The sequence below is a fragment of the Thunnus maccoyii genome, chromosome 10 (genome assembly GCF_910596095.1).
Source record: "Thunnus maccoyii chromosome 10, fThuMac1.1, whole genome shotgun sequence".
NCBI lineage: Eukaryota > Metazoa > Chordata > Actinopteri > Scombriformes > Scombridae > Thunnus > Thunnus maccoyii.
In genome coordinates this window covers 19619262-19690417 of record NC_056542.1, presented here as the reverse complement: position 1 = coordinate 19690417, position 71156 = coordinate 19619262, and the positions used below count along the sequence as shown (strand labels likewise).

The window sequence follows — 71156 nt, the reverse complement described above, 5'->3', positions numbered from 1 at the left end:
GCAGTGATAACAGCAGCAATGATCTTAAAAGGGCGACTTGAGTGGCTGGCCCTGGTACGGTTCCTCCTGAGACGATGGATTATCATAGCATAACAGGAGACAATGACAGTGAAGGGGACAACAAAACCCAGGAGGAAGCGAGTGATGGTCATGGCCTTAAAACGAAGCATTAGTAACTGTTTCACAGATGGGTTATCGAGGTCATCAGAAAAGGCATAGTTGTCGTAGCATCTGATTGTTTCATTGTCAGATGATAGCCAAAGGTCCCTGAAGATGAAGCATGGAGAGCTGAGTATCAGACCCAGTACCCAAACACCCAGACTCACACAGGACGCCTTGCGTACATTTCGGTTGTTCTGGGCCCAGACTGGCCACACCACAGACACATATCTGTCCACACTGATCACTACCAGAATGTAGACACTGGCAAACATGTTCAGAAACCTTACTGTGTTGTCCAGTTTGCACATGAAATTGCCGAAAGGCCAGTGGAAACCCAGAGCTGTGTACGTCGCACTAAAAGGAAGGAAAGCTGTGAAGAGGAGGTCAGCCACAGCAAGGTTGAGGATCCAAACCGTGTTCACTGTTTTCTTCATCTTGAACCCAGTCACCCAGATAACCACTCCATTTCCGAACACTCCCAGAACGAAATCCATTGAGTAGATAACGACAGACATGATGTTGAGAGACCTTGTCAGATCAGCATAGTTGTCATTAGAAGAGCCATTTTCTTCACTAACACCTGTTGTATTGGTGTGATTGGAAAGTGTAGCAGTCATCTCTGTTATTGTCTTGAGATCTGCAATGGTAAAAGGAAGAACAAATGTAATCTCCCCCTGTATGTATCTATTTATATATATTTCAACACACAATTGAAAATGCATTTAGCTCTCAAAAATAGCCTATGAAGATGCTTTTCACAAAGATTTGACTTGAACTATGCAAAGTTGTATCAAGTTCCTCTGTCGACAGTCCAAATGGTTACTTTATTGTTTTTATTATTATTATTTTATTATTATTATTATGATTTATTATTATTGATCATGTTATTATTTATTTATACCCATTTTCTTGTTAACCAACAAAGTGTCAGAGAAAGTGCAGAGAAAATCCACATCGTATTGTATTTATTTATCGGGACAGTGTACAGTTTTTAACATAAATGATGCACTGTACCAGATTTAGCTTCAAGCAAATTTTCATCTGCAGTCCCTTATAATTAAAACATATAACAGCACAATAACAAACAGTACAAAGCAAAAAACACACAGGACACATTATACAAAATACAAAATACAAAGCTACACACAATAGCACATCGCATACACCCACAATGTCAACCAGAAATCAACAATGTAAGCATGTCAAACCAAAGGCAAGATTATTTGAGAAGACCATGAGATCAAATCCAGACTCAGTGGCCACAGAGCTGAGCACTGAACTGCAGCTCTTCAAATCATCAGGTAGGACATTCCACTGAATTGTGGCTTTCACAGAGAAAGCTGACTGTCCAAATGCAGTGCAACAAAATGGTATAGTACAATCATGTATAGAGGATATTCTGGAGGATCTAATAGAACTTACTGACAGCATACCATTTTTTATTTAATTTCATTATTCTTTTTATTAAGGCAGGAATGCCCAAATCTCAGTTCCTGACTGTTACCAAGGGTGTGCCGCAGGCATCACTTTACAGGCCTGTTCTGCTCACTATTTATGTAAATGAGATTGCCCTTGTTGGTAAACTGCCATTTTCTCATTCCTGCCATTTGTGGTGCTCTGGCCCATACTTAATAAGCTCCAGTGATTGTCTGATGCTCCATGAGCCCCAAACCAGACCTGATAAAAAACTGCCTTTGCTGTTAGTGCATTGGTCTCATGTAATAATCTGCAATGTCAGCTAAAAGCTAAAACACTTATCCTCTGTATAACTTTAAGACCACTCTTATTAAGGGTTCTCTGCCTGCTGGTGATTGCTTCCACTGAACCTGAAGCTTTTCTATTTCCTGTCCATTTTATTGACTCTGATCGTCCTTGTTTTATTCTTCTACTAAACTCTTAACAGGGTGTTGCTGCAAAAGAACATGTATACTCAGCTATCATTTATCAGTGCATTTGTAGATATAGATCTTTCACAGGTCAATGATAGCAAGTGTCCTTTTTGTCAGCATCCTGTTTTTCAGTCTTTATCAGACTTATTTAGAAATTACAAAACACTTTTTAGCATGTTACTGATGAGTTACGAAACAAATTTAAGCATGTAGAAAACATTCCCACAAACACTACTAGCAAAAACAAAATGAATCCTTTTCTCCAGATTCAAAGACATACAGTAATTACCTTAATATACAGTACATACTCCACTCTGGGTTTAATATTGAGAGTGTCACAGAATACAAATATCTTGGTAACTGACTTGATGATATATTTACAATTCAATATCATGTACCTTGTTGATAAACTGTGACTGAAGCTTGACTTGTACAGAAACAGCAGCTTCCCTTTGGATAGTAAAGGAGGACTGGGGTTTTTTCTCTCATTTATGGATTTTGGGGATGTCATATATCCACATGCTGCTGCCTCTGCGGACCGCAGGTTCATCCCTAGTGATAATTACAACACTCATCACTGCATGCTACATGATAAAGTTGGTTGGGCTTCCCTATCATAGAGACATAATAACCACTAGTACTTATTTCTACAAAGCCCTTGTAGGCAAAACTCCATTTTATATCTCATTTCTGCTGTTGTGGTGCTGTGGACCATACTTAATCAGCTCCAGTGATTGTTTGATACTCCATGAGCCCCGAACCAGACCAAATCTTGTAAAAACTGCCTTTGCTGTTTGTGCAGGGATCTCATGGAAAAATGTGCAATGTCATATAAAAATCTAAATATTTTACCTCTCTGTAACTTTAAGACCAGTCTTATTAACGGTTCTCTGCCTGCCTGTGATTGCTTCCACTAAATCTGAACCTTGTCAGTTTTCCGTCCATTTATTGACCCAGTCTGTCCTTCTTATTATACCTCTATAATTCTATCAACCTCTTAACAGTGTGTTACTGCAAAACAGTATCAGCCAACCTTATTTAACAAAATAGATGAAATGATTAATAACATTACCATTCTCATACCTTGTCCATCAAAAATCTGATGTTTTTACCGCCTTATTTCTACCTTGTGGATTCATATCACACTACAAATATGAAACTCTGAGAATAACAAAGGTACAGTACCTCTCTCAAAGCCCTTTGGTTAGGTCAGGATGTGTCTGCAGCAGAAATAACACTGATCAAACCCTGACAGGTTAATATAACCCAATGTGTGGACAAATGTGTTATGTAAACACATTAATTGACGCAGGGACACAAGCAGTATGCATTTCTGTTTTTTGAAGCCCATTAGCCCTTTTGCATAAACTTTGGATGTTCATGCATTGTGATTAAAAAATGTTGTCACATTTTCTAAAATCATACATTGTCTTCATTGATAGATGAGATACATAATTTATATGTATTGTAAATACAGTATATTACTACATTATAACCTTATTATACCGATGTTGATTTGAACAGTCAACACAAGAGCACTAATGAAAACAACATCTGAATGTAAGTTACATATTGCCAGAGAATTTATAAAATAATAGACAACTCCCCTCTTGCCACTATCCACTTGAAGCTGGACACAAACTGTGGTGTCTCTGTATCCCTGCAAGCAAAACTGATCTGAAGCTAGGTTATTTCTTTTCTAACATGATTTTAGAATTAAAATCATGACTAGGTTTAGACTGGCAAATATTCCTATTGCTCTTTAAATAAGATTTCTTCAGAATAGTCACAACATCTGTGGTGACATCTATGGAAGTTTTGGGCATGCACAAAATGGAATCACTTTATTATCACTTAAATCCATCAAATAAATCCACCACATACATACAATAAAACATACACTATACAGTAAAATGTCCCCACATGCCTAATGTTTAACTTTTTGTTCTGTTACATGACCCCATGGAAGACGAGCATGCATCAGATTTTAACTAAGAAATGAACCACATAATTATTCAATTACAAAGCTACCATAAAAGGTGGGTTTATTCTTTATTATTGGAGTGAATAACTGCTCGACTGAATCCACTTATATAGTTTGGCCTAGGCAAAAATGTTTCCACAATCCACTCAGAGTTCTAGTTGACTTCTCTTTTTAATTCAAACAAAACATTAGAAGAGCCGCATGATTGAATTGTTTTATCCCCTTTCAAGTTAGCCAGAGGGCTAAACCAGAAGTAGCAGGCTCAGCCGGCGAAAGTCACTAGTGCACTTGCTCTGTGGGCCCCACAGATACGGAAGCAATGAGGAAGAAGTTGAACTCTTTTGGCTTCATGCCATGGATGTATAAGAGCTAGATAGGGCTTCTACAGTTTGGCCTAGGCAAAAATGTTTCCACAATCCTCTCAGAGTTGTAGTTGACTTTTTAATTCAAACACAACATAGGCTGATATGCAGTGACAGAGGTTTACAAATATACTTTGCGTAAACCATTAAAATATATTGTGAAAGGATCTTGTTTTTTTCTCCATGAGAAGAGTGCAAAAAATAAAATTCATTTTAAAATAAGTTATCATAAATTTACTTTGATGTCCAAACTATTTTACAAATAAAATGTAAACAAATTCATCATGAACGTTATCCAACTGAGCTTATCAGAGTAATAGAGTAATAGAGCTACTCAACATATTTATACATAATCACAAATGACTGATGATGACTGGAATACACTTCAGAAGTCTGATGTTTGCTGTCCTTTATCTACGTCTATGTCCTTGATCTAAGGAGCACCTGAAATGTAAAACAGTTTCCTCTGCTGGTCAATTAATATTATGAAGAAAGTCTAACATAAAATGAAAAAGAACAATCAACAACAAAAAGTATATCTTATGATTGACAGCTTAGTAGTTACAGTAAATTATTATGAGGTGAAAAAGGGAAGAAAGCTTGAGCACAGCGCCCCAGATCTAAAGGTGAAAGATTAACCACAATCATGATTTCCTCTTTAACCATGGCCCTGTCACTACCACCAACACTTGGGGTTTATTTTTTTGAAACTATCATGAGGTGTTGCAAATGAGTTGTGTAGGTTATAATATCTGTATTCACCATATGTATCAGTGTACAATACTAGAGAAAGAGATTCCAAGCACAAGCCAAGTCAAAAATAATATTTTGATAATGAAAATAATGATGAGTAAATATTGCAATCAAACAATCATTCATGGTTCATGGTACATGTCACAATATTCATATCCACAGTCATACATAAAATAAATGGGCCATTCCATTTTTCTGTGATTTTATATTGTCTTGAAGTTAAGAAATAATGGACACCTAACCCAAGTTAACTATGAAGCTGCTACCTTATTGTACAATATTACCATCAGTCCCTTCAATCAGATTGTTAATACTGTAAGTGTAGTTAAGATCTAGTACTCTTTGCCTGACCTAATCAGTTCGCTAATCATACAACTCAAATTAATCAAACTTCAACAGGTTCCAACATTTCAATTTGGGAATCTAAGTCCTTTTATAAAGACAACAAAAGAAATAAAAAAGGAATTTGATACAGTACCAGTCAAAAGTTTGGACATACTTTCCCAATGGGAAAGTGTGTCCAAACTTTTGACTGGTGATGTATATACATTTACATTTGTGTCAAAATTATTTTCTAATGTGCAGTTTCAGTATTTGTTTATTCATGCCACAACCTTATACTTGAGTATTTAGAATTGACATGTCAAGGCACTGACTGGTGTCCACTGACTTTGTGTCAGTGTGCAAACGGGAAAACTCCTCCCGGAAAGCAGTCTCAAATACATTCAGGATGGATTTGCGAACTTTATCCTTGAAATCTCGGCCCATGAAGACATACAGCAGTGGATTCAGGCAACTGTTAAGATAAGCCAGGCTGGTGGCTAAAGGGACCCCAATAGTGATGACAAGTTCTAATACTCTACTTGACTTATCAATCTGATACCATAACTCAATTAGAGTCATGATGTAAAAGGGAGCCCAGCACAGGAAAAAAGCAGTGATAACAGCAGCGATGATCTTAAAAGGGCGACTTGAGTGGCTGGCCCTGGTACGGTTCCTCCTGAGACGATGGATTATCACAGCATAACAGGAGACAATAACAGTGAAGGGAACAACAAAACCCAGGAGGAAGCGAGTGATGGTCATGGCCTTTAAACGAAGCAGTCGTAACTGTTTCACAGATGGGTTATTGAGGTCATTAGAAAAAGCATAGTTGTCGTAGCATATGATTGGTTTATCATGAGATGATAGCCAAAGGTCCCTGAAGATGAAGCATGGAGCGCTGAGTATCAGACCCAATACCCAAACACCCAGACTCACACAGGACGCCTTGCGTACATTTCGGTTGTTCTGGGCCCAGACTGGCCACACCACAGACACATATCTGTCCACACTGATCACCACCAGAATGTAGACACTGGCAAACATGTTCAGAAACCTTACTGTGTTGTCCAGTTTGCACATGAAATTGCCGAAAGGCCAGTGGAAACCCAGAGCTGTGTACGTCGCACTAAAAGGAAGGAAAGCTGTGAAGAGGAAGTCAGCCACAGCAAGGTTGAGGATCCAAACCGTGTTCACTGTTTTCTTCATCTTGAACCCAGTCACCCAGATAACCACTCCATTTCCGAGCACACCCAGAACGAAATCCAGGGAGTAGATAACGACAGACATGATGTTGAGAGACCTTGTCAGATTATCATAGTTGTCATTAGAAGAGCCAATTTCTTCACTAACACCTGTTGTATTGGTGTGATAGGAAGGTGTAGCAGTCATCTCTGTTATTGTCTTGAGATCTGCAATGGTAAAAGGAAGAACAAATGTAATCTCCCCCTGTATGTATCTATCTATATATATTTCAACACACAATTGAAAATGCATTTAGCTCTCAAAAATAGCCTATGAAGATGCTTTTCACAAAGATTTGACTTGAACTATGCAAAGTTGTATCAAGTTCTGTCAACAGTCCAAATGGTTACTTTATTGTTTTTATTATTATTATTTTATTATTGTTATTATATTTTTATTATTTTTGATCATGTTATTATTTATTTATACCCATTTTCTTGTTAACCAACAAAGTGTCAGAGAAAGTGCAGAGAAAATCCACATCGTATTGTATTTATTTATCGGGACAGTGTACAGTTTTTAACATAAGTGATGCACTATACCAGATTTAGCTTCAAGCTAATTTTCATCTGCAGTCCCTTATAATTAAAACATATAACAGCACAAGAACAAACAGTACAAAGCAAAAAACACACAGGACACATTATACAAAATACAAAATACAAAGCTACACACAATAGCACATTGCATACACCCACAATGTCAACCAGAAATCAACAATGTAAGCATGTCAAACCAAAGGCAAGATTATTTGAGAAGACCATGAGATCAAATCCAGACTCAGTGGCCACAGAGCTGAGCACTGAACTGCAGCTCTTCAAATCATCAGGTAGGACATTCCACTGAATTGTGGCTTTCACAGAGAAAGCTGACTGTCCAAATGCAGTGCAACAAAATGGTATAGTACAATCATGTATAGAGGATATTCTGGAGGATCTAATAGAACTTACTGAATACAAACATACATACAAACAGCATACCAGTTTTTATTTTATTTTGTTAGTATTTTCATTAAGGCAGGAACGACCAAACCTCTATTCCTGCCTGCTTCCAAGGGTGTGCTGCAGGCATCTCTTTTGGGGCCTGTCCTGCTCACTATTTATGTAAATTAGATTGCCCTTGTTGGTAAAGTGCCATTTTCTCATTCCTGCCATTTGTAGTGCTCTGTAGTGCTAATAAGCTCCAGTGATTGTCTGATGCTCCATGAGCCCCAAACCAGACCTGATAAAAAAAACTGCCTTTGCTGTTAGTGCATTGGTCTCATGTAATAATCTGCAATGTCAACTAAAAGCCAAAACACTCTGTGTAACTTTAAGACCATTCTTATTAAAGGTTCTCTGTCTGCTGGTGATTGCTTCCACTGAACCTGAACCTTTTCTATTTCCTGTCCACTTTATTGACTCTGTCCGTCCTTGTTTTATTCTTCTACTAAACTCTTAACAGGGTGTTGCTGCAAAAGAACATGTATACTCAGCTATCATCTATCAGTGCATTTGTAGATATAGATCTTTCACAGGTCAATGATAGCAAGTGTCTTTTTTGTCAGCATCCTGTTTTTCAGTCTTTATCAGACTTATTTAGAAATTACAAAACACTTTTTAGCATGTTACTGATGAGTTACGAAACAAATTTAAGCATGTAGAAAACATTCCCACAAACACTACTAGCAAAAACAAAATGAATCCTTTTCTCCATGATAAAGTTGGTTGGGCTTCCCTGTCATAGAGACATAGTAATCACTAGTACTTATTTCTACAAAGTCCTCGTAGGCAAAACTCCATTTTATATCTCATTTCCGCTGTTGTGGTGCTGTGGACCATACTTAACCAGCTTCAGTGACTGTGTGATGCTCCATGAGCCCCGAACCAGACCTGATCTGGTGAAAACTGCCTTTACTGTTAGTGCAGCGATCTTGTGGAAAAATGTGCAATGCCATCTAAAAACATTTTACCTCTCTGTAACTTTAAGACCATTCTTATTAATGGTTCTCTGCCTGCCTGTGATTGTTTCCACTGAATGTGAACCTTGTCAGTCTTCTGTCCATTTATTGACTCAGTCCGTCCTTGTTATTATACCTCTATTATTCTACCAAACTCTTAACAGTGCATTACTGCAAAAGAGCATCAGCCAACCTTGTTGAACAAAACACGTGAAATAAATAATAACATTATCATTCTTATACTTTGTCCATCTAAAATCTGATGTTTTTATTGTCTTATTTCTACCTTGTGGGTTCATATCACGCTACAAATATGAAGCTCTGAGAATAACAAAGGTACAGTACCTTTCTCAAAGCTCTCCAATCAGTTGAGGATGTGTCTGCAGCAGAAATAACTCTGATCAAACCCTGACTAGTTAATATAGCCTAATGTGTGGACAGACGTGTTATGTAAACGCACTCATTGAGGCGGGGACACAAGCAGCATGCACTTCTCTTTTTTGAAGCCCATAAACCCTTTTGCATGAACTTTGGCTGTTCATGCATTGTGGTTAAAAAATGTTGTCACATTTTCTAAAATCATATATTGTCTTCATTGATAGATGAGCAACATAATGCATCTGTACCCTAGATACACAATAGTACTACATTATACTCTTATTGTACCCTTTATACCCCTTATTACATTATACCCTTTGCAGCACCTCTCATGTTTTCAGTGGTGCTCTGGTGTTGACTGTTTGAATCAACATTTGGATGTAAGTTACATATTACCAGAAAGTTTTATAAAATAGTAGACAACTCCCTTCTTGCCACTGTCCACTTGAAGCTGGACACAAACTGTGGTGTCTCTGTATCCATGCAAATAAAACTGATCTGATGCTAGGATATATCTTTTCTAACATGTTTTTAGAATTAATATAGTATTGGAAGTTTTGAGCATGCACAAAATGGCATCACTTTATTATCAGTCAAATACATCAAATGAATCCACAACATACATACAGTAAAACATACACATAAGTAAAATGTCCCTGCATGCCTAATGTTTAACTTTTTGTTTTGTGACATGACTCCATGGAAGATGAGCATGCATCAGATTTTAACTAACAAATGAGCCACATAAGTACTTAATTACAAAACTACCTTAAAGGTTGGGTTTATCCTTTACTTTTTTTAAAATACTTTTTTATTTTATTATCATGGCATTTCATCCATCTAACCCATTGACCAGGTTGTCTGGTACACCAGGGCTAGACCTAAACGCACGACTCAAACAGTAGTTCCAAAAAAGTCTTAAGTCTTTAATAGCAGGTTCGGTACACGGGCAGGCAGTCAGAGAGGGCAACAGGACCAAAAGGGCTAGGTAGAGGCAGAGTCAAAAAAAAAGGCAGATCCGGGGTCAAAAACACTAGAGACTATAACAAAGAGGATAATGCTGGAACGCTTGCGACTAAGGGCTAAGATGAACTGGCACAGGAAGCAGGGGTCACATAGACTAAAAACACAAGGGGAGTGAGGGTAATGAGACACAGGTGGAGGACATTAGGGGATGAAGACGAGGACAGGAGCGGGAAACACACAAGGGCAGGAAGTGGATCTGAAACCAGAGGAGAGTTAGAAACCAAAATAAAACAGGAAATGCAGGACTAAATGAGAGAAAAAACAAAACATAACCTGAAGGCAGGATGATTCATGACAGTATCCCCCCCCTCAAGGGACGGCTCCAGACGGATCAGGAAGATTGCGGTGGCACCAGTGAAAGTCCTGAATGAGGCCCGGCTCAGGAGGGAAATAGAGGACTCTCCTAGATGGGCTTGACACGGGAAACGTGAAAGGTGGGGTGAATTCTCCAGGTCCTGGGGAGCTTGATACAGACAGCAGCAGGGTTAATGACTTTGGATACAGGGAAAGGTCCAACAAAACGGGGTGCCAGCTTACGTGACTCCACCCTGAGGAGAGGATCCTGAGCAGACAGCCACACTCTTTGCCTTAGCTGGTAAGAGGGGGCCGGGGTCCGCCATCTGTCCGCAGCCCTCTTGTTTCCGGCTGCGGCCCTGATCAATTGAAGCCTGGCCCGGCTCCAAACCCGGCGACACCGGAGGATGAGGGCTTGAGCAGATGGAACTGCTTCTTCAGTCTCTAACTCAGGAAACAGGGGAGGCTGATAACCGAAGGCACACTGAAACGGAGTAAGACCAGAGGCAGAGCAAGGCAAGGTGTTTTGTGCATATTCGACCCAGATAAGATTCTTACTCCAGGAGGAGGGACAACTGGAGATGAGACAGCGAAGGCCCTTCTCCAGTTCCTGGTTCAGTCTCTCTGTCTGCCCGTTGGACTGGGGGTGATAGCCAGATGTGAGGCTGACTGCGGCTCCAATGAGTGAGCAGAAGGCCTTCCAGAACTTGGAGATGAACTGTGGCCCCCGGTCAGACACCACGTCGCTGGGGAAACCATGCAAGCGGAACACATGATGCAGAACCACCTCAGCCGTTTCCTTGGCTGAGGGTAACTTAGGTAAAGGTATAAAGTAAGCCATCTTAGAAAATCTGTCAACCACTGTGAGGACAACTGTGTTACCTTCAGAGGGTGGCAAACCTGTGACGAAGTCCAGTGACATGTCTGACCAGGGGCGCTGTGGGATGAGACAGAATGAAATTGAATCGGTTGAAAAAGAGAGCCCACCTTGCCTGCCGGGGGTTGAGCCTCTTAGCAGAGTGGATGTATTCCAGGTTCTTATGGTCTGTCCAGATGAGAAACAGCTGCTCAGTGCCCTCCAGCCAGTGCCGCCACTCCTCCAGAGCCACCTTAATAGCCAGCAGCTCCCTGTTGCCCACATCATAGTTCCTCTCAGAGGGGGACAATTTCCAGGAGAGGAAGGCACAGGGGTGGAGCTTGTTATTCACTGGGGACCGCTGTGACAAGACCCCTCCTACTCCTACATCAGAGGTGTACACCTCCACCACAAATTGAAGGTGAGGGTCCGGAGGAGTGAGGATGGGAGCTGTGGTGAAGCTGGTCTTAAGTCTCTGAAACAAGAGTTCAGCCTGGGGAGTCCACTGAAACTTGACATTAGGGGAGGTTAGTGCATGTAAGGGGGCTACAATGGAACTAAAACCCCTAGTGAAACGTCTATAGAAATTGGCAAACCCCAGGAAACGTTGCAAGTGTTTCCTGGAGGTGGGAGTGGGCCAGTCAGACACAGCACTAACCTTGGAGGGATCCATCTGGAGGTGGTCCGGTTTGATGATGAACCCCAGGAAGGAAATGGAGGTGATGTGGAACTCACACTTCTCAGCCTTGACGAAAAGCTGGTTATCCAGAAGCCTCTGCAGGACTCGGCGAACATGTTGTAAATGAGTCTCAGGGTCAGGGGAAAAAATCAAGATGTCATCCAAATAAACAAAAACAAAGTCGTTTAACATATCCCTCAGGACATCATTAACCAGGCTCTGGAAGACAGCAGGGGCATTAGTCAATCCAAATGGCATCACCAAATACTCATAATGCCTACCAGGAGTGTTGAAAGCAGTCTTCCACTCGTCCCCCTCCCTTATCCTCACCAAATGGTAGGCATTTCTGAGATCGAGCTTGGTAAATATCTTAGCTCCCTGTTAAGAGTTCAAAAGCTGAAGAGATGAGAGGGAGGGGGTACTTGTTCTTGATGGTGACCTCATTCAGACCATGATAGTCGATGCATGGCCGGAGGGACTTATCTTTCTTGTCCAAAAAGAAGAATCCTGCCCCCGCTGGAGAGGAAGAATAATAATAATCCCAGCAACCAGGGAGGCTGAGATATACTTGTCCATGTCCTCACATTCTGGGGGCTGACAGGGAGTATAAACGGCCCTTAGGGAGAGAAGCCCCTGGGAGCAGGTCAATAGCACAGTCATATACTCTGTGTGGAGGAAGGGAGGTAGCCCGGGACTTGTTAAACACCTCCTTGAGGTCATGATAACACTGGGGAACCTTGGCTAAATCGGGATAATCAGACTTATCTTGGTCTAACAGGGGCTCTGGGCCGACTGGTGTGAGAAGGACTGCGGGAGGTTGAGACTCTCGGGGGCTCTGAGGGAAAACAGTTCTTTTGGCACCTCTCCTCCCAACCAATAATTTCCTCGGTGGCCTAGTTAACTTGGGGGCAGTGCTGGGATAACCAAGGGAACCCCAAAATGAGTGGGTGTAATGGGGAGCTATAGAGGTGGAAACTTAACTTTTCAGTGTGTCCCTCAGCTATGAGGACTTGAAGGGGCTCGGTGCGGTGAGTAACTCTATATAGTAACCTCCCATCCAACGTGCTGGCTTCTAGGGGTCTGAGAAGAGGAAACACAGTTAATTTCAGTCTTTTAGCAAGTTTCCAGTCCATAAAACTCTCATCAGCACGTGAGTCTATCAACACCTTGAGTCTTTCAGAAAAAACAGGGGAATTTATCACAACATCAGTCAATGATCGAAGCTTGTAGTTAGGAGAGATTGTTTGGCTCACCAGCGCCCTCCTCCTCACTAAAGTTTTTAGTCTATAAGATCAACAGTCAGTAGGATCCTTGCCTTCTTTGTGTATGACTGTAATTATGGAGCTGCACCAAGTGTTTGCCCACCTACTATGATCTAACACCCATTTAAACGTTCTTTCTAAAGTCGGCAGTAGTTCTTTATCCAATTCCTTATAAAAATCACCTGTAAATTTGTTTCTTTATTGCTACATTGATCTCATCTGACGTAACTGGCAAAATCAGGTTTACATTTTGTTTATCTCTTATCTGCGGTAGTTTTATTCTGGATAGATATTCCTTCATTCTATTTTGAGGGAGCAGATTATTGTCAGGGCTTTATAAATGTTTGTAGTATTTTGCAAATTCTTGTGCTATTTCTCATTTAGCTTTTACACTTCTATTCCTGGTTTGGTCTTTGATAGAAACAGTGTTTGATTTTATCTGTTGTTTTTTCAATTTATAGGCCAGGTTTTTCATTGCTTTTGCTCCGTTATCAAAGTATTGTTTTTTAGTAAATATCAATGATTTCTTTACCTTTTCAGTTAGTAATCGGTTGAGTTCTTTCCTTAGTTCATTCAAAGAATGCAAATCAACAGTGTCCTTTTGCCTTGTGCTCTCATTCCCATATCCTTAATGATTGTTCTATTTCCTTGACTCTTTTGTTCCTCTCTCTCTTCTCATATGAAGCAAATGATAAAAAAAAAAAAAAAAAATTAATACTGCTTTTACTCCCTCCCACAGTGTGACCGGTTCAACTTCCTCTGTATCATTTATTTCTAGGTATTTTTTAATAGTTGATCTTATTTTAATCTTGAGGTCTTCCATTTGTACCAGGGAATTATTTAGTCTCCAAAGAGTATGACCCACCTCCAGATCAATGTTTAATTTCATTGTTATCAAAGCATAATCAGACAATGTGATCTAATTTATATTACATTCTATAATCCTTGATACACGATTCTTAAACAAAAGAAATAGTCTAGTCTCAAAAATCTATGGTAAGATTTTGAAAAGAAGGTAAAATCTCTTTCTTTCGGGTGGAGAGTTGTCCACTCATCTATCAGCCCCATTTCCTTGGCTGCTCCTCTCATTATTTTAGCAGCTTGATCTGAGCTATGTTGTCTATCACTTTGTGTATCAATACTTGGGTCCATGATTAGGTTTAGGTCACTTGCAGTGATTGTTACCCCTCGACTTACTGAAACTATTATTTCAACAATCTTTTAAATTAGGTCTGGGCCTTCTTTAGCGGAGTTGTAGACATTCATAAATGAAACCATTTCCTCATCAATCCTTCCAACTACCATTACATATCTACCTTCCTTGTATGATATCAGCTTTTCCAGCGTAAAAACTATTTGTGGCATTATTAAAATAGCAACTCCTTTTTTGAGGACTTGTAAGATGAGTGATATACGTGAGCATTTGTAAGTTTCACTTGGAGTGTTTCCTGCAAGATTATACCTCCTGTTTCTTTTCTGAGTTGTTGCAGTAACTTCTCATGCTTAATCGGATTACCATTCACATTATACGAGATTATTTTTAGTGTTTTCATTTCTTAGAGTCAGTTAACATATGAGACAATTTACCCTTCAAATCATATTCCATGTTATAAAAGGGATCTTTGATCATGCTATTTTTCTGACACCTAACTTTATGGCTGACAGCTGTGAAAATCAGTGAACATAAAAACAACATACTAACAAAACAATAACTTTCAATGGTGGCAGTCACTAATAGACTGCCGAGTGGATAAAGATTCCCTAAATATGAGTAGGAATCTGGGGCTGCTGACCCAGACTGCCCCATTTGGAAAAAGACAAACAAAACAAACAAACAAACAAAAAAAACCCCAACAGTTTACCAGTAACACTCTGCGTTGTACATCGCTGTGTGTGTGTACATTTGTATTTGTGCTTGCTGCTGCCATAAACTCTGTCACGGTACCTAAGCTGTAGGCTTACCCCCTCGCTCTCTCAGTAAGTCCGCAGCTGTCTTGTAGTCTTCCCACTGCGTCCTCTGCTGTTCAAATAGTGCTGATGGATGCCCGACCTGGGTCCTGGATGCCGGGTCTTCCTGCTCAAGCAGGTGTTGAGCCCTACTGAGTTGTACATCTGCGTTCCGCAATCACCAAATACTCTTAGCTTTTCTGGATAGATGCGATTTCATCCCTTTCTCCCTTAGCTCTTTTCTTATTGGAGCATATTGGCTTCTCTCTTTTTGCAGTTTAGATGAGTAGTCCTGGTCGAAGTAAATCCGACTGCCCTCGTGCATTATTACTTTTCCTGCTAAATGTTTGCGTAGTGTTGCCAACTTCCACTAATAGAGAGGTGGATAGCGGCGAGGTCCTTTTGTTGAAGCGTGTTCTGTTAAGTAATAGTGACTCGTGTTTGATTGTGGGAGGAAAAGATTTGACTAAACCCAAATATTTACCAGTGCTTGTGAGTGTTTGCATCTTCCAACATGTCTGAAACTGCTGGTTCTGCAGACAAACGTCCAAATTTCAGATCAGTCATACAAGTGCTACACATAAAAGCACCCAGTGTAGAAAAAGCAGTAAAATCAATCACTTTAAGCTCCAAGCAAAAAGTCACATTAGTCAGCAATGCAGTGCCAGTTCATTCAAAGCATTCCCCTAGAGTTTGCACTTTCACCACATTTTCAAATTGAAGCTCAGAGAAAACAACTTTTGTTTAATCAGCATTACTGGATGAACACTGGATATCTTGGATCATTGGCAACATTAAATGTGTGGCTTCACAGAGTTTAGGTGACAAAATTGTTGAATGTGGTCTTTATAGGTAGGTATCTACCTAGGAGCCAATTCAAACCCTTAACAGCCGGAACATCCTCTCTTGTGCTGTTTAATGCTGCTTGCATCTCTGCTTGCGTTTGCACAGCAATATCTTCTTTTATACTCAGCACCAAACTATGGAGACTGTTTCTGGCCTCCTCCTCCATGCTTGCTGTATTTGTTTTTTGCTCGTTGCGTCTGTGTTTTTTCTTTTTGAGTAACTGCTCCTGAGCAAAATTCAAATCAAAATTTGATTGCAACCAAGTATGGGAATGATGTACATACAGCCAACCACATTGAACAAATAACATTTCATACAATTCTATCCACATTGCATAGACGGAAAAACCAGATATTGCACCACAGTGTAGCAGCACCTTGTACTAGGAAATAAATGAGGGTTTTGAATGAATAAAATAAGCGCGCGCGTGTGTGTGTGTGAGTGTGTTGGGGGTGGGGGATATTTTGCGATAGTATGAATGTCTTTTGCAACTAATCTACTTGCTACTAGGAAGAAGCTGTTGTTGGATCTGGTTCAGGTTCAAGGTAGAAGTTGCTATCCACTTGCAAGCCCACTTTCTGTCAGACACTCTGCCACAGGAGGTGAACCTCAGCAGGACTTCAGGTGGTGTACAGAACAGTAGCAACATGCATGTTGAAGTCTGTTGTTGTTGAGCAGTGACTCAACAGGGATACATGACCTGAAGCAATAGACAAACAAGTATAAGTATAATACTAAAAAGTGTTCACGATAAAAAAGAACAAATGAAAACACACAGATGATGGAACACTAACTCCGAGTTGATTATATAACTCCATTGACTACAACAGTGGTAACTCAAATACACACAGTAACAACAACAAAAATTAAACATAACCTGCTTTAGTTGACTGAACTGTTGACAGACTGTTGGCAAATGTCTCATAATAGCCAGATATTAAAGTTAGCTGAGTAACGTTAAGTTACACAGGGGCAATGCTAACAGCTGGGCTAACTCACCTTTACTGAGGTAACGATGTGTTGTCTCAGCAACAGCTTGTAGATTTGCTCTTGTTGTTCCCAGCACTTGGCAAAATCTCTGTAGCCTTCCGGAGAGTTATGATGTCAGTATTTGACATCACGTTAATTTTTGTTCTGTAAATTACTCAGATGCACCAGCAGATTCAGTAAAGCTAGCGTTAGCTAGCTAACGTCTCCATTCCTCCATTTCACATTACGAATTTGTTTGAATATTACTACATACAATCAAACCACCAACAACGTGACAGCCTGTGCTGATGAGACTCAACAGAACTTTTATTATGGGAGTCGTTTACAGGAGGGGGGGCTTCTGGGGGGGACTGATTTGCTTTGCTTTAACACATGGATGTATAAAGAGAAGTGGATACAGGAAGGGCGCCAGGCTTTGAAACAAATTTGACATAGCAGCCAGACCATGTAATTACAATGTCATGCGATGCACCAAATGCCAAAAAAGACTTTTTCCCATAGATTTACATTGTGAAAGAGACGTCTGTAAATCAGCGGATACATTTTCTTAGCGTCACAACACCTGCGAAATAACTCGTTTCAATATCATAATTTGATCTGTTCGGTCTGATCACATTTCGAAAGTTTAGAAGAGCCGCATGATTGAATTGTTTTATCCCCTTTCAAGTTAGCCAGAGGGCTGAACCAGAAGTAGCAGGCTCAGCCGGCGAAAGTCACTAGTGCACTTGCTCTGTGGGCCCCACAGATGCGGAAGCAATGGGAAAGAAGTTGAACTCTTTTGGCTTCATGCCATGGATGTATAAGTGCTAGATAGGGCTTCTACAGTTTGGCCTAGGCAAAAATGTTTCCACAATCCTCTCAGAGTTGTAGTTGACTTCTCTTTTTAATTCAAACACAACATAGACTGATATGCAGTGACAGAGGGTTACAAATATACTTTGCATAAACCATTAAAATTATATTGTTAAAGGATCTTGTTTTTTTCTCCATGAGAAGAGTGCAAAAAATAAAATTCATTTTAAAATAAGTTATCATAAATTTACTTTGATGTCCAAACTATTTTACAAATAAAATGTAAACAAATTCATCATGAACGTTATCCAACTGAGCTTATCAGAGTAATAGCACATGATATAAAAGCTACTGATAATAACTAACTTTGAGACAAAAGAGCTACTCAACATATTAATACATAATCACAAATGACTGATGATGACTGGAATACACTTCAGAAGTTTGCTGTCCTTTATCTACATCTATGTCCTTGATCTAAGAAGCACCTGAAATGTAAAAAAAGTTCCCTCTACCCTTCAATTTGTATTATGAAGAAAGTCTAACATAAAATGGAAGAGATGATCACCAACAAAAAGTATATCTTATGATTGACAGCTTAGTAGTTACAGTAAATTATTATGAGGTGAAAAAGGGAAGAAAGCTTGAGCACAGTGCCACAGATCTAAAGGTGAACGATAAACCACAACCATGATTTCCTCTTTAACCTTGGCCCTATCACTACCACCAACACTTGGGGTTTATTTTTTTGAAATCGTCATGAAGTGTTGCATCAGATGAGTGGCATTGGTTATAATATCTGTATCCACCATATATATCAGTGTACAATACCAGAGAAAGAGATTTCAGGCACAAGCCATGTCAAAAATAATATTTTGACAATGTAAAAATAATGATGAGCAAGTATTGCAATAACATTCATTCATGGTTCATGGTACATGTCACAATATTCATATCCACAGTCATACATAAAATAAATGGGCCATTCCATTTTTCTGTGATTTTATATTGTCTTGAGGTTAAGAAATAATAGACACCTAACCCAAGTTAACTATGAAGCTGCTACCTTATTTCAATCAGATTGTTAATACTGTAAGTGCAGTTAAGATCTAGTATACTGTGTTTGACCTAATCAGTTATCTAATCATACAACTCAAATTAATCAAACTTCAACAGGTTCCAACATTTCAATTTGGGAATCTAAGTCCTTTTATAAAGACAACAAAAGAAATAAAAAAGGAATTTGATACAGTACCAGTCAAAAGTTTGGACACACTTTCCCAATGGGAAAGTGTGTCCAAACTTTTGACTGGTACTGTATATACATTTACATTTGTGTCAAAATTATTTTCTAATGTGCAGTTTCAGTATTTGTTTATTCATGCCACAACCTTATACTTGAGTATTTAGAATTGACATGTCAAGGCTCTGACTGGTGTCCACTGACTTTGTGTCAGTGTGCAAACGGGAAAACTCCTCCCGGAAAGCAGTCTCAAATACATTCAGGATGGATTTGCGAACTTTATCCTTGAAATCTCGGCCCATGAAGACATACAGCAGTGGATTCAGGCAACTGTTAAGATAGGCCAGGCTGGTGGCTAAAGGGACCCCAATAGTGATGACAAGTTTTAATACTTCACTTGACCTATTATCAATGTGATGCCATAACTCAATTAGAGTCATGATGTAAAAGGGAGCCCAGCACAGAAAAAAAGCAGTGATAACAGCAGCGATGATCTTAAAAGGGCGACTTGAGTGGCTGGCCCTGGTACGGTTCCTCCTGAGACGATGGATTATCACAGCATAACAGGAGACAATGACAGTGAAGGGAACAACAAAACCCAGGAGGAAGCGAGTGATGGTCATGGCCTTAAAACGAAGCAGTCGTAACTGATTCACAGATGGTGTTTCGTAGTCATCAGAAAAGGCATAGTTGTCGTAGCAGCTGATTGTTTCATCATCAGAAAGGTCCCTGAAGATGAAGCATGGAGAGCTGAGTATCAGACCCAATACCCAAACACCCAGACTCACACAGGACGCCTTGCGTATATTTCGGTTGTTCTGGGCCCAGACTGGCCACACCACAGACACATATCTGTCCACACTGATCACCACCAGAATGTAGACACTGGCAAACATGTTCAGAAATCTTACTGTGTTGTCCAGTTTGCACATGAAATTGCCGAAAGGCCAGTGGAAACCCAGAGCTGTGTACGTCGCACTAAAAGGAAGGAAAGCTGTGAAGAGGAAGTCGGCCACAGCAAGGTTGAGGATCCAAATTGTGTTCACTGTTTTCTTCATCTTGAACCCGGTCACCCAGATAACCACTCCATTTCCGAGCACACCCAGAACGAAATCCAGGGAGTAGATAACGACAGACATGATGTTGAGAGACCTTCTCAGATCAGCATAGTTGTCATTAGAATGAACACCTGTTGTACTGGTGTGATAGGAAGGTGTAGCAGTCATCTCCGTTATTGTCTTGAGATCTGCAATGGTAAAAGGAAGAACAAATGTAATCTCCCCCTGTATGTATCTATCTATATATATTTCAACACACAATTGAAAATGCATTTAGCTCTCAAAAATAGCCTATGAAGATGCTTTTCACAAAGACTTGACTTGAACTATGCAAAGTTGTATCAAGTTCCTCTGTCGACAGTCCAAATGGTTACTTTATTGTTTTTATTATTATTATTTTATTTTATTTTTTTTAATTATTTTATTATTTTTGATCATGTTATTATTTATTTATACCCATTTTCTTGTTAACCAACAAAGTGTCAGAGAAAGTGCAGAGAAAATCCACATCGTATTGTATTTATTTATCGGGACAGTGTGCAGTTGTTAACATAAGTGATGCACTATACCAGATTTAGCTTCAAGCAAATTTTCATCTGCAGTCCCTTATAATTAAAACATATAACAGCACAATAACAAACAGTACAAAGCAAAAAACTCACAGGACACATTATACAAAATACAAAATACAAAGCTACACACAATAGCACATCGCATACACCCACAATGTCAACCAGAAATCAACAATGTAAGCATGTCAAACCAAAGGCAAGATTATTTGAGAAGACCATGAGATCAAATCCAGACTCAGTGGTCACAGAGCTGAGCACTGAACTGCAGCTCTTCAAATCATCAGGTAGGACATTCCACTGAATTGTGGCTTTCACAGAGAAAGCTGACTGTCCAAATGCAGTGCAACAAAATGGTATAGTACAATCATGTATAGAGGATATTCTGGAGGATCTAATAGAACTTACTGAATACAAACATACATACAAACAGCATACCAATTTTTATTTTATTTTGTTAGTATTTTCATTAAGGCAGGAACGACCAAACCTCTATTCCTGCCTGCTTCCAAGGGTGTGCCGCAGGCATCTCTTTTGGGGCCTGTCCTGCTCACTATTTATGTAAATTAGATTGCCCTTGTTGGTAAAGTGCCATTTTCTCATTCCTGCCATTTGTAGTGCTCTGTAGTGCTAATAAGCTCCAGTGATTGTCTGATGCTCCATGAGCCCCAAACCAGACCTGATAAAAAAACTGCCTTTGCTGTTAGTGCATTGGTCTCATGTAATAATCTGCAATGTCAACTAAAAGCCAAAACACTCTGTGTAACTTTAAGACCATTCTTATTAAAGGTTCTCTGTCTGCTGGTGATTGCTTCCACTGAACCTGAAGCTTTTCTATTTCCTGTCCACTTTATTGACTCTGTCCATCCTTGTTTTATTCTTCTACTAAACTCTTAACAGGGCGTTGCTGCAAAAGATCTTTCAGTGCATTTGTATCTGCAGTATAGTACTACTAGTATTTCACTATGTTGGGAAATGTTCCTTTTGTCATCTTCCTGTTTTTTACTCTTTATCAGATTTCTTCTGAAATTACGAAACATATTTTGGCATGTTAGTCATGAGTTATGAAACAAATTTAATCATGTGGAAAACACTCCCACAAACACTACTGGCAAAAACAAAATAAGACATACAGCAATGACCATAATATACAATACATACTCCACACTGAGTTTAATATGGAGAGTGTCACAGAATACAAATATCTTGGCATCTGACTTGATGATATATTTTCAATTCAATATCATGTACCTTGTTGATAAACTGTGACTGAAGCTTGACTTGTACAGAGACAACAGCTTCCCTTTGGGTAGTAAAGGAGGACTGGGTTTTTTTTCTCATTTATGGATTTTGGGGATGTCATATATCCACATACCGCTGCCTCTGGGGACCACAGGTTCATCTCTAGTGATAATTGCAACACTCATCACTGCATACTACATGATAAAGTTGGTTGGGCTTCCCTATCATAGAGACATAATAACCACTAGTACTTATTTCTACTCAGTCCTCGTAGGCAAAACTCCATTTTATATCTCATTTCTGCTGTTGTGGTGCTGTGGACCATACTTAACCAGCTTCAGTGACTGTTTGATGCTCCATGAGCCCCGAACCAGACCTGATCTGGTGAAAACTGCCTTTGCTGTTAGTGCAACGATCTTGTGGAAAAATGTGCAATGCCATCTAAAAACATTTTACCTCTCTGTAACTTTAAGACCATTCTTATTAACGGTTCTCTGCCTGCCTGTGATTGTTTCCACTAAATCTGAACCTTGTCAGTTTTCTGTCCATTTATTGACTCAGTCTGTCCTTGTTATTATACCTCTATTATTCTACCAAACTCTTAACAGTGCATTACTGCAAAAGAGCATCAGCCAACCTTGTTGAACAAAATAGATGAAATGATTAATAACATTATCATTCTTATACCTTGTCCATCCAAAATCTGATGTTTTTACCGTCTTATTTCTACCATGTGGATTCATATCACGCTACAAATATGAAATTCTGAGAATAACAAAGGTACAGTACCTCTCTCAAAGCTCTCCAGTTAGGTGAGGATGTGTCTGCAGCAGAAATAACCCGGATCAAACCTTGACAGGTTAATATAACCTAATGTGTGGACAAATGTGTTATGTCATCGCACTTATCAAGGCGGGGACACAAGCAGCATGCACTTCTCTCTTTAGAAGCCCATAAACCCTTTTGCCTAAACTTTTGCTGTTCATGCATTGTGATTAAAATAATTTTTGTCACATGTTCTAAAACCATACATTGTCTTCATTCATAGATGAGCTACATAATGTATATGTGCTGTAGATACAGTATAGTACTACATTATAACCTTACTATACCCTTTTATACTATTTATATTACATTAAACCCTTTTTAGCACCTCACACTTTTACTGTGTTGGTGCTCTTGTGTTTTATCATTTACCATTTTAATCAACATCTGGATGTAGGTTACATATTACATTATGGCGCAAGAAAGTCCGAGCAGCATCTGACAATAATTTAGGTTTGCCAAAGAGTTTTATAAAATGGAAGGCAACTCCCCTCTTTCCGCTATCCACTTGAAGCTGGACACAAACTGTGTGCCTCTGTAAATCTGTCCCTGCAAACAAAAACAGATCTGAAGCAGGATTACATTTTTTCTAACATGTTTTTAGATTTAATATTAGTACTGAAAGTATTGCACAGGCATCGTTTGGCAAATGTACCGATTGCTCTTTCAATCAGATTTCCTCAGAAATTTCAAAACACATGGGGCCACCCCCCCCACCCTCTTTTGTCTTGCGTGTTTGTTTTTCATTTCCTTTTGAGGAGTATTTGCATTTTATATCTGCCGCCTCAGGTTTTACATACATTTTATTGTACTTAAAACTAGGTAGATGTCAAGGCAGCTGAAAACTTTGTAAAGAAGTTGATGAAAAGTGAAATTGCATCAAAGTTGTACTATACGCATGGAATACTGAGGTAAAAATGAAAAAAAAAACAAAACCCAACAACTATGAGTTGTAAAACAACTGCTATGTCAATTACAATACAGTCAAAATCCTGATTAATCAGTATGGTCAGGAAAGGTCTACTGGTCCAATTTTTACACAGCCATAATCCAGAGCATCCTGTCACTATCGATTACTGTCTAGTACGGAAACACATCTAAGCACATAAAGAAAATTGATAGAATCATCACCAGAGCATCAAAGATAAGTGATAGGTTGTAACTCTACACACTGCACTCCATATACGCACAGCATACCATCTCACGAGCTATCAAGATCACGGATTACCCTCTCCACCCAGCTCACCATCTGTTTCAGTATCTCCCCTCTGGCAGAAGGTACAGATCACAAGGAGACAGGACAGAACGCCTTAATCGGAGCTTCTTCCTCAAAGCCATACAGTTGATGAATACACAAAAGTTGGTCTAATTGTATTGTATGGTATGTGGAGCTATGTAGGCTACTGTATGTTTCTTCTTTTGCACTTATGTCCTTTATGTTTGCAGTAGTGTTGTATGTGATGTATTGTTACAGCTATTTCATCTGTACTGAGATTAATTCCACCAGTCTAATCATGAGGTAATAAAAGAAACTTGATTCATTGTGATTGATAAAAAATTTTTTGAAAACCAAAAAGTGTCTTTATTGATAGATGAACTACGTGGATACACTATAGTACTACATTATACCCTAACTGTACCCTTTATACTATTCATATTACATTACACCCTTTGCAGCACCTCTCATGTTTTCAGTGGTGTTCTGGTGTTGACTGTTTGAATCAACATCTGGATGTAAATTACATCTTGCCAGAGAGTTTTATAAAATAGAAGACAAATCCATTCTTGCCAATGTCCACTTGAAGCTGGACACAAACTGTGGTGTCTCTGTATCCCTGCAAGCAAAACTGATCTGAAGCAAGGATATATCTTTTCTAACATAGTTTTAGAACTAATATTGTATTGAAGGTATTGCATAGGTCTAGATTGGCAAATATTTCTATTCCTCTTTCAATAAGACTACGTCAGAAATTTCACAACTCCCTTGGTGACAGTCATGGAAGTTTTGAGCATGCACGAAATGGCAGCACTTTATTATCAGTCAAATACGTTGAATGAATCCACCACATACATACAGTAAAACACTATACAGTAAAGGCAAAAATGTTTCCACAATCCACTCACAGTTCTAGTTGACTTCTCTTTTTAATTCAAACACAACATAAAGCTGATATGCAGTTACAGAGGGTTACAAATATACTTTGTGTAAACTATTTCAATTATATTGTTAAAGGATCTTGTTTTTTTTACTCCATGAGAAGAGTGTAAAAAATTGAAATTCATTCTAAAATAAGTTATTATAAATTTACTTTGATGTCCAAACTATTTTGTAAAGAAAATGAACAAATTCATCATGAACGATATCCAACTGAGCTTATTAGAGTAATAGAGTAATAGAGCTACTCAACATATTTATACATAATCACAAATGACTGATGATGACTGGAAAACACTTCACAAGTCTGATGTTTGCTGTCCTTTATCTACATCTATGTCCTTGATCTAAGAAGCACCTGAGATGTAAAACAGTTCCCTCTGCTGGTCAATTTATATTATGAAGAAAGTCCAACATAAAATGAAAGGGACGATCACCAACAAAAAGTATATCTTATGATTGACAGCTTAGTAGTTACAGTAAATTATTATGAGGTGAAAAAGGGAAGAAAGCTTGAGCACAGTGCCACAGATCTAAAGGTGAAAGATAAACCACAATCATGATTTCCTCTTTAACCTTGGCCCTGTCACTAACACAAACACTTGGGGTTTATTTTTTTGAAATCGTCATGAGGTGTTCCATCAGATGAGTGGCATTGGTTATAATATCTGTATCCACCATATATATCAGTGTACAATACCAGAGAAAGAGATTTCAGGCACAAGCCAAGTCAAAAATAATATTTTGATAATGAAAATAATGATGAGCAAGTACTGCAATAACAATCATTCATGGTTCATGGTACATGTCACAATGTTCATATCCACAGTCATACATAAAATAAATGGGCCATTCCATTTTTCTGTGATTTTATATTGTCTTGAGGTTAAGAAATAATGGACACCTAACCCAGGTTAACTATGAAGCTGCTACCTTATTGTACAATATTACCACCAGTCCCTTCAATCAGATTGTTAATACTGTAAGTGCAGTTAAGATCTAGTACACTGTGTTTGACCTAATCAGTTATCTAATCATACAACTCACATTAATCAAACTTCAACAGGTTCCAACATTTCAATTTGGGAATCTTAGTCCTTTTATAAAGACAACAAAAGAAATAAAAAAGGAATTTGATACAGTACCAGTAAAAAGTTTGGACACACTTTCCCATTGGGAAAGTGTGTCCAAACTTTTGACTGGTGATGTATATACATTTACATTTGTGTCAGAATTATTTTCTAATGTGCAGTTTCAGTATTTGTTTATTCATGCCACAACCTTATACTTGAGTATTTAGAATTGACATGTCAAGGCTCTGACTGGTGTCCACTGACTTTGTGTCAGTGTGCAAACGGGAAACCTCCTCCCTGAAAGCAGTCTCAAATACATTCAGGATGAATTTGTGAACTTTATCCTTGAAATCTTGGCCCATGAAGACATACAGCAGTGGATTCAGGCAACTGTTAAGATAGGCCAGGCTGGTGGCTAAAGGGACCCCAATATTGACGACAAGTTCTAATACTCCACTTGACATATTATCAATGTAATACCATAACTCGATTAGAGTCATGATGTAATAGGGAGCCCCGCATAGGAAAAAAGGAGTGATAATGGCAACGATGACCTTAAAGGGGCGACTTGAGTGGCTGGCCAGGGTGCGGTTCCTCCTGAGACGATGGATTATCGCAGCATAACAGGAGACAATGACAGTGAAGGGGACAACAAAACCCAGGAGGAAGCGAGTGATGGTCATGGCCTTAAAATTAAGAAGTGGTAACTGATTCACAGACGGTGTTTTGCAGTCATCAGAAAAGCCAAAGTTATTGTAGCAATTGATGATTGTTTCATCATCATATGATGGCCCAGTGTCCCCAATGATGAAGTATGGAAGGCTAAGAATCAGACCCAGTACCCAAACATCCAGACTCACATAGGACGCCTCGGGTACACTTCGGTAGTTCTGGGCCCAGACTGGCCACACCACAGACACATATCTGTCCACGCTGATCACTACCAGAATGTAGACACTGGCAAACATGTTCAGAAACTTACTGTGTTGTTCAGTTTGCACATGAAATTGCCGAAAGGCCAGTGGAAACCCAGAGCTGTGTACGTCGCGCTAAAAGGAAGGAAAGCTGTGAAGAGGAAGTCAGCCACAGCAAGGTTGAGGATCCAAATTGTGTTCACTGTTTTCTTCATCTTGAATCAAGTCACCCAGATAACCACTCCATTTCCGAACACTCCCACTATCTACTTCCAGGGAGTAGATAACGACAGACATGATGTTGAGAGACCTTGTCAGATTATCATAGTTGTCATTAGAAGAGCCAATTTCTTCACTAACACCTGTTGTATTGGTGTGATTGGAAAGTGTAGCAGTCATCTCTGTTATTGTCTTGAGATCTGCAATGGTAAAAGGAAGAACAAATGTAATTTCACCCTGTATGTATCTATATATATTTCAACACACAATTAAAAATGCATTTAATAGCCTATGAAGATGCTTTTCATTAAGATTTGACTTGAACTATGCAAAGTCGTAGCAAGTTCCTCTGTTGACAGTCCAAATGTTTACTTCATTATTTTCACTATTATTATTTCATCATTCCTATTTTCTTGTTAACCAAAAAAGTGTTTGGAGAAAAGGTGAGTAATGTTTCTTAACTTTCCTTCCAAGTCTCAACTTAGTTGAACATAATCAATAATCTGCAGTGAAAATCCACATACAAACAGTGTTATGACCCAGAGGTCATTTGAGCACTTTTCTGCTGTGTAATTTGTATGTGCTTTAACTGTGTGCTTGTGTTGTGGATCTCACTCTCTATCTGTCTGTAGGGTCCCTGCTGAGGTGTGTGTGTGTGTGTGTGTTGGTATGCAGGTGTGCAGGGGCTAATTAAATGATTGTGACTGTGTGTGTTTGTGGGTTGTTCCAGAGAGCTGATTGGTTCCAGCCTCCAGTCTTGCAGTTTTAAGGCCAGCTCCTTCCAGCATCTGAGGGTGTCATCTCTCTCCACTTCCAACCAACATGTTCTGATGTTGTATGTAGTTTTTCCTCATGTGAAATACCAGCCCAGGTTTCATAGGGGTGGGTAGCAATTTTGTTTAATGCTACTTTCCTCCTGTTTTTGTTAGGTTAGGAGTTAGGTTAGTGACTTGTCTTTTTGTTCTTCTTTTGTTTGAGTGGGTAAGTTTAGGTTCCTCAGCTTTAGTTACTTCTGTTGGTTATTTTGCTGTTAGCCCACCCTGAAGCTTAAGACGTTCTGAATAAAATCCTTAAAGGGCTGCAAATTCCTTGTGGCTGGTGGTTCTTGGGAGTTGGGAAGAGGGGAGTCTCACACCTTTCATGTTGTGCCAGTTTTTCCCCTAGGCCGGGTCGTAACAACAGCGTACCAATTTTTATGTTATTTCACTAGTATTCTTATTAAGGCAGACACATCCAAATCTCTATTCCTGCCTGTTACCAAGGGTGTGCCGCAGGCATCACTTTTGGGGCCTGTTCTGCTCACTACTTATGTAAATGAGATTGCCCTTGTTGGTAAACTGCCATTTTCTCATTTCTGCCATTTGTAGTGCTCTAGCCCATACTTAATCAGCTCCAGTGATTGTCTGATGCTCCATGAGCCCCGAACTAGACCGGATTAAAAACTGCCTTTCCTGTTAGTGCATTGGTCTCATGTAATAATCTTCAATGTCACCTAAAAGCCAAAACACTTTACCTCTGTGTAACTTTAACACCATTCTTATTAAAGGTTTTTTTTCCTTTTCTATTTCCTGTCCACTTTATTGACTCCGTCCGTCCTTGTTTTATTATTCTACTAAACTCTTAACAGGGTGTTGCTGCAAAAGATCTTTCAGTGCATTTGTATCTATAGTATAGTACTACTAGTATTTCACAGGTCTATGTTGGGAAATGTTCCTTTTGTCAGCATCCTGTTTTTTACTGTTTATCAGACTTATTTAGAAATTACAAAACACTTTTTAGCATGTTACTCGAGTTTCGAAACAAATTTAAGCATGTAGAAAACATTCCCACAAACACTACTAGCAAAAACAAAATGAATCCTTTTCTACAGATTCAAAGACATACAGTAATTACCTTAATATACAGTACATACTCCACTCTGGGTTTAATATTGAGAGTGTCACAGAATACAAATATCTTGGTATCTGACTTGATGATATATTTTCAATTCAATTTCATGTACCTTGTTGATAAACTGTGACTGAAGCTTGACTTGTACAGAAACAACAGCTTCGCTTTGGGTAGTAAAAGAGGACTGGGTTTTTTTTTCTCATTTATGGATTTTGGGGATGTCATATATCCACATGCTGCTGCCTCTGGGGACCACAGGTTCATCTCTAGTGATAATTACAACACTCATCACTGCATACTACATAATAAAGTTGGTTGGGCTTCCCTGTCATAGAGACATAATAACCACTAGTACTTATTTCTACAAAGACCTTGTTGGTAAAGCTCCATTTTATATCTTATTTCTGCTGTTGTGGCGCTGTGGACCATACTTAATCAGCTCCTGTGATTGTTTGATGCTCCATGAGCACCAAACCAGACCTAATTTAGAAAAAAGACTGCCTTTGCTGTTAGTGCAGTGATCTCATGGAAAAATGTGCAATGCCATCTAGAAATCAAAATATTTGACTTTAAGACCATTCTTATCAACGGTTCTCTGCCTGCCTGTGATTGTTTCCACTGAATGTGAACCTTGTCAGTTTTCCGTCCATTTATTGACTCAGTCTGTCCTTGTTATTATACCTCTATTATTCCACCAAACTCTTAACAGTGTGTTACTGCAAAAGAGCATCAGTCATCCTTACTTAACAAAACTGGTTAAATAAATAATAACATTACCATTACCTTATACTTTGACTATCCAAAATCTGATGCTTTTATCATCTTATTTCTTCCTTATGGATTCATATCACGCTACAAAAATGAAACTCTGAGAATAACAAAGGTACAGTACCTTTCTCAAAGCTCTCCAGTCAGGAGAGGATGCGTGTGCAGCAGAAGTAACCCTGATCAAACCCTGACAGATTAAGATAGCCTAATATGTGGACAGATGTGTTATGTAAACACACTCATCGAGGCGGGGACATAAGCAGCATGCATTTCTCTCTTTTAAAGCCCATAAACCCTTTTGCATAAAGTTTGGCTGTTCATGCATTGTGATTAAAAAAATGTTGCAAGATTTTGTAAAACCATACATTGTCTTCAATGATAGATGAGCTACATAATGCATATGTACTGTAGATACAGTATAGTACTACAATATAACCTTATTATACCCTTTTATACTATTTATATCACCCTTTGTAGCACTTCACACTTGCAGTGTTAGTGCTCTGGTGTTGACTGTTTTAATCAACATCTTGATATATGTTACATATTACTTTATGTTGCAAGAAAGTCCAAGCAGCACATGACAATAATTTAGGGTTGCCAAAGAGTTTCATAAAATGGAAGGCAACTCCCTTCCTTCAGCTATTCACTTGAAGTTGGACACAAACTGTGGTGACTCTGTAAATCCATCCCTGGAAGCAAATTATGCGCATCCTGCACCCTATATAAGCAGCGTCTTGCTGCCACTTCACCATCCAAAACCACCTCAGTAGACAGTGTGGGAGCGGCAGGGTCCATCAGTTGTGTCTGTGCTTATAGAACTAGAGTTACAATATTGTAACCTTCATTCTATCTCGCACAGGCAGATCCCTCTACTGGACTCTATGGGTACAGTAGGCGGAGCCTGATGAATGTACACCCTGCAGCACCATATCATCAGACAGTCTTGCTGATTCCAGCCAGCCACAGGTTAGTCGCTGCGGCTCGCCTACTACTTTATGATCCCAGCCGCCTAGAGGAGCAGTAGGGGGTCCAACCCTGGAGAGGTTGGTTGGCCTAACCTAGGCAGCGTGTCTATCAAGCCCACCTCCTGGGACAAAGTCCCCCACACCTGGGGAATGGACCAGGGCTGGGCCGCCAACATCTGAGTCATCTCTGCATACCACAGCACCGAACGGCAGTCTGGGGCTAGCAGGATGACTGACAACCACTCTTGTCTCACTCTCTCCAGCAGTGGGGGAATGAGACAAAGAGGAGGAAAGGCGTAAAGCTGCCTTCTTGGCAATGGCGCATGTGCAAATGCATCCACCCCCAAGGGTGGATCATTGTGCGGTGTCAGGGAGAACCAGAGCGGGCAGTGGGTGTTGTTTCAACTGGTGAACAGGTCCACCTCTACTCTCCGGAACCGGTTCCAAATCTGCTTCACCACCTCGGGGTGCAGCACCCACTCATCCGGCAGAGGGCCGAGATGAGAAGGCCAGATGGAGCAGTGATTTCATCTTCGCTGTGGAGACCTACCTCGAGCTCCGGCTCACTCTCATTGCAGCGGAGTGAGATGTCACATCGTCAGAAATGTACCCACTGCTTCTGGCATAGATCTGAGGGAAGTGGAATACGCAGGGCGGTGGCTGCATCATGCCGCTCTCTGTGTGGTCCTGTCCATCGGCAGCAGCAATGAGACTGGGTCATGACAGCCAGGAACAAGCAGGTACTGGCAACTCCATCCCTGGAGAAGAGAGATCAGTGAGCTAATTCGCTGTCGCTGAAGAAAAGAGGATAGTGAAGCAGCAGCGAGACGCTGCTTATTATAGGTGCGTCCTGATTGGCCGGCTACGTACATACAAATTGGCCGGCTACGTACATACAAATTTCAGTGAGCAATCGCATGCATGTGATTGGAGAGGAGTATTACCCATTGTTAGGGAATTGTCCATATTTAGGGGTTACAAATTGGATTACATTGAGTCAAGCCTGGGCCTTGAGGTCACACTGTAAATCTTATGCAGGAAAGAGACATTCTCTCCTCTCCTTGAGACTCTAGCTGTCTGTGATGTTTTGCAGAAAGCAGAAACCTCTCTGATAAAGGGTAAATCAGCATTGCCATGGTTACCAAGGTCGGAGAGGGCCTTCCTAGACAACACAGATAGGTGAATGCGTAGATTCTATTGACACAATCAGACATTCAAACCAGAATGTGCTGACAGTGACCTGATGTTCAATGCAACGTGACCGGAACTGACACAGGTAAAATGCAGTTCCTTTTTTAGAAACTAGTGAACCAATTAGACTCATTTTTCATATCGTAGGCTGATCTGCTTAGGCTAAAGACTAAGGGTCAGACTTTCAGGGGGCAGAACGGAAAGAGATAGCATCCAAGTTGCAGATGACTTTGATGTTCAATCTTTCAGTTCTCCACTTGGCCAAGTGCTTCAATAAACATTTTCAGCTTTAAGACATCAAAGGCTCGTGTCTGCTTTTCTCCACTGAGGTGCTGACCATCACTCAAAATATCCACAACACCCATAGAGTCCAGTAGAGGGCAGAACCTGTGTAAGATAGAACAGAAATTTCAGGGCGATTGACTTTGTGAAAATTACTATAGAGACCAATAAAGTCAAATTACAATACAAGACCGAGAAAAAAATTCTTGCTTTAGGGAGGCAAACTGGTACTGATAATGGAAAAAGATGATGAAAAGTGAAATTGCATCAAAGCTGTATGGAATACTGAGGTAAAAATAAAATAAACTATAAGTTGTAAAATACCTGCTATGTCAATTAAAATGTGCTCAAAATTCTGATTAATCAGTGTCTATGGTGTTGCAACATGGCACGTGTAGCAATGTACATCATTGGCATATACTGTAGGTTCTCAGTGCACCACAGAAAATAAAATTTCTAGGTGATTTACTTTGTCAAAATTACTATACAGACCAATAAGGTGAAATTACAATACAAGATCAAGCAAAAATTTCATGCTTCAGTGAGGCAAACTAGTACTGATAATTGAAAATAATAATGAGAAAGTACTGCAATAACAATATCATCATAATCAATTAATTTATTATTCAAATAAAAATCAAATCAAATACATTAGAATAAAGCAGTTGTAACCAATTCACAGATGGTGTTTTGTCTGTGTTTCATTATGTGATGAAGTATGGGAGGATAAGAATCAGAGCCAGTACCCAAACACCCAGAGTCACACAGGACACCTTGCATACAGTTCGGTGGTTCTGGGCCCAGACAGACCACACCACAGACACATATCTGTCCAAGCTGATCATTACCAGAATGTAGACACAGGGAAACATGTCCAGAAACCTCACTGTGTTCGGTTTGCACAAGAAATTGCCAAAAGGCCAGTGGAAATCCAGAGCTATGTATGTCACACTAAAAGGAAGAAATGGTGTGAAGAGGAAGTCAGCCAGAGCAAGGATGAGGAACCAAACTGTGTTCATTGTTTTCTTCATCTTGAACCCTGTCGACAAAATAGCTGCTCTGGCTTATGGCTTTTGCTATTTTGATTGTACAGCACTTTGGTCAACTGTTGTTGTTTTACAATGTGTTTTATAAATGTAGCAGGATAGATATTTTCCCAGCTTGGGTGATTGCGGCCGTTCCATTGGTTCCCCTTGCCCAATCAAGAGGGAGGCTAATCTATAAAGGGGAGAAGTGTCCATCTCTCTGCCTCTCACTCTTTGGCTTTGGAGGGCACGCCCACTTCCGGCTGCCGCCCTTCCGTCTGATTGTAGCTCACTGGTTGCAGGTTAATGTGTGTTGGCTGCACTGTTTGTGCTGGTGCAGACTGTTTGGTTGGCGCGTCATGATTTTCATCATTGCAGACTTTTTGCTGATTCCCCCTGGTCTGCCAGAACCTGGTGTTTGATGCATCGTTAACGCTTGTTAACAAATCGCTTTTTGGACGGTACGGTCAGCCATCACGGCTAACCATAGCCTCAGGCTCCATCTGCTCTGCCTGGTCTGGTGTGGTGTTGCACGGTGCGGCTGTCCTGGGTCTGTGTGGCCTGCTGTTCCTTTCCAGCCGCTGCCGTGGCCGCAACAGCTCGTCGATCTGCGCTCGGGAGCGGGTGTGTGTCGGCCTGCTGGCAGCCAGAATCTGGGTCCCAATTGTGGGGTTAATTTAATTTAATTTGATCAACTTTGGGTTGAGTTATGTTTTCTTTTGATTTCCTATTTAGTTTGGTATGGTTTGTAGTTTATTTTGCATTAGTTGTTTTATGTAATTGTGATTCTGATAATTTGTATACATCCATTGTTTAGTTTGTTAAGCAGAATTTGGTTATGTTTATTTATTTATTTATTTTTTGTATTTTATTTCATGTGTTTTTTGGAATTATCTTGTTTAATTGTATAATGCTGTTCTTTGTTAGCTTATTTTTGGTTTCATTTTACTTTGGTTAGATTAGAATGAACTTTTTCTTTTTCCTTAGTTTAATGTTTTGGCAGCTCAGGGTTTTGTTGTGTACATTTACTTGGCTGCCAGCAGTATTTTTTTGTTTATTTTTGTTTATTTGGGTTTGGGTTTCTTTTGTGTTGTTAACCCCACTAATTTGTTGTCTCCCTTTTCAGTTGCTGAGAGCTGCCGGTGGTGGTCCCTGGTGTCCTGGTGATGGTTTCCCCTTTTGAGTGTGTGTGCTGTGCACCCCTTTTTTTGTTTTTTTAGTTTTTCACATATGATCGGGGTAATTTTGTTTTCCCTGGATTCCTCTCACTCCCGACCCCCGACTGGTAAGCCTCAGCACCGATCAGGTTCCCCCTTTTTTGTATAGTTTTTAATTGTTATAATAAATAAATAATATATTTTAACTGGAACCACGTCCTGTCTGTCTATTCAGCAAATGAACCTCCGTGCTTTGTGGGTTGTTTCACCACCTTGATTATTCCTAGGGTGAAATTCCCTAGGTGGCGTAGTTGTAAAGTGTTCTAATTACTCCTCGCTCGCTAGTCCTCCCCCTCGTTATATTGCCACAATCTAGCGTAATTGGCAGGATTTGCTTTTGAGGACAGATGTGTGTTCCTTTTAATATTATTCTTGTTTTTTTTGTTTGTTTGTTTTTTTTCCGTTTCCTTTCATTTTGTATTTTTTGTTAATTGGGGCCCAGAGCTAATTGTATCTTACACCTAACCATTTTTCCTATTTTTGATATATTTTCCAGGCAGAGCAGACGCAGGTCCTGTTGGTGGGATTTGTTAGGAGTCCTGGTAAGGAGCTGTGTCCCCCCTTTCTCTCCCCAGCTTTTTCCATAGGGTTGTTGTATGGAGGGAGAGTTGCAGGAGTTGAGGGATTTGGTAGCTCAGCTACGAACAGATAATGAGAGGCTGCAACAGGAACAGGATGCTGCCGTACGTGGCCCTAGTACTGCGCCTCCAGCTTCTGCTGTCCCTTTGACAGCTTCTTCCATTGCTAGTGCCCCTGCAGTTGAGAGGCTGGTATTTGTACCTCATGAGAGGAAGTGTCCTATGTTTAGGGGAAGGTCAGGTATAGGCTTGAGTGAATGGATTGAGGAGGCAGAGGCATGCATGAAAGCACATAACTTGTCGACACTTGATTGGGCCTTCTTCTTGTTTGATCATCTGGAAGGGGAAGCATGGGATGAGATCAAATACCGTTCTAGTGCAGAGCGGGGGGACCCAGTTAAAATCCTTGCTGCTTTGCAAGAGCTCTATGGTTGTTCTGACTCCTATGTGGCCCTGCAGGAGGCCTTTTTCTCCTGCCGGCAACAGGAGGGGGAGACCTTGCAAGACTCCGGCCTTCCTGCTGGACTTCTCGCTTCTCCTGCTTTGGTTCGGGTGGTGGGGGGCACGGCTTACATTCCTGTCGTCAATGTAGGTAGCACAGACGTGCTGCTTTACCCCCGCACCATCGTAGGTACTTTGGATGAGGTTCGAGTGGTCAGCTTGCCAGAGCTGTGGTCGTTTCTTGGTTTTGCCACCTACTACCGCCGTTTTGTAGAGGGTTTTGCCAGGTTGGCTGCCCCTCTACACAAGCTGGTGGCTACCTTGGGGAGCAAGCGGTCAAAGAAGTCAGAGGTTACAGTCGCTGAGAGCTGGACTGGGGAGTGTAGTCAGAGCTTTGAGGCTCTGAAAACTAAGCTCATCATGGCACTGGTCCTTGCCTATGTGGACTTCTGAAAGGGAGGGCCCTTTCATCCTTGAAGTGGATGCAAGCCATGGCGGCTTGGGGGCTGTGCTTTCACAACAGCAGGGTGATAAGGTGAGGCCCATAGCTTATGCCAGCAGAGGTCTGAGGCCCACTGAGCGCAACATGGTGAACTATAGCTCCATGAAATTGGAGTTCTTGGCGCTCAAGTGGGCCATGACAGAAAAGTTCAGGGAGTACTTGTTGGGTCACAAGTGCATTATCTATACTGACAATAACCCGCTTAGCCACTCTCCTGGAGTGCAGGACTTGGAAGTCATGGTCCCTGGGAAATTGCTCCCCAGGCCATTACAGCAAGCCTTGCAGCCCCACCGCACAGAGGCAGCCCAAGCGGCAGTGGTAGCCCTGCCTCACCATGCTCCTGCCGATATCGGTGCTCTCCAGCATGCAGACCCTATTATCCAGGAGGCCTTGGTTTTCTGGAGACGGAAGCAACGTCCCAATCAGGAAGAGCGGAAATGGCTATCTCAGCTGGCTTTGGCGCTCCTCCGGCAGTGGGACAGGTTGGTTGAGAGGGGTGGTGTTCTGCACCGTAAGATCATCCGCCCTGATGGTGCCGAGCCAGCTTTCCAGTTGCTCCTGCCTGACGTCTTGAAGGAAGAGGTGCAGTCTGAAGTTCACCAAGATCATGGCCATTAAGGGGTTGAAAGAACCTTGGAGCTACTACGGCAGCATTGTTACTGGCCAAATATGTCGTCTGAGGTAGCACAGTGGTGTCAGGCCTGTGAGAGGTGCCAAGCGGCCAAGGATAACCAACCCACCGCCTGTAGCTATCTTGGCCATTTGCTAGCTTCTCGGCCCAACAAGATTTTGGCTATGGACTATACAGTCTTGGAGCCCACCCATAATGGGGTGGAGAATGTCCATGTTATGATGGATGTCTTCAGAAAGTACACTCTGGCTGTTCCCACCTGTGACCAACGAGCCTCCACTGTGGCTCAAGTGTTGGTGACGGAGTGGTTCTCAAAGTTTGGTGTTCCGGCTCGTATCCACTCAGATCAGGGTCGTAACTTTGAGAGCTCTCTGGTTCAGCGGCTCTGTACCTTGTATGGTGTTGAAAAGTCTCACACTACCCCATACCACCCAGCTGGTAATGGCCAGTGCAAGAGATTTAACCGTACCCTTCATAACCTGCTGCGCACTCTGCCTGTGTCTCGCAAGTGGGACTGGAGCTCCTGCCTGCCACAGGTGTTGTATTCTTACAATACCACTCCCCATCAGGCAACTCAGAGTCCCCCTTCTTTCTTATGTTTGGGCAGGAGGCTAGACTCCCAGTTGACTTCCTGTTGGGTCGAGTTCAGGAACCTGTTGGTGGCAAAGTCCACGAATGGATTCAGGAGCACCAGAGCCGTTTGCAGTTAGCCTTTGAGGGTGCCTGAGAGAAGCTGAGGATTGCAGCAGAGCGCAGAAAGAGGAACTATGATCAGCATGTCCGAGATGCCCCACTGCAGGAGGGCCAGTTGGTGAGGTTGCGAGACTTAAGTGCAAAAGGCCGCCATAAGATCCAGGATCTGTGGGGTTCAGCTGTGTATAAAGTCTTGAAAGCACCGAGAGAGGGAGGGTCTGTGTATACTGATGACCACACCAAAACACAAGCAGGTCCATCGCATGCAGCTAAAGGCAGTGGTTGGAGCCGGCTCTCCAGAGGGCGCTTTTGCCGCCCCCTTACCATCTCCGGGCCAGCCACAGTCAGAGGACAAGCTCTTGTGTGATGGTTTGTGAGACACAAGGCTCCTCATGCCACTTCTACCCTCCTGTGTCTAACGCAGTCTTAGCTCTCTTTCGGCCATGGAATTAGCCCGGCCGGAATTGTTCCATCGTCGGGGCGACGATGCAAGAAGGGGGGTTAGACTGTAGCAGGATAGATATTCTCCCAGCTTGGGTGATTGCGGCTGTTCCGTTGGTTCCCCTGGCCCAATCAAGAGGGAGGCCAATCTATAAAGGGGAGAGGTGTCCATCTCCATGTGTAGGATTTAATCATTGATTCATAGTCCAAAGCAGAGTGTGGCAGTAATGCACCTAATATGCTGGTTGCCAACCGCTGTTATAAACCAAAAAGAGCAGAGTAAAATATTTTTCCAAACAGAGTGGTACATCCTGTCAGCCGAGGGATTTCCTATCTGTGCAGCTGAACACAGCAGCTCCTCTACGGACTGTTTCTCCATGATGGTCCTGGTGTTTCTTCTGCAGGTTTCACTTCACTCAGCTGGCCGACAGACCCGCTGGTTCTTCCTACTTTAACCTGAATAACACACCGGGGCACATATAACACATATGGTTGTAATTTGTAGTCACACAGTGTGTGAGTAAATTATTTCTCCACTTCACACATATCTATTTTTAGGGGCAAATGCGAGTGAAATACTCACTCTGTAGAGCGGTCCAGGTATCATCAGATAATTCTTAGTTCTCTTAAAGACGCCAGCGACAGCCGTGCGCGTATGTAAACGGGATGAAGACGGGGTTATAAAACTGAACTTTACATTTCACATCCCTCATTTAAGCCCTACACTTTCACTTTCGTTATTTTCATCAAACTGGACTTTAGATTGTGCATTTTTACCGTCTTTTGGTTTTTGAATTACAAATGAATTACGAATTATCTGATGATACCTGGACCTAGAGCCCAGTGACAGTACACATTTCAATCAAACTTACTTGTGTTTACTTTTCTAAAAATAGACGATGAAATATAGGAAATTAATTTGTTTTACATACAAACTCATCAAGGCTTTTCAATTTACTGATTGAAATTCAAGTGACCAGGCTCAAATCTTGCACAATTTTGATGAGCAACTCAGCCTTATATGACAAACATCATCTGATTCACATGAAATTTTCAAGGTGTGCTCTGCAGTTGATATACAGCGACATGATGTTCACTTAATGGGTGTTGTCTAGCACCATATAATGGACTCAGGAAATGATGTTTAACTCCTTCATGCAATGTTAGATAACAGTGAAAAACTGAAGTTACACGTCTTTGTCCAGCAAGTACTCATAACAATGTACATTTAAACATACGCCACATAGAAGTGCAATCAAAGTGGCTGAATAGCACCCCCTACGAAATTGCAGCAAAGCAGCCCCAGCAGCAGGCAAGATAGTGGACAAAGGAGGTGATGTTTATCTCCTTCTTGCACTGTCTGAAAACAGCTCGGGTCTGAAGACATCTACATGCCTGTGACAGAAGCCCTTCGGCTGCGCCGTGGCCCAACACTGCTTGCAGCTTTAATTGTTATTATTATTACTAGTCATATCTCTATTATTATTGTAGTTATTGTTATTATTATTGTTATTATGCTTCTCTGTGTCAGTAAAACATACACTATACAGTGAAATGTCCCTAATGTTTAACTTCTTGTTTTGTTACATGACCCCATGGAAGACAAGCATGCATCCGATTTTAACTAACCAAAGAACTACATAATTATTTAATTACAAAGCTACCTTAAAAGATGGGTTTATTCTTTATTATTGAAATGAATAACTGCTTAACTGAATCCACTTCTACAGTTTGGCCTAAGCAAAAATGTTTCCACAATCCACTCAGTTCTAGTTGACTTCTCTTTTTAATTCAAACACAACATAAAGCAGATATGCAGTGACAGAGGATCACAAATATACTTTGCGTAAACCATTAAAATTATATTGTTAAAGGATCTTGTTTTTTCTCCATGAGAAGAGTGTAAAAAAAAAAATTGAAATTCATTTTAAAATAAGTTATCATACATTTACTTTGATGTCTAAACTATTTTACAAATAAAATGAACAAATTCATCGTGAATGTTATCCAACTGAGCTTATCAGAGTAATAGCACATGATATAAAAGCTACTGATAATAACTGACTTTGAGACAAAAGAGCTACTCAACATATTTATATATAATCACAAATGACTGAGGATGACTGGAATACACTTCAGAAGTTTGCTGTCCTTTATCTAGATCTATGTCCTTGATCTAAGAAGCATCTGAAATGTAAAACAGTTCCCTCTGCTGGTCAATTAATATTATGAAGAAAGTCTAACATAAAATGAAAAAGAACAATCAACAACAAAAAGTATACCTTATGATCGACAGCTTGGTAGTTATGGTAAATTATCATGAGGTTAAAAAGAGAAGAAAGCTTGAGCACAGTGCCCAAGATGTAAAGGTGAAAGATAAACCACAACCATGATTTCCTCTTTAATCTTGGCCCTGTCACTAACACAAACACATGTTTTTTAAAGTCATGAGGTGTTGCATCAAATGAGTGGCGTGGGCTATAATATCTGTATCCACCACAGATATCAGTGTACAATACTAGAGAAAGAGATTCCATTGGCGTAAGTCAAGTCAAAACTAATATTTTGATAATGAAAATAATGATGAGCAAGTATTGCAATAACAATCATTCATGGTTCATGTTACATGTCTGTCAGGCCCTCTACCTCTGCTTAGCTGGCAGCCTCTCACCCCCACCATTTCCCCCTCTCTCTCTATGTGTTTGATTGTGTGGAGTCAGGTGTGTGGAGTCAGGTCAACAGGTGCCAGCCATTATCATCATCCTGCTCTGCTTCAAATACCTGGTCCCAACTTCCACACTCTGCCAGATTGTAGACTCAGTTACTTTGTCAGTCATGTTCCAGCTCCTTAAATATCTTTACCTGTTGAAGCTTTCTGTTAACTCTTGTTTCTATCTGCCTGCAGCATTCCTGGCCTGACTCCTGCCTCTGACTCTCTCCTGATCTACCCGGAACCTGAATCCCCCAAGCCCTGCGGACTCTTCCTGCCCTGCGTCATTCTGCCCATTCCCCTGCTCTGCTCTGCCTTGCTCAGCTCCCTGCACCTGCCCCAGCCTCAGATTCGGCTGCCAGCCTCTGCCTCCACCTTGCCACTAAGATTCTGATGCTCCTTTTTACCTCAACATCAGGTCGTAATAAAACCAATAATCTGATTCCTATTCCTCACCTCGGTCTCTGTATTTTGCACCCTGGGGTTCTCTGTACTAGCCCGTAGCAATGTCACAATATTCATATCCACAGTAATGCATAAAATAAATGGGCTTTCATTCATTTCATTTTTCTGTGGTTTTATATTGTCTGGGGATCAAGGAATAATGGATACATAACCCAAGTAAACTATGCAGCTGCTACCTTATTGTACAATATTACCATCAGTCCCTTCAATCAAATTAATACTGTAAGTGTAGTTACGATCCAGTACTCTTTGCTTAACCTAATGAATTAGCTAATCATAAAACTCACATTAATCAAACTTCAACAGGTTCAAATATTTCAATTTGGGAATCTAAGTCCTTCTATAATGACAACAAAAGAAAACAAAATTAATTTGATACAGCACCAGTCAAAAGTATGGACTAAGGATGTGCAGAGGGCTCAATATTTGTATTTGTTGAGGCAGAAAAAGTATTTGTATTCTAATAAAAGTGGAAAGAAGCTTAAAAATCCTGATTTTGTTTTTATTACGCTTTTAATTTTAGAAAATTAAAGTGTCACAATAAGTGTTCATGAATAAACTACCTTATGAAAGAGTTCCCCACACTGGGTCTTAAACTGTCTCTCGGAGTCTCCCAGATCATGGACGACTGTGCTGACTATTGAGCTGAAACTTTACTTATCGCCTCACTGAAGACAGAATTCCACCTATTTATACACCCATAACACAGAGACAGCACACCGTGTAATGTGTAGGGAAGAACTTCAAAGGCGATTACTGCTTTGCACTTTTCATTCATTGACTATTTTTTACAACCTAACTTTGTGGAAAGGAGAAGGGGAACAACAGGATATGGAGAGTCCTTTGAGAGCACTTTGCGTATGCCAGTAGCTTTATCTCTGGGGAACACCCCCAACTCTGGGAGTGATGTCCAAATAAGGAAATGTGTGTCATGGAGCAGGTGGATGTGACTCCCCTTGTTGAGACCTGCTGATAGACGTAACAGTGGAGCAGAGGACAGAGACTGAGATAGCGATGTAACTGACCTGCACGCTAATATTTGACATGTTTTTTTTTCTTCCCAAAAATAAAAATAATTTTTAAAATATTTATATGAAACAAATAAAACCCCCACTATGTGTGCTTTGCCGAATAATGTATTTGTATTTGGGCACACCCCTAGTATGGACACACCTGAAAGTGTGTCCAAACTTTTGACTGGTACTGTATATACATTTACATTTGTGTCAAAATTATTTTCTAATGTGAAGTTTCAGTATTTGTTTATTCACAACCTTATACTTGAGTATTAAGAGTATTAACAGACTTGTCAAGGCTCTGAATGGTGTCCACTGACTTTGTGTCAGTGTGCGAGTGGGAAACCTCCTCCTGGAAAGCAGTCTCAAATACATTCAGGATGGATTTGCGAACTTTATCCTTGAAATCTTGGCCCATGAAGACATATAGCAGTGGATTCAGGCAACTGTTAAGATAGGCCAGGCTTGTGGCTAAAGGGACCCCAATAGTGATGACAAGTTCTAATACTCTACTTGACAGATCATCGATGTAAAACCATAACTCAATTAGATCCATGATGTAAAAAGGAGCCCAGCACAGGAAAAAAGCAGTGATAATGGCAGCGATGATCTTAAAGGGGCGACTTGAGTGGCTGGCCAGGGTGCGGTTCCTCCTGAGACGATGGATTATCACAGCATAACAGGAGACAATGACAGTGAAGGGGACAACAAAACCCAGGAGGAAGCGAGTGATGGTCATGGCCTTAAAACGAAGCAGTCGTAACTGATTCACAGATGGTGTTTCGTAGTCATCAGAAAAGGCAAAGTTGTTGTAGCAGTTGATGATTTTTTCATCGTCATATGATGGCCCAGTATCCCTGAAGATAAAGTATGGAAGGCTGAGTATCAGACCCAGTACCCAAACACCCAGACTCACACAGGACGCCTTGCGTACATTTCTGTGATTCTGGGCCCAGACTGGCCACACTACAGACACATATCTGTCCACACTGATCACCACCAGAATGTAGACACTGGCAAACATGTTCAGAAATCTTACTGTGTTGTTAAGTTTACACATGAAATTGCCAAAAGGCCAGTGGAAATCCAGAGCTGTGTACGTCACACTAAAAGGAAGGGAAGCTGTGAAGAGGAAGTCAGCCACAGCAAGGTTGAGGATCCAAACTGTGTTCACTGTTTTCTTCATCTTGAACCCAGTCACCCAGATAACCACTCCATTTCCGAGCACACCCAGAATGAAAGCCAGGGAGTAGATAACGACAGACATGATGTTGAGAGACCTTCTCAGATCAGCATACTTGTCATAATAGAAAGAGTCATTTCTTCCAGATACACCTGTTGTATTGGTGTGATAGGAAGGTGTAGCAGTCATCTCCATTGTTGTCTTGAGACCTGCAATAGCAAAAGGAAGAATAAATGTAATCTATCTATCTATCTATCTATCTATCTATCTATCTATCTATCTACACTTGAAAATAATTAAAAATAGCCTATGAAGATGGTGTTCACAAAGATTTGACTTCAACTATGCAAAGTTGTATTAAGTTCCTCTGTTGACAGTCCAAATGGTTACTTCATTATTTTTGTTATTGTTATTATTTAATTATTTTCATGTTAACCAGCAAAGTGTCCAAAGAAAAACTGAGGAATTCATTTCCTAACTTTCTCTCAACTTTGTTCAACATAATCATCAATCTGCAAAGAACATCCACATACAAACAGCATACCACTTTCTTATTTTATTGCATTGGTATTTTTATTAAGGCAGGCACGCCCAAATCTCCATTAGTGCCTGTTACCAAGGGTGTACCATAGGCATCACTTTTGGGGCCTGTTCTGCTCACTCTTTATGTAAATGAGATTGCCCTTGTTGGTAAAGTGCCATTTTCTCATTCCTGCCATTTGTGGTGCTCTGGACCATACTTAATCAGCTCCAGTGATTGTCTGATGCTCCATGAGCCCCAAACCAGACCTGATTAAAAACTGACTTTAAAAAACGAAAAAAGCCCTTTTTGTCAGCCCATAAGAATTTTGTGATTGGTCTCCAGCTATAATTTTACAGAGGGCTGAGTAATTTCAAATGACAGTAAAATTGACCAATCATAATCATATCTTCCCTCTAAATGGGTGGGCTCTGTTGTTGCTATGTATTGAGAAGTTCAGCTCGCTGTGCACTGTGAATGGGTCTGCACCATTACTACGCTGGTATACGTGTGGTGCACCGAGTAGGCAGAGTCTGCACACCATTTGACAGTTATTGTAGCCGGCAGATCCGCTGCCAAATTTAAGTGGCGAGAGGGGCATTTACGTCACCACAAATGCATGGCCCATAAAAACACAAACAAGTCAAGGGAGATTGATAAGGGACTGTTCGTATTTATCAGAGGGAAGGGGTGGCTAGGGTGTGACTTCATTATTTCTTTTTAACTTGACCCTCCCTGCAGCTGAGTTTAAGTTGGACTGGTAGTTTGCCAAGGTTTAAGAGTCATGGTTGGTCGGCCTTTGCTTTTTATTTTCTCCAATACTACCTTCCTTTCTTATGAATATGAAAAAATATGATTATCTATGGTGGAGGGAGGGTCATGCATTTCCCCCCAATCAAGGAGAAATTTTTGTAGCACCGGGGAGGGTCAAGATAATGAATGAATAATGAAATAATGAAGTCACAACCCAGCCATCCCCCTCTCTCTCATAAATAAGGAACAGTCCAATATTTCACAGGTCTATGTTGGCAAATGTTCCTTTTGTCAGTATCCTGTTTTTCAGTATCTATTAGATTTCCTCAGAAATTATGAAACACCTCCTGGCACATTACTCATCAGGTACAAAACGAATTTAAGCATGTAGCATGTAACATTCTTACAAACACTTCCGGCAAAAACAAAATTAATGATTTTCTCCAGATCCAAAGACATAAAGTAATTACCATAATATACAGTACATACTCCACTCGGGATTTAATATGGAGAATATCACAGAATACAAATAACTTGGCATCTGACTTGATGATATGTTATTATACCTCTATTATTCTATCAAAATAATTTAACAAAAAAGGTTAAATAAATAATAACATTACCATTCTTATCCTTTTTCTATCCAAATCTGATGCTTTTATTGTCTTATTTCTTCCATGTGGATTCATATCACGCAACAAATATGAAACTCTCAGAATAACAAAGGTACAGTACCTTTCTCAAAGCTCTCCAGTCAGTTGAGGATGTATCTGCAGCAGAAGTAACACCGATCAAACCCTGACCAGTTAATATATCCTAATGTGTGGACATATGTGTTATGTAAACGTACTCATTGAGGCGGAGACACAAGCAGCATGAACTTCTCTCTTTTGAAGCCCATTAACACTTTTCTATAAACTTTGGCTGTTCATGCATTGTGATTAAAAAAGCCACATTTTCTAAAATCATACATTGATAGATGAGCTACATAATGTATATGTACTGCAGATACAGTATAGTACTACATCATAACCTTACTATGCCCCTTTATACTATTTATATTACATGAAACCCTCTGTAGCACCTCACACTTTTCCAGTGTTGGTGCTCTTGTGTTTTATCATTTATCATTTTAATCAACATCTGGATGTAAGTTACATATAACATTATGTCACAAAAAAGTCCAAGCAGCATCTGACAATAATTTAGGGTTGCCAAAGAGTTTTATAAAATGGAAGGCAACTCCCTTTCTTCTGCTATCCACTTGAAGCTGGACACAAACTGTGGTGCCTCTTTAAATCTGTCCCTGCAAACAAAAACAGATCTGAAGCAGGGATATGTTTTTTCTAACCTGTTTAGATTTAATTTTAGTATTGAAGATATTGCACAGGCCCCTGTTGGCAAATGTACTGATTGCTCTTTCAATCAGATTTCCTCAGAAATTTCAAAACACCTGTAGGCCTCGTCCCCACCCTCTTTTCTCTTTGCCTGTTTGTTTTTCATTTCCTTTTGAGGTCTTTGCATTTTATATCTGCCGCCTCAGGTTTTACATACATTTTATTGTCCTTAAAACTAGATACATGGCAGGTGGCAATGTACATCAGTGGCATATACAGAAGGTTATCAGTGCAACACAAGAAACAGAAATTTCAGGGTGATTGACTTTGTGAAAATTACTGTACAGACCAATAAAGTCAAACTACAATACAAGACCAAGCAAAAATTTCATACTTCAGTGAGGAAAACTGGTACTGATAACAAGTACTGCAATAACAATCATCATCATAATCAATTAATTTATTATTAAAATAAAAATAAAATCAAATACATTAGAATAAAGTAGTCAAAACCGATTCACAGACAGTGTTTTGTAGTCATCAGACTTTGGCTGTTCATGCATTGTGATTAAATAAAATTTTCACACTTTTTTCAACCATACAGTGCCTTCACTGATAGATGAGCTACGTAGATACACTGGAGTACTACATTATACTCTTATTGTACCCTTTATACCTTTTATTACATTACACCCTTTGCAGCACCTCTCATGTTTTCAGTGGTGCTCTGGTGTTGACTAAATCAACATCTGGATGTAAGTTACATCTTGCCAGAGAGTTTTACAAAATAGAAGACAACTCCATTCTTGCCACTGTCCACTTGAAGCTGGACACAAACTGTGGCGTCTCTGTATCCCTGCAAGCAAAACTGATCTGAAGCAAAGATATATATAGCATTGAAGGTATTGCATAGGTCAAGATTGGCAAATATTCCTGTTGCTCTTTCAATCAGATTGTTTCAAAAATTTCAAAACACCTATGGTGACAGTGGAAGTTTTGAACATGCACAAAATGGCAGCACTTTATTATCAGTCAAATACGTCTAATGAATCCACAACGTACATTCAGTAAAACATACACATACAATAAAATGTCCCCATATGCCTAATGTTTAACTTGTTTTGTGACATGACCCCATGGAAGACAAGCATGCATCAGATTTTAACTAACCAATGAACCACATAATTATTTAATTACAAAGCTACCTTAAAAGGTGAGTTTATTCTTTATTATTGGAGTGAATAACTTGCTTGACTGAATCCACTTATGCAGTTTGGCCTAGGCAAACATGTTTCCACAATCCACTCACAGTTCTAGTTGACTTCTCTTTTTAATTCAAACACTACATAAAGCTGATATGCAGTGACAGAGGGTTACAAATGTACTTTACATAAACCATTAAAATTATATTGTTAAAGGATCTTGTTTTTTTCTCCATGAGGAGAGTATAAAAAAATTGAAATTCATTTTAAAATGTTGTCATACATTTACTTTGATGTCTTAACTATTTCACAAATAAAATGAACAAATTCATTGTGAATGTTATCCAACTGAGCTTATCAGAGTAATAGCACATGATATAAAAGCTACTGATAATAACTGACTTTGAGACAAAAGAGCTACTCAACATATTTATATATAATCACAAATGACTGATGATGACTGGAATACACTTTAGAAGTCTGAAGTTTGCTGTCCTTGATCTATCTATCTATCTATCTATCTATCCATCCATCCATCCATCCATCCATCCATCCATCCATCCATCCATCCATCCATCCAGTATATATGTATATATGAGTATATTTAGAGAGAGAGATTCCAGGCACAGTGTTTTGTGACATTATGTGGTGAATATGAAATGTGCACTATTAGTGGAAAAATGGTCCAGTAATAGTCAAATAATAATCCAAATTATATTTTAATAATGGAAATAATGATAACAATAGGAATAGTAGAGTTGGTCACTAGGACTAAAAAGATTAAAATAAAAATAAAATTGAATTATCATTTACATTGTGTATATTAGAACAAAGCTTTACAGGTTCATGTTATGTCACAATACAGCACATATACCAAAGTCATACAGAACACTGAATAAGTGTAACTTATGTTATAACTATAATGGAAGTTACAGTCAATAAAATAAACAAATAGTAATAATAGTAATAGTTTATTTATAAGAATTGATCTATTACTGATTGTTTAGGTAATTTTTGAAAGCAAAAAAAAAAAAAAGATTCCAGCCTCAAAAATGTGAACATTTTGTGGCTTTCTTTATCTTCTCTGACAGTAAACAGAATATCTTTGGCTTTTGACTGTTGGTTTGTCAAAACAAGCAATTTGAAGACGTTACCTTGGTTTTTGGAAAGGAAAATTCTATGGTGGCCCTGAGGACCAAAACACAACATCATTTAAGAAAACGTGTTAACAAAACTGAAAACACAACATTTTACAAAACAGAAATGTTGTTTTATTGGACAGAAAATCAAGGTTTGGTCATTAGTTACTATGCAGAACTAAATACCGTAGTCTTGTCTCCATCTTGTCATTTCTACTACTTTTAAGTGTGTTTTCTGAGTGCGAAGGGACATTTTATATATTTTACTATTTTATATGAACACTCATTCAATCTCTTCTTCCATTTTTTCAACCTATTCATACGATTTGTGCTTTGACACTGCAGAATTATGAAGCAAGTTTCAGGAAACAGCAAATGACATTGTCCTTCTGTCAAGAGAGACCTTGATTTTTTAAGAACTGAAACTGAATTGACTTGGCTTCTGTCCAGTCTAAAACAATGTTGTTGTGTTTTCAGTTTTGTAAATGTGTTCTCTGAAATGTTCAATTTTCTTAAATTTTGTTGTTTTGTTTTCTGATTTGTTACAGTAATGTGTTTTGCACCTCTGGGCCACCATAATTTCCACACGTTTTTATAGACTAAACAAATAATTGATGAATCAAGGAAAAACAAAAAGCATTTGATAAACCAATTATGAAAATAATTACATTACTCAGATTATGGCAGAAAATGCATGTACTGAGGGTGGGGGTAAAAGACATACCACTCCCCACCCCCCCAAAAAACCAAACAAACAAGGATGAAAAGATCGAACTAAGCTTAGTATGCCATGCAACTGTTACTTTAAGGATAATAACTACATACTAACTATAATATGTATTTATTACATGTACATTATCCTGTTATTATGCTGAATAACAATTTAACTGTTTTCAATTCAACTGTTTAACAAAGTATGCAGTACATATGCAGCAGTCAAAATTCAGTTCACATGACAAGTGGCAAAAATGATCAATGGCAAATGTGGCTGTTAGAAATAGACATTTCATGGTGATTTACTTTGCAAAAATTACCACAGAAGAAAATAAGTTATACTAAACCTGCATAACTAGATAGTGTAATTGTCCACTTCACTTTCAATTAGTATGCACCCCAAATAATGGGAATGGGATCAGTGGCTGGGTTGAGTTGGGTGTGAGGGGGAAGCTAAGTGGTTGTGTGTGATGGTGACTTTGCTGAGGAAATTAACTTGCAATTAGACTATCGGTGCAGTGGTTCAGCAATACTATTTAACACTATAGATTCTATTAATTAAAATCTGTTTGTTTACAGCCCACTATATGCTATGGCAAGATAGGCATGATGCTATTTTGTAAACTGCCATTATTACAGTTTCTTTGCTGTCACATAGAGGCAGGAGCATAGTAATTAACATCTGTAGCATATATGAGAAATCACAGTTCCCTTTGTCAACAAAACCTTATTTTTTGTAGCCTGTATTGCACAAATTTAACCAAAATCTGTGACTGTCTTCAGTAACAATAAGCCATGGTTCAGCAAAAATGTTAAATCTCTGTGGGTTACGAAAAATGACACGTTTAAGTCCAGAGATAAAGAGCTGTACAAAATATCCAGGTATGAGCTAGAAAAAGCAGTAAAGAAAAGTAAATCTGAATATAGTGCCAAACTGGAGTAAAAGCTAAATAGCAATGACAGTAGAGTGGTTTGGCAGGGATTAGAACAGATTACTATCCGCAAAGCAAAACACATCATTCAAGATGAGGATTCCAACCTCCCAGACCAACTGAATGAATTTTACTGCAGGTTCGACTCAAAATCTGCTAGCCTACAGAGTATCTCCACAGTTACAGATCTTACTGACCCACCCTTCATTATCAAGGAGCATAGGGTGAGGTCCCTGCTACATAAACAAAATTGTAGGAAAGCTGCTGGGCTGGACCAGGTGTCATCAGCCACCCTGAAGTACTGTTCTTACCAATTAGACCCTGTCTTTACAGACATCTTAAACTGGTCTCTCACAGCCTGCAAAGTTCCATCTTGTTTTATGTCTGCGGTGATAGTACCAGTTCCTAAGAAACCCAGTGTGAGTGGTTGAATGACTACATTCCAGAGGCATTAATATCAGTCATAATGAAGGTGTTTGAGAGGCTGGTCTGTAGAAATCTCTCTAACGTAGATCTAGACCCACACCAGTTTGTTTACAGGGCAAATTGGTCAGTAGATGATGCTGTTTCCCTATGCCTTCATTCCATACTACAAAATCTTGAAGGCCCTGCTACCTATGCCCGGGTCTTGTTTGTGGACTACAGTGCAGCCTTCAACACAATCCTTTCCAGGAAGCTGTCTGACAAGTTACTCATGACAGGGGTGAACCAAGGCCTATGTCACTAGATATTGGACTTTTTATGTAGTGGAACACGAGTGGCCCTTGTCAAATGGTGCTCTGAGAACAATCTTGAGCTAAACATAAGTAAAACCAAAGAGATGGTTATAGACTTTCAGAAAAATGAGAACAAGCTCAAGCCTCTGGAGATTAATGGGCAAGTAGTTGAAAGGGTGGAGAACTTTAAATTCTTGGGCACAACAATCTCAAACTCAAAAAATTAATACGGACACTATAATCATGAAATGTGAAGTTCACGGTTTCTCAAGGGGCCATGAGGCTCTTCTATAAGGCAGCAGTGGAGAGCGGTTTAACATTCTCTCTCACTGTTTGGTATGGGAATACAACGGCACAGGACAGAGCACAGTTGGAGAGGATAGTGCATACAGCAACCAGGTTAATTGGCTGCAATCCCCCCTCAGTGTCCTCCATCTTTTACTCCTGTATCCAACACACGGCCCCCAAAGTGTCCTCTGACCCCTCTCACCCAGCAAATTGTCTTTTTAACTTACTCCCATCAGAGAGAAGATGGTGGTCCATTGGTACCAAAACCAGTAAAAACAGTGCATATCCTGCTGAAATTCATATACTGAACTCTCAATGATCCTGTGACCCCCTCTATTCAGGGGCCTCCATTTAAAGTGTAATATGCACTTTATTTTGCTCTTGCATTTTTCTGCATTCCGTGGAATCCTATGTTTATGGTCAGGCTGCTATGTGCTGTGCACTTTATGTCTTAATGTCTATGACTATGGTTAGGCTGCTATGCACTGTGCACTTTATGTCTTTATGCCTATGACTATGGTTAAGCTGCTATGCACTGTGCACTTTATATTCACACCACACAGCTGTCCGTTTTAATCTGTTTTTTTCTTTTTTCCTATTCCCTTTTACCTTTTATTTGTGTACTTTTTTTTATCATTCTTGGGTTTGGAAGAAATTATATGTGTATGCATGAACTGTATTGTATTTGAGCTGCACTGCACCAAATTCCAATCAACTTGTTGAAATGGAAATAAAGTATTAAATTGAATTGAATTGAATTGAATTGAATTGAATTAAATTGAATAAACTGATGTAATAACTATATTGAAATTATGACTGGTTTCCTGTGTCAAAAAACTGCATATTACAAACAATATCCTAGGCACTGCTGTGGGTCAAAGAAGCGCCATTCTTAAGATACATGTAGCCACTTGGTATAGCATTAAAAACATTTTACCTTTCCATCATTTCAAAATGCTTAGGCCTACAAATGTATCAAAAATTCATCCACAACTTATATAATATATAGAGATTGCCTTAGGGGCCATTGCATTAAAAACAACAAAACAAAAAAAGCTATTTGGTATATACAATTATATTTGCTATGTACAATTACAGTATTTATTGATATCATGGACAGCCTTATACCTCAGCATCAGATACTGATTTCTCTTTGCTCCGACTGGTGACCATTGAGTTTGTATAGGTATATGAACGAGAAACCTCCTCCTGGAAAGCAGTCTCCAGTACATTCAGGATGGATTTACGAACTTTATCCTTGAAATCTTGGCCCATGAACACATACAGCAGTGGATTCAGACAACTGTTGAGAAAGGCCAGGCTGGTGGCTATAGGGACCCCGATAGTGGTGACATGGTCTAATATTTCACTTGCAGGACTAGCCATGTGATTCACCAACTCGATTAGAGCCATGATGTGATAAGGAGCCCAGCACAGGAAAAAAGTGGTGATAACGGCAGCGATGATCTTAAAGGGGCGACTTGAATGGCTGGCCAGGGTGCGGTTCCTCCTGAGACGATGGATTATCACAGCATAACAGGAGACAATGACAGTGAAGGGGACAACAAAACCCAGGAGGAAACGGGTGATGGTCATGGCCTGATGACGAAACTGTCGCAACTGATTCACAGACGGTGTTTCGTAGTCATCAGAAAAGGCAAAGTTGTTGAAGCAGTTGATGATGTCTTCATTGTTATATGATGGCCCAGTGTCCCTGAAGATGAAGTATGGAGTGCTGAGAATCAGAGCCAGTACCCAAACACCCAGACTCACACAGGATGCTTTGCGTACACTTCGGTGGTTCTGGGCCCAGACGGGCCACACGACAGACACACATCTGTCCACGCTGATCACTACCAGAATGTAGACACTGGCAAACATGTTCAGGAAGCTTATGGTGCTGTTCAGTTTGCACATGAACTTGCCGAAAGGCCAGTGGAAATCCATGGCTGTGTATGTAACACTCAAAGGAAGGAATGCTGTGAAGAGGAAGTCAGCCACAGCAAGATTGAGGAACCAAACTGTGTTCACTGTTTTCTTCATCTTGAACCCAGTCACCCAGATAACCACTCCATTTCCGAGCACACCCAGAACGAAAGCCAGGCAGTAGATAACGACAGACATGATGTTGAGAGACTGTCGCAGCTCAGCATGTTCATCCTTGTAGTCATACTCATCATCATCATACAAAGAGCCATTTTTTCCAGTGATATCTGTTGTATTTATGTGATAGAAAGGTGTCGCAGTCATTAGCTCCATCATTGTCTTGAGACCTGCAGCATGAAAAACAAATGTTAAAGTACAACTGAAATAAATTGGCTTTTTTGTCTATTACAGCATATACTGTATATATGCTCTGTAAGTCACTTTATTTACAGTACTGTGCAAAAGTTTTAGGCACCATAGATGTTTAGATTCTTATCCATTATGCAATACCATCAGGGAGTTGTCTGTTTGGTCCCCAATTTATTTATGACATGACAATGACCCCAAGCATACAGATAGAGTCATAAAGAACTATTTTCAGCAACAAGAAGAATGATGAGTCCTGCAACAGATGGTATGGTATGGCCCCCACTGAGCCCTGATCTCAACATCATGGAGTCAATCTGGGATTACATGAAGAAGCACCTGAGATGGCCTAAATAATAAATCCACAGAACATTCTTTTTCCAGGATGGTTACAACAACCTACCTGCAAGTTACCATGAAAAACTGTGTTAAAGTGTACCAAGGAGAATTCCTGCTGTTTTAAAGGCAAAGCTGCTCACAGCAAATATTGATTTCATTTAGGTTGCTGCTGTTTACTCAACTTTGTTAAGTTAATTGATAAATTAAAACAATTTCTAGCAATATTTTGTAAGCATTCTCACTTTACTTTTAGTGCCTAAAAACTTTTGCACAGTACTGTATATTTTAAATTCTTTGATTTCATGATTGTGCCCCCTAGTTTTACATTATTTCAATTAAATACTGTTTCATCATCTGTTTACATAGCTGGAGTGCCTATTTTGATACAGCAAATCAAATCTTGTATAAGCAATAATAAGGCGTTTGATCATAGGCAGGGCAGACGGTCACACTGAGCCTGATAGTATCCTGCTACAAAACACAAGAACCACTGACTCTGATTAACCCACATTAGTTTTCTGCTAAAGTATCCTTCTTATTTAACTTACAAAGTGAACACACGCCTTGACCTGCACCTTAGCTTGTTGAACGAGCGACCAGACTAACATTCAGTATTGAACTGCTAATGTCAGTTCGCAAGCTAAATAGCTATTTAGCTGTTCAGCTTCACCATATTAAACAGCATATTAACATTCCTGCAAATGTCACTTGGTCACTTGGTCATTGCTCTTCAAAATTAGCCACTGTCTGTCCATGACTTGTAGCTACAACAGTTTCTTTACTTTTTTCTGCATTCAGTAAGGTAACATTGGTAGCAGCCAGCAAATGTAAATCAAACAAGCCTCTGACATTCCCGCCATCAGGCTGACACAAAAAGAATTTCTGATATTTTGTCAAAGATCTTTTTTCTCCATTCTAATAATACTTAACTGTTAAAAATGCATTAAAAAACATATTTACATTATTTTTGACTGCAAAGAGGGATGATTAAATGTGATTTTAGTTGCACTTTTGGATTTTTTTGTTTTTTGCATGAGACTATGATGTGATGTTTACCAAAATAATTTTATTTAAAAGTTAGGACAATCAGTGTACTTTTTGAAGATGGGTTATATATTTTAGCGCCACTTACTAGCTCTCCAAAAAGGCCTAAGATGATACTGTTCACAGGGACATGAAACCTGCAATTATAGGGCAGCAGTCCCAACCAAAGAATCAACACAAATCTGTCTTCAAATCACGTTTTGAAAAATGTTTCTCAATTTTCAATGTTTGTTTGAGTTCAGTATAGGCTAGTCATGAGTCTGCTGTGAAAATCACAGTTTAATAAGGCTATGAAAAAAAGAAATCAACTCCAATCCAACTTCATCCGCTAATTTTGCACAACATACAATGGAAACGTAAACGCAAATTCAATGAGCAAAAAAGGTACCCGTGTACTATAGATAGCTTGTGAATTCTTTGTAAAGATCCCTTTCGACCTCAAAGAGCAACAAATTGTCTGAAACGAAGTGGTTCAAATCCCACCCTAAGATTTTTGTTAGGGCATGTTGTAGCAAACATCTATTTCTTCTTTACAGCCTCGTCTGGTTCACTGATTTAAGGTTTCTGATATTCTATAACAAAAATGTACAATACCTTTCTCAAAGCTCTCCAGTCGGATGACGATGTTATCAGCTGCAGATGTAACTCTGAACAAACCCTGACTGATCCGTGGAAACGGCGAGAGTCAGATCCCAGACTCCTTAAATATGTGACGTCATTGCTCACATCGAGGCGGGACCACTACCAGCACTCACGCCCCTCGTTTGAAGAACAGTAAACTTCCAGTATACTTTGGCTGTTCTTGCATTGCAGTATTAAGAGAAAAAATTAAAAAATTAAAACAAACACAAAATTGGCTTAGTTGATAGATGATGCAAAATGCATTTATATGACCATGCAGTATGTCTAAACACTACAGACAATTCACTTTACACCCTGGACTTACAAAGTGATGCTGTCTATATAACCCTAGTGTGTGTGGAAGTGCAAATCTGAAGTGTGGTGTAAAATTTCTTGCTACAACATGTCTGCCTTCTTTAAATACTACACGATAGAGTCTGTGGGAAACTCCGAAAAGTGAAAATACAGCGTAACCAAACAACAAAATGCATAAATTGTGGGTTGCTGAGGTGACTACCTGAGAAAGAGCAGAGTTGTGACTTCTCATGACCAATCCTGCTGTGTAATGTGTTTTTCCTCTATGTGGCTTGAGCTCATGTTTGCTTGAGGTTAGGTATAATTGCTCTGTGTTGGCTGTTTGAATCGACAGCTGGGCATGTAGGTCACATATTCTTAGTGTCCCCTCTTTTCACCCTGCCTCATGTATAAGGAAGTCACAACAGCATCTGTCAGTAATTAAGGGTCGCCAAGCAGTTTTATATGGTTCCTCTGTAGATCCAAACCTGCATGAAAAACAGATCTGGATGAATATATCTTTTTTTTTCATTGGAATTACTATTAGTATTTGGGATAATTGCACAGATATAAGTTATCTAGGGGATGCTCTTGTTTTGTTCTGAAATTTGGAAACACATCTGAAGTGCATTGCCATCTTTGATGTGTGTAAGTGCCATACTCATAAATTAAGAAACAAAATTAAAAGAGGAACTTCAGGGGATAGGATGGAATATTTTTCGTCACAACAGGAATGATTTTCACCCATTGCACTAAACCCTGCATTCCTGAAACATTTGACATTTAAAGTATATGCCAAAAGCACATGATGCTAGGAATAGTTGCAGAATGGGACCAGAAGTGAATGGAAACCTAAAACAAAGGTAATTCATATACCTACCCTGAAGCAATCTATGCTGTAATTCACAACACTTTAATCTTTTAAACCTGCCTGGCACATTCCTGCTGCTTTTGTGTTTTTTTTAATTTTTTCTTAAATCTCAGATATATCCCCATCAAGTTCTCAGAGTTCCTACTGAAATTCAACACAAGGCCATAAAAAACACAGACCTATAGCTAAATAATTAAACAGAGTTAAGGTCAAAGCAGAAGATTTGAAGGAACTGAAAAAACACCCTGACATGCTGAAGGTTTATAAAGTGAGCAGTTCCTTGTTTAAATGAAGGCTTCAGTCTGGTGTCCTAAAAGCAGAGTTCAAATATCACATGTGGATTGAACAAAATCTAATTAATCAAGAAAAATCTGCAGAAAGGCATCGCAACAGGAAGAGGCAAAAAAATTGGAATACCATAATAAGAGCAATATGGAGGCGTGGACATGGGGGAGTGTTGGCTGGAGAGAATGAAAATCAATCTAGTGTCCCCAAAGTATAGCCCTACCTTCAGTGGGGAAGAAATGTTGCATCTGAGTTTGACTTTGTGGTCATATTTCCTCCCACATGGTTCCTCTTTACTCTTGGTTTTGCTGCCCAACTACCCACACATTCATATATCTGTATAACATGGTATTGAGTTGATGATTGTTTTCTAGAATTTTCTGTGGAAAGTTGCAAAACATGCTGAATGGACTGTTTCCTCAATCTCAGTAACCTGTCTTTCTCTGTTTTCCCAGGAAAAAAACACTGATGTTGAAGCATAAATACCAGTGTGGATGAAGAATTCTTTTAAAGTTTATACTGACTAATTTGAGCATCTCAACTGCATCTCATTGAGCAAATGATATCAACAGGAATTAAATGAATGTTGCAAAGCATCTGTACAAAATCCTAAACAAGGTTTGGCTGGTTTGTGCCAACTTACACTTCTTTTTTGGCATATTTGTTGCCATGTCATAAATTGGAAGTTGACATTTAAGGAATTAATGTAGATGAATATCTACTAAAGTCATCCGAACTGCCTAAAATTTGTGAAAGCGACACAATCAAAATAGGTCTGATGCCTGTGTTTTTCCTTCTAATAACAATTATTTGCAACACTATAAGAAGAGGTAAATCAAATTCAGAATATTTACATTTGGGGTCATTATTTCATAAATCACACAAAGTGCCATTTTAGTGATGGCAGTGGCTTTGATAATCTAAATTACAACAGTTGTTCACACAGTGAAACACAATGAGGCTCACAATCTTGAACTGATCAACTATGCTGTAAGCTGCTAGAACCTGCCCAACCCTAAAACTGAGTCCCCTGCTCAAATGTACACACACAGGAACTGTGTCCTGCCAATAGTCCAGATGTGAGGGGGAAGAAGAAATGAGAGAGAGAGGGGGAGAGAGAGAGAGAGCAAAAGAGTGAGAGACACTACATGTGTCTACTAACACGCTCTCAGCCTCCGCTTGAGTTGGAGCAACACCCTTAGTTGAGTGCGTAGGAGGACTCTTGTCTTTGTTATCATTGCCTTTCTTCATGGATGCATAAATATTCAGTGACTGAATACATCCCCACTGAGAGACATCAGGACCAAAAACAATTCATTCTAACTACAGGAAACAGTTTGAAATAAGCTGACCCAGTTAACTTATTCATTACTCCTGAAAACTATGCTGCACTGTTCAGGTCCATTTGTAACACTAAATGATATGCCTGTCCTGTTTTAGCTGAAGTCTAGACAGGATGACTACTTTGTTTAATTTGGTTCGGATTCTCTGGAGCAATACATGCACCAGTTTTTGTTTCTGTGCTAAAATATTTTTTCACAATTTTTGCTGCACAGTCTTTCAACAGAACTCAAAGGCAGAACTTTTCACTAGTGTCTGTAGGGGATATTAATAGCTATCCCAAGGCTATAGTTTGAGGCAAGCCTTCAGAGCCCAGGGCTTGCCAGAGTTCTTGATTTACCAACCAAACCTGCAATTATGTGTGTGCCGCATAAATACCAATTTGGGTGTGTAAAACAACCAGCGGAGGTTTAAAGGGAATTTCGTTTTAGCAGAGGGTGGTATACGCAGTTGGAATTTGGGGATTTATTATTTACTACAGCAGCTGGGAGGGTGGGGGAACAACCTGAAAAGTAAAACTAAAGTGCATGTATGTCTGTGTGTGTCTCTGTGTGTGAGACAGAGAAGTTATAATAACATACTCCTGTTCCCAGTGTCTGTGTAATACACCCAGTATTTTTGTCGCTGTTGAGTGCAAAACCCTGTGAGCTCACAGCATTTCTAAATCCACTTTTGTTGGGGCACAGAGTGAAATGGTGGCATACTCGCTGTTGTGCTGAAACGTCTAGATTCCACTTTACGCAGTCATAAAGACACAAATAGTGGGAATCTGCAGTATGTTGAAACCTCAAAGGTTTGTTGATCTTGCGGTGCTGACTGGAAATCAAACCTTTGTCTCATGGGTGCGGAGAGGTCAGGAATTTTGTTTTTCAAGTCAAAATGGGTGCCAACCGCTTTCGCCCCTACTATGGCTCATTGATGTTTTTTTTTTCCATGCAATACACCACACACGGGGAAAAAGGCTGAACTTCAATAACCTAAACCACTTCCTTACACTCGTCCCTACTTTCAACCGCAACGCTTGGTCCCCCTCAGCAGACTTAAGGGATATGAATAATCAGACTTGGCTCTGGCCAACAGAAAACAAGCCTGGCAGTGCATAAGTTTTACAGATCTTTGACACGTCGCTCCCTCTTTCTGTCCAAGTGTATTTTGAGGTACAGTGGAATGGGATTAGGGGAACCGGAACTGGTTAAACAGGGAGAGCCGAATGGTGAAATAAATGGAAGTCTTTATCCTTTTCCATGTATTGTATAGAGTTAAGGTCAGAAATGCTTGAAATTAGCATTGTAGTCCTGGTCATTATTGAAGATCAGTGACAGTTTTAGTTTGCAGTGACATGAGCAGAGTTTCTTAATTCACACATCCTGAATAGTGGTTATGACTAAACAGGCATGTGGTTGTCATATGTGAGACAGTCAAAGAAATTTCAACCTTTTCAGTTTGCTCATGGAATTTGCATTTGTTGCACATTTTAATGTTGCACACAAATGAGGATATCACAAGAGCAATCAAGCACGCAACATGATATGTACACATGTTTACCGAAAGCAAATTTCTCAACAGAATGAGTCAAGTTGCTGTATTACATCCACTCATTTGCAATCAAAGAACACAAGCGATGATGCAGGTTAGAAAAGGAATGAGGCAGACGGTGTGTATGCCACACAGTAATGAGTGGCGGAGAACTTGCCTGTGCTGGATGGGAATGCGTTGTATTTCATCCTTAAGTGTATAATCATAGGGTTTGGTTAAATGTACCCTCACATTTAAATGTTTTCCTGTCTGGTGCTGATAAACACCTATTCTTATACATGAGTAACAGAGCCTCGTACCTCTCAGTGCCTCTCTATGTCTGAAAAATTGAGTCAGCAATGACATGCAGTTTTGAAATTTCAAAACAGCAAGAGCAAAATGCTTTCTTCCTGCTGAACTTAGACTGGGTTGAATTTTTGTTGAGTTTTCCAAGTAATTTGTTTTATATATTATTTTTATATTGTGTATATGGCGCTCAAAAGTTTCACCAGACACAGTTATGTAAAATAAACAGATAATTTGTCATCAAGTGACACTTTACTGATAACATCCAGTAAACTGAAGCTGACATTGTAACACATTTTCCGACTATGTTAGATTTGCCTTCGTCAGGACTATCTCTTTATGTCAGCGTTGAGCAATGCAAATGGAAAAAAGCACTGCCATATCAGTTGTTGCAACACCTACTGCTTTTTTTCCAGGAAGTTGATTGCTGATAATCAATATGAATAAGCAGGACATTAAAACAAGTAAAATAATACTGGTAAAGTTATTTTTGGTGTATATCTAAGCTGTATGGATGAGGTAAGATGGCACATTTGCCATGGCACAATCTTACTCTGGCACAGACCATCTTTAACTCCATGAGTTACAGCACACCCACACACCAAGTCTTACTCAACATCCACAAGTGCGAATGTCAGTTAGTAAGACGGCCGTCATATCCAGTATATGATTGTATAATAAACCTGTTGTGAAAAATAAAAAACTAACATTGTCATAGTTGCACTGATGCCACCGGTAGTGACTAAACTAAACTCATGAACATTGAGCAGTAAAAAAAAAAAAAAAAAAAAAAAGAGCATAAAAGAAATAAACACTGAAATCACACAGACAAAGAGAAATCCCAAATGGCAGTGTTTGCAATTCAAATGATTCAAATGATCTTCATCTGATTGTCTTTGGCGGGGCAGGTATGGTACAGAAATGATATTGAAAGTCTGATTATGGTGCATCAAGTTACTATGACCTACACTAGATGTCAATACACTAATAACATCATTTTCTTTGTTTTTGTGTCATCTTTATTCAATTAGTATTTTAAACATCTACAGTCGCCCTGAAAGAAGACAACAAGATTGTTGGAGGGTATGAGTACCCGAAAAACTCTGTGCCCTACCAAGCGTCTCGGATACAACTTCTGTGGGGGATTCTTCTGTCTAGTGAGTGGATACTCTCTGCTGCACACTGCAAATCAAAGTAAGAAAGATGATCACTAACCCCTGAAACTCTAGCAGCCGATTAAATTCATATTGTGTTTGAAAACGAAAAGTCTTTTCATGACTTAATATAAATGTGATTCTCTCTCCTGAAGATAAGTCTTGTCGAGGGAGCAGCAAGCAGCATAAGTAACTTTTAAGATGGGTTTAATCCTTCCAGGTCAAATGTGGAAGTACGGCTGGGAGAGCACGACATCTGGGAGCCTGAGGGGACTGAACAGCACATTATGTCTGCCAAGTTTATTTGCCACCCTGACTACAACTCCCGAACACAGGATAACGATATGCTGATCAAGCTGAGTCAACCTGCCATTCTGAACAGCTACGTCCGCCCTGCTACACTTCCCTCAAAGTCTGCCAGTGGTGGGACAATGTGCCAAATCTCTGGATGGGGAGTCTTCGTCCTAGCAATGAGGGCTGTGAGTTATGTGTAGTAAAACAGTCGTAAAGTTCAGACAGAAAAAGTATCAGACTGTTTGAGAATGTTCCAAACTGAGCTGTTTTAAAGTTGATTTGCCAATACTAATACTCTTTTTCTTATACCATCTATAGTGAGGTACCCTCATAAATTGCAGTGCCTGGATGACCCTCTCCTCAGTGATGATACATGCTTTAATGCATACCCTTTACAAATCACTGAAAACATGATCTGTGCTGGCTTTCTGGAAGGAGGGAGGGACTCCTGTCAGGTAATATAGATATCACATCTTGATGTGAAGGATGCACCCATGAAAATGAACTGCATCTCTTTCATCCTCAGGGTGACTCCGGGGGTCCCATGTTGTGTGATGTGTGTACAGTGTGGTTTATCAGTGTGTCAATAGAATAAGAATCTACAAATATTGTACTTCTTCCCACACTCATACAGCAGTGATTCTTCTACAAGAAGCTAAAGGTCTCACCCAGACTTTACATTAAATTGGCTGACAGGTGTTTTGCTCAGCATGTGTCTAAAGCGAGTGTGTCATTAGTATGTGTGTTTAAAATGCTGCTTGTGCTCAGTGCCATAATTCATAACTTTGGTAAGCATGACTGTAAATCATACTGGCAAGTATTTAAGAGTGTAACAGATCTAGCTGCCTCTCGTGCTTGAAACTTATTTTATTGTACTAACAGAATAGCCTAACAGCAACTCTGACTCAGAGTGGCTTTACAATGAATGGGCAGAAAACTATTTTGCTCACAAACTCCTCAGTAGAACGCAGAACAGTTGAGGATCAAACGTGACATTGTCAATGTACTGTCCAACAGTGAATCACAAATGCAAAAAAATGCTGCTACACTGCTCTCTGTGGGTTTGAAACTGTAAAGCATGTTGCATACTCTAGCCAGACTTTATAATCATGGAGCAATGCTACAAATTTGGTAATTATCTGGCTGGCTGTCCAGTAACTGGTAACTAAGTGGTAGTTTATTAAAAGTATCTTAGATTACAATTGAAGTCCCATAGTGTATTGATTTGGCCTGAACTTTCATGTTAGTGCAGTTTGTTTTTGAGTAAAATGGAAACATAGGTGGACACCGGCAACCAGAACTTGATGAGCAACTTGAGCATCTAAAGGAGGAGAATGAAATGTCCTTAGTACAACACTAAAGGCACTGGTCTGTAACCTTTATATGAAAGGGCACACATTTTCCATCTAACAGGATCAGGTAGACATATTGGAACACTCGACCACAAAAAATTTTGGTCGGATTTAGTTTGCTTGGGTGTGGCAAGTGTAGCAAAAAGTAGAAGAGTGAGTCACCAAGCAATTGCTTGACCACCGAATAAAGACTAGTGCCTAATGAGGTTTCTGTGGACACACAGCATATGAACAAAAAATAAATCTAGTCTCTATGAAGCATGCCGCACTTTTTTTTTTTTTTTTTAAACGTAGCCTTGGACAAGATGTTGATTCAGGCAACACAGGTATCAGTTTTTTCAAACTTACAAAATAACACAAACCATGTTTACAGGCTACTAATAAGCTGCGGCTACTTGGTGAAAATTCTGCAGTTTCATGGACAGTTCATGTTCTTGATGTGGTCACAGACTTATTCAGTTAAACCCTCAGTGACTGTGGTTATTAACCAGGGACATGTCAGAAGAAACCAACAGTTTAGCAGTGACCTTTTAATAAAAAATTAGCTCTAAAAAAGGAAAAAGGAGAAATACTTACTTATATATAAATATATAAAATAAAATAAAATAATATATAAATATTTAATAGCAGAAAATAACAATATTATAGACAATGAACTAAAAGATTCACAAAAAAAGCAAATTATTTGTATCCACTGAATTTATTTCCATATTTAAAGTCCCATAATAGATGCTGATCAGGTGACAGAAAATCATTCACAGGACAGTGTTGCAAAGTACTTTGAAGAAAACATACAGATCTCATGGTAACATGTGCCAGTTCACCATCCCTAAACACATCGACTGGCACAGACTCCATACATGACATCAGCTGCCTGGTGGCCTCTACTTGGGTCTGACATGAAGCGTGTTGATGGCTCAGACCAGGTCCTGTGGTTAAGGGTGTGGACACTCATGAGCGGTCAACAGATTTCCCCGTAAAGAAACTCTCAAGGGATGTAATCATCATGGTTAAGTAAGGACAGCCGCGGCGACTCAGTGAACCAGAAAGGGCAGCTCTAAGCCCTCTGAAGTCAGAGCATGGGATAATGGCAAAGGTGCCAGACATAAGCTGTGACCAATCTCCTATTACACAACATACACTCTTTTTTTCCCCTACTTCCTCTTTTTTATCCTTTGTTTTTTTTATACACCTGCAGTTTCAGAAAGGAAGCAGCAGAGGGCAACATCCAACTTTGGTAACAGCTTGACTGCAGCCTCCCTGGTTACTTATGTGATCTCTGAATAGCTCAACATTTTGCTCTATGGCCACACAGTTTCTGACATAGTAGAACAAACTTTCCACCACAAGACTCTGTGTCTTGAACTAATGACTGCTTTTTTACGATATTTGTGCACAAATACATCTTTGCAGTAGGTAGGTTGGAGAAATAACATAAAATGAATTAAAAATGTCGCTGTCAAATAGTGGGTAATCAATTTAAAGGCTTGTAATTTACTGGTTTACCAATAGTATTGGGGTATATGTCAGGTCTGAAGTTTGATGTAAGAGGCAAATTGCGGTCAAGATAAGAGCAAACACCAGAACAGGCAAAGCCAAAAGTCCTCCTAGAATCTCCAGACTGAAATGAGTAAATTTATTAAAAGTTAAAACAAGGAGAAAATGTACAAAATTACAGGGGAACCCCGCGAGAGAAGTGTTTCACCAAATCGGTGGATTGCTCTCGGTCTGTTTGAGGCTCCCACCAACAAAAGTTTAGGATGCTCTTCCTTTGGCAAACTGTCTCGTCGGAGGTCACAAACTTGACAATCTCCATGGTAAAATGAAAAACACAAAGCAGCCGTACGGACCGCGCACACCGATGTTCTCAGCCAGCAGGACCACCGCCTTGCTCCTGACTCACGGCTGAGTCAGCGGGGGCGAGCGTAATTGATAATTCTCCAGACATAAAAAGCGCGCTCATGGCTCCATCCCATATTCAACCTAGTAGGCTATAAAACCAACAAACTTCACGCCAAGGTGCCAGACAAGAGGAACACAGAGTGGATGTCTCACATATTCAAATTCAGCCGAACTTGACATCAGGTAGGATTAAAAATTGATAAGTTTATCATGTGTTAAGTAACGTTTTTTATTACTATTTTGTTGATAAATTAGTAAATAATAATTATTATTATAAAAAGCTACAACCAAATACTGTGTAATACAATTTCACTAAAAATTGTTTGTTATGTAATAGTTTAATTTAAATTAAAACAAAATAATTCCTTGCTGGAATTGTGCGTGTCAGTAAAGATGACATGATTTAAAAATAACAACTTAAATAAAAACATATATCCGATTTCTGCTTGCGGTAAGATATTTAAGGCTTTAACTTACTCAGTTCATATTTACATCCTTTTAGTGATTTTATTATTTATTAGTTAACTAAATCAATTGATGATCAGGTGTCACTTTTGTCAGTTACAGCTTTGTATCAGAATAGCTTGTTTCTGTGTAAGTGTGTGACGTTTAAGGATGCTTAGCTTGTAGCTAATGTGTATTTTATATTCATACACACAAACATGTATAGAAAAAAACAATAAATGTTTTGCATATGTCATCCTTAAAAATAAATACAAACATTTAATGTAAAATTTAAATATTTTTTTAAAAAGTTTTTAAAAAAATTATGAAAATGAACTATTCAATTTTGAACCCACTGTAGTCTATTCTATCACCAGAATTATTACCTATGTTTTTATTTCTTAGATTAGATTTCTTAGATTTCTTAGATTTTCCTTAGATTCACAGTCTTGTTAGAATTAAAAGAGTGTAGATTAAAGCTGTATGTAAGCTTGGCAGCTGTATTTTTTCCAAGCTGTATAGCTTGTTAACATGTCTAGCAGCAGTTCACATAAAACATCTAATTCCATTTAATGCACTCTTTTTTTCCAGACCACAGGACAGTGGGTGTGTGTACATTTTTAACAGCAGAAAACCATCCTTTATACATGTACAAGCCATGCTAACATGTGGTGTCTTTGTGCCTCCTAGGTAAAGAAACACAATGCAGTTGAAAGCTTTTTTGAAGAGGCTGGGCTCAATAGTCCGAGCCATCCTCACTTTCCTCTTTGCTCTGGTGGTACTGGGTGTGATGGTGTGGGCCTATGTTAAAGGTTTCCAGCTGGTGACCTCCATGTATGGAATCATCTCCTTTGGCTTTTATGGACTACTCCTCTCGCTCCATGTGTTCGTTCAGAGCTTCTTTGCCTTCGTTGAACACCGGCGGATGAGAGCTCGCACAGACCCGTGCAGCTTTACCAAGACTATTGGCTTCACTATATCTGCATACCAGGAGGACCCTGTCTACCTCAAAGAGTGCCTCAACTCCATCAAGGCCCTCAAGTATCCCCCTGAGCTGCTGCGCATCATCATGGTGGTAGACGGGAACTCAGATGATGACCGATATATGATGGAGATGTTCAGAGACGTGTTTGCAGACCAAGACCCTGGCTGTTATGTGTGGAAGAATAACTACCACTCATGGGACCCCACACAGGCCCAGCGGGATGTGGAGATGGCTGCAGCAGTGGGCCCAGGAGGGGATGCTGATTATATTATCAGAGAGGATCCACAGCGAAAAGAGGTAGAGCGCCTGATCCAGAGCCAGAAGTGTGTGTGCATCATGCAGAAGTGGGGCGGCAAGCGGGAGGTGATGTACACAGCCTTTAAAGCCCTCGGGTCATCTGTTGACTATATACAGGTATCTAATTTACTTTTCTCATTCACATTCCTTTTTAAAAATGTAATTAAAAGAAAATCAAAGTGTTGCACAATTTCAATGACATAACTGTCTCTTTCCTTCTGTAGGTGTGTGACTCGGATACTAAACTGGACCCTCTGGCCACAGTGGAGCTGTGTAAAGTGCTGGAGAGCAACCCCAAATACGGTGCCGTAGGAGGAGATGTGATGATCCTCAACCTGAAAGACTCTTACATCAGCTTCATGAGCAGTCTTAGGTACTGGATGGCTTTCAACATCGAAAGGTCCTGCCAGTCCTTCTTCAACTGTGTGTCCTGCATAAGTGGTCCTTTAGGTAAGAAAAAAGCAATTTTTCTTCCTGTGATGTGGGTGAAAGAAATTATTCTGCATGTTAAGCAGTGTTGGTCATGGCTTTATTGCTGTAACTCATTTTAACTAATATTTCATTAATTGTTCCATAAAGGTCTGTACAGGAACGATCTCCTTCAGCAGTTTCTGGAGTCTTGGTACAATCAGAAGTTTTTGGGATCTCACTGCACGTTTGGTGATGACAGACATCTCACCAACCGTATGCTGAGCATGGGTTATGCCACAAAGTAAGAAGCTTTTTTTCATTATTATGCACAAAAATGGCATATCACACAAGTACCCTCAAAGACTGTAGAATATGAAATGTTTCATTGATTTTTTCCCCCCATTTTCTTTAGATACACCGCTCGCTCAAAATGCTACACGGAGACACCTGCTCAGTTTTTGCGCTGGCTCAACCAGCAGACTCGCTGGACAAAATCTTACTTCCGTGAGTGGCTCTACAATGCAATGTGGTGGCACAAGCACCACCTCTGGATGACCTACGAGTCCATCGTGTCAGGTGTTTTCCCCTTCTTTGTGACCGCCACCATCATCCAGCTGTTTTGGACGGGCACACTGTGGGACATCCTCTGGATCCTGTGCTGCATCCAGCTGATCGGGCTGGTGAAAGCAGCATATGCCTGCATCCTGCGCAGAGATATTGTAATGGTGTTCATGTCCCTCTACTCAGCTCTGTATATGACCAGTCTGCTGCCTGCGAAGTACTTTGCCATCCTCACCATGAACAAAAGCAGCTGGGGGACGTCAGGCAGGCGTAAGATTGTAGGGAACTACATACCCCTCCTCCCCCTGTCAGTGTGGTCAGCTATTTTATTAGGTGGGCTCTGTTACACAATCTACAAGGAGAGTCAACTGGACTGGCTAACTCCAGCCAAGATACTGGAGACTAAGTTCATTGTCTTTGGCTGTGTGGCCTACATTTGCTACTGGATGCTTATGATGTTCCTATACTGGGTGTGGTTCCGCAGGTTATGTAGGAAGCGTGCCCAAAGTTACACATTGAGTGTGTAGGTCCACAGTGTCCAGTGAATAACTAAGTTTATTTATTTAAATTCAGCCATTTAGTTGATTTAATTTATTTATTTTGTCTCACTTTTTGGTAATTGAAGGAGGAAGGATTTCATGCAGCTGCTAAACCAACAAACTTTTAAAAAAAAAAAAAAAAAAAGCATTTAAAAAAAAATGTAACAGAAATATCACTGATATATAGAGACAAAGGTTGGATTTACATGGAGATGTTGTTGCACATTTAAATGAAACTGTACTGAGGGCTTTTGGGCCCATGCACTTCTCAGGTTTCTCTTATTACGATGGGAGAGAGATGGCATTCCATCATATATTTATTCATTAAATCTAGAGATTGGAAAACTGCTATTTAGATAAAAAAAAAAAATTTATATTAAAGGTCGTGGATAAGGGATTTTGTATCTCTCTCTTTTAGAAAGGAGGACAGTGAAAATGATACTGTGGCTGAGGACCAAAGCATGTAGTCACTTTCTAAAACCTGAAAAAACAATGTTTCATTAAATATTGTATATTATATGGTTGCTGTATACATACTGTACATATGGACATATACATACTGATATGTGAGGTACTGTGACACACTTTGTTTGATATTACAGAGAAAATTGGAACGAAAATAAACATGTATATATATTTCTATGTATATTGTTTTAAGCGATACACATGTTGTAATGGCTGGAAATTGTCTGAAAATGTGAACAAATTGATGGTTTTGGGAACTTGTAGAAATGAAAAAATAAAATATATTTTTAACGTGTACAGTTTTGATGTCTTTGGATCAAAATCACATTATTAACAGAGAACAACAAAAATTTGACTTACCCAGTCAGTGCTATCACAAAGGGAGATATACACAGTACAGAATACAGCTGACACACTGGTTGCAAAGCAAAATGTAACGTGACCTCAAATTAGGCTTAACGTTACATGCCAGTGTACTGAACAGAAATCCATTTCAAGTAAACAATGAAACTTAAAGTCCCCATCCATTCAAAAATGTGTTTTCCCTCTTGTTCCTTTAATTGGATGTTTGAGCTTCATTTTGCAGAATGATGTATGTGCAGAGTTTGACACTAGAAAGCTGTTTTCATATTCATCTGCTGAAGGGGGAAAGTTTCTCTGTGTTCGAGGAGGGTTGAATCGGCAGCAACTGGACTTGGTTGAATATACTTGAAGACGTTTCACCTCTCAATCAAGAAGTTTCTTCAATTCTAACTGACTGGCAGGGAGTCCCAGGTATTTAACCTCTGTGGGCTTGTTATCAAGGTCATTGATACCATTTGGTTCGTTAGTGCTCCTGGCTGTTGTTACAACAGTCATTAGAGTTGTTGGACTCACTTGAGGCTAAGTGTAAATGACAGCCATTGGAGTTGTCACAAGGCCAAATGCGAGTAGGTGTTAAATCTCCTGGGAAGGGATGAAAGGACAGCATTGTAGGTTGGGGATGAGTGGTGTTGTAGACCTCCTACTCTTTTGAGGGATGGTTTCTCTACTTTGATGTAGATAGCCAGCTACATTCCTCTTTCAAACTACCTGTCCTCTCTATCCAAAATATGTACATTGTTGTCCTTGAAAGAATGTCCCTTACCTTTCAGGTGTAGGTAAACTGCTGAGTCTTGACCTGAGGAGTTGGCCCTCCTGTGTTAAGCCATGCGTTTGTTTAATGGTTGTTTACTTTCCCCAATATACAAGTCTGTGCATTCCTCACTGCACTGGACTGCATACACTAGATTGCTTTTCCTGTGTTTGGGTGTGTGGTCTTTCAATTAGACCAGTTTCTGTCTTAGTGTCTGTCTTCTGTCAAAAAACACAGGGATATGGTGTTTTTTGAAAATTCTCCTGAGTTTTTCAGATACTCCAGACACATATAAAATGGTGATGTTGTTACATTTATTCTCCTTTTTTCTTCACCACCGCAGTGTTGGTGTTCTTCCTGGATCTTTTGGCTGCTTTCACGAAGGTCAAGTTAGGGTATCCACAAGTTTTAAGTGGATCCTTCAGGTGTTCCTCTGGTGTTTGTGGGAGTCAAAGAGTAAGTATTGGTCTGTGTGTGTGGGTTTCTTGTATACTCCAATGTGGAGGCTCCTGTCCTCTTCAGTGTGTACAGCATAGTCTAAAAAGGCCAAGCTGTTGTTCCTGACATCCTCTCTTGTGAACCTCATGTCCACTGAGTTAATGTTTTATGTGAAGGCTTGCGCTTCCTGGGTTTTAATTTTGGCAGTGGCTTGGTGCTGTTCCTCTGAAGGAGTTCAGGGCTCTGTTTTCTACTTCTTCCATGTAGAGGTTGGCCACAATGGGAGGTACTGGTGAGCTCATGGCACAGCCATGCTTTTGTCTGTAAAACCCCCTGTTGTACTGGAAATGGGTGGTGTTCAGACAGAGGTCCAGCAGCTCGCTAATGGTCTGAGCTGAGGTTGGTTCTGTTGTTAAGGGATTCTAGAGAAGGTGCAGAACCAGATATTGAATGAGAGAGTGAGACAGGACAATTTCACCATTGACGCTTTGAATATTGTTAAGGGTGTTGTCATGTAGCAGTCATTTCCTTGTGGTTTCCACCACCTCCATAGTTGGGATGCATGTAAACAATGAGATCACATCATAGGACACCATGGTTTCATCTGGGTCCAGTCTCAATCCTCAAACCTTGTTCACAAAGTTCATGGAGTTTTGAATATGATGAGGAGTGTTACCAACCAAAGGGGCTAAGATGGTAGATATATGTTTAGCAATGTTGTAAGCAACTGAGTTGATGTTGCTGATAATGAGCTTGAGGTAGGCTCCTTCTTTGTGAATCATGGGGAGCCCATACGTGCATGGGATGGCTTCTCCAGGATACAAGTGATAATATTGTTCATAATTGGTGGTTTTCTTCTTCTGTAGGTGTAGTAAACGTTCTATGGCCTTTTTTCTTGTATCCACTGGTGGGATCTCACCACAGTGTTTCATATGTATTAGTGTGAGTCAGTAGTGTGGTGACCCTGGCACTGTGGTCCACTGTGTTTGGGACCACCATGCATCTTCCTTTATTAGCCGGTAGGATGGTGATGTTTTGGTCCTTGCTCAGTTACGTCACAGCCTTCCTCTCCTGAATGGTGATGTTGGAAGGGATTGCCTTTGCGTTGGAAAGGTCTGTCGATACCTTCAGCCTGAGATGTTCTGCCTCTGTTTCGGTTAGGGTAAACGTCCCTATTAAGCCCACCAAATTCGCTTTTCAGACATTTCTCATATATAATGCCCCAATTTAAGTGAGAACATTTTTGTTAAAATGAAAGCCTAATCTCTCATTTGAAGTGTCAATAATTCATTTATACCAATTTCTAATGTTTTTATTGTTTAATTTGTCAAAATTTGTCAAAAGTCTGGCATGGGGTGTTTCAAATAAGCCCACTTCATGATTTGTCGATAAATAAATATATATATTAAAAAATCTTAAGAATACAAACTTGTTCTATTCAAATCTGTAATCTCTTAGCTCTCAATGGCTATTTTCATTTTGTCTCCATTTCATTCCTATGGCCTGTAAATGTTGAAATGTGATGACCAGCCATTTTGCTATGTTGTCAATGCAGAAAAAGCTAAACTTACAACATGTCTTCTTTGGAATGTAGCCAAACAACTATTTACAAACAAAATCAAAACTATAGTGGAAAAAATTCTCAAATACTTAATCTTTCAATATGT

The 71156-nt window shown here is 39.8% G+C and overlaps 6 protein-coding genes, 1 long non-coding RNA gene and 2 pseudogenes across 13 annotated transcripts in view; 3 read left to right on the top strand and 6 right to left on the bottom strand.

Moving 5' to 3' along the window:
* Window positions 1-779, bottom strand: part of LOC121905462 (chemokine-like receptor 1) — a 1151-nt gene extending 372 nt beyond the window's left edge. Inside the window, exon 1 of the mRNA XM_042423698.1 lies at window positions 1-779. This exon is cut by the window's left edge and continues 372 nt beyond it. Within this exon, the coding sequence (XP_042279632.1) occupies window positions 1-779 (779 nt within the window).
* A 4907-nt stretch (window positions 780-5686) lies between these two features.
* On the bottom strand, window positions 5687-17193 carry LOC121905309 (chemokine-like receptor 1). Of its 3 annotated transcripts, none has more exons than XM_042423489.1 (4): window positions 16943-17193; window positions 15113-16643; window positions 10333-12968; window positions 5687-6883 (listed from the first exon to the last, which is right to left on the bottom strand). In XM_042423489.1, the coding sequence occupies exon 4, from the start codon at window positions 6861-6863 to the stop codon at window positions 5766-5768; it is 1098 nt and encodes a 365-aa protein (XP_042279423.1). In that variant the 5' UTR covers window positions 6864-6883; window positions 10333-12968; window positions 15113-16643; window positions 16943-17193; the 3' UTR covers window positions 5687-5765. The 3 variants fall into 3 exon arrangements, with proteins under 3 accessions (XP_042279423.1, XP_042279422.1, XP_042279424.1); XM_042423490.1 differs by lacking the exon at window positions 5687-6883 and adding an exon at window positions 9622-10017 and having other exon boundaries at window positions 10333-10471; window positions 10597-16643; XM_042423488.1 differs by having other exon boundaries at window positions 10333-16643.
* Window positions 17194-19048: 1855 nt separating this feature from the next.
* Window positions 19049-22760, bottom strand: LOC121905312 (chemokine-like receptor 1). Its single transcript, XM_042423493.1, has 2 exons — window positions 22627-22760; window positions 19049-20214 (listed from the first exon to the last, which is right to left on the bottom strand). The coding sequence occupies exon 2, from the start codon at window positions 20192-20194 to the stop codon at window positions 19118-19120; it is 1077 nt and encodes a 358-aa protein (XP_042279427.1). The 5' UTR covers window positions 20195-20214; window positions 22627-22760; the 3' UTR covers window positions 19049-19117.
* Window positions 22761-26046: 3286 nt separating this feature from the next.
* LOC121905308 lies at window positions 26047-29864 on the bottom strand (annotated as a pseudogene).
* Window positions 29865-33310: 3446 nt separating this feature from the next.
* LOC121905329 lies at window positions 33311-40925 on the top strand. 3 transcript variants are annotated; one of them, XR_006098394.1, is made up of 4 exons: window positions 33311-33813; window positions 34274-34432; window positions 34861-34906; window positions 40556-40925. It is a non-coding gene; the product is annotated as an uncharacterized LOC121905329 (long non-coding RNA). The 3 variants fall into 3 exon arrangements; XR_006098395.1 differs by having other exon boundaries at window positions 33311-33818; XR_006098393.1 differs by having other exon boundaries at window positions 33318-33771.
* A 1074-nt stretch (window positions 40926-41999) lies between these two features.
* On the bottom strand, window positions 42000-45068 carry LOC121905306 (chemokine-like receptor 1). Its single transcript, XM_042423484.1, has 2 exons — window positions 45033-45068; window positions 42000-43233 (listed from the first exon to the last, which is right to left on the bottom strand). The coding sequence occupies exon 2, from the start codon at window positions 43217-43219 to the stop codon at window positions 42101-42103; it is 1119 nt and encodes a 372-aa protein (XP_042279418.1). The 5' UTR covers window positions 43220-43233; window positions 45033-45068; the 3' UTR covers window positions 42000-42100.
* A 3016-nt stretch (window positions 45069-48084) lies between these two features.
* On the bottom strand, window positions 48085-54988 carry LOC121905304 (chemokine-like receptor 1). The gene is made up of 2 exons (XM_042423482.1): window positions 54895-54988; window positions 48085-52898 (listed from the first exon to the last, which is right to left on the bottom strand). The coding sequence occupies exon 2, from the start codon at window positions 52885-52887 to the stop codon at window positions 51748-51750; it is 1140 nt and encodes a 379-aa protein (XP_042279416.1). The 5' UTR covers window positions 52888-52898; window positions 54895-54988; the 3' UTR covers window positions 48085-51747.
* Window positions 54989-60057: 5069 nt separating this feature from the next.
* On the top strand, window positions 60058-61576 carry LOC121905461 (annotated as a pseudogene).
* Window positions 61577-63070: 1494 nt separating this feature from the next.
* has1 (hyaluronan synthase 1) lies at window positions 63071-68232 on the top strand. 3 transcript variants are annotated; one of them, XM_042423449.1, is made up of 5 exons: window positions 63071-64418; window positions 65492-66078; window positions 66186-66411; window positions 66541-66673; window positions 66785-68232. In XM_042423449.1, the coding sequence occupies exons 2-5, from the start codon at window positions 65512-65514 to the stop codon at window positions 67458-67460; spliced, it is 1602 nt and encodes a 533-aa protein (XP_042279383.1). In that variant the 5' UTR covers window positions 63071-64418; window positions 65492-65511; the 3' UTR covers window positions 67461-68232. The 3 variants fall into 3 exon arrangements, with proteins under 3 accessions (XP_042279383.1, XP_042279382.1, XP_042279381.1); XM_042423448.1 differs by having other exon boundaries at window positions 65370-66078; XM_042423447.1 differs by lacking the exon at window positions 63071-64418 and adding an exon at window positions 64605-64686 and having other exon boundaries at window positions 65370-66078.
* Window positions 68233-71156: the final 2924 nt, after the last annotated feature.

What these genes read in the sequence shown, in the direction of transcription:
- LOC121905304 (XM_042423482.1), bottom strand. Translation starts at nt 52,887, where the DNA reads ATGATGGAGCTAATGACTGCGACACCTTTCTATCACATAAATACAACA.
- has1 (XM_042423448.1), top strand. Translation starts at nt 65,383, where the DNA reads ATGCAGTTGAAAGCTTTTTTGAAGAGGCTGGGCTCAATAGTCCGAGCC. An exon ending in CATCTGTTGACTATATACAG is followed by an intron (nt 66,079 to 66,185) that starts GTATCTAATTTA and finishes TTCCTTCTGTAG; the next exon opens with GTGTGTGACTCGGATACTAA. An exon ending in AGCATGGGTTATGCCACAAA is followed by an intron (nt 66,674 to 66,784) that starts GTAAGAAGCTTT and finishes CATTTTCTTTAG; the next exon opens with ATACACCGCTCGCTCAAAAT.
- LOC121905312 (XM_042423493.1), bottom strand. Translation starts at nt 20,194, where the DNA reads ATGACTGCTACACCTTCCTATCACACCAGTACAACAGGTGTTCATTCT.
- LOC121905309 (XM_042423488.1), bottom strand. Translation starts at nt 6,863, where the DNA reads ATGACTGCTACACCTTCCTATCACACCAATACAACAGGTGTTAGTGAA.
- LOC121905306 (XM_042423484.1), bottom strand. Translation starts at nt 43,219, where the DNA reads ATGGAGATGACTGCTACACCTTCCTATCACACCAATACAACAGGTGTA.